Source organism: Salmo salar, chromosome ssa19 (genome assembly GCF_905237065.1).
Source record: "Salmo salar chromosome ssa19, Ssal_v3.1, whole genome shotgun sequence".
Taxonomy (NCBI): domain Eukaryota; kingdom Metazoa; phylum Chordata; class Actinopteri; order Salmoniformes; family Salmonidae; genus Salmo; species Salmo salar.
In genome coordinates, this window is record NC_059460.1 from 60,196,378 (window position 1) to 60,268,466 (window position 72,089).

Consider the following 72,089-nt stretch of genomic DNA (forward strand, 5'->3'; position numbering starts at 1 on the left):
CAACTGGTCAGGATGCTCTCAAATGTGCAGCTGTAGAACTTTTTGAGGATCTGGGGACCCATGCCAAATCTTTTCAGTTTCCTGAGGGGGAAAAGGCCTTTTGTCGTGCCCTCTTCACGACTGTCTTGGAGTGTTTGGACCATGATAGTTCGTTGGTGATGTGGACACCAAGGAACTTGAAACTCTCGACCCACTCCACTACAGCCCTGTTGATGTTAATGGGGGCCTGTTCGGCCCACGTTTTCCTATAGTCCACCATCAGCTCATTTGTCTTGCTCACATTTAGGGAGAGGTTGTTGTCCTGGCACCACACTGCCAGTTAGCTGACCTCTTCCCTATAGGCTGTCTCATTGTTGTCGGTGATCAGGCCTACCACTGTTGTGTCGTCAGCAAACTTAATGATAGTGTTGGAGTCGTGTTTGGCCACGCAATCGTGGGTAAACAGGGAGTACAGGAGGGGACTAAGTACACACCCCTGAGGGGCCCCATTGTTGAGGATCAGCGTGGCAGACGTGTTGTTGTCTACCCTTACCACCTGGGGTTGGCCCGTCCGGAAGTCCAGGATCCAGTTGCAGAGGGAGGTGTTTAGTCCCAGGGTCCTTAGCTTAGTGATGAGCTTCGTGGGCACTATGGTGTTGAACGCTGAGCTGTAGTCAATGAACACCATTCTCACATAGGTGTTCCTTTTGTCCAGGTGGGAAAGGGCAGTGTGGAGTGCGATTGAGATTGCATCATCTGTGGATCTGTTTGGGCGGTACGCGAATTGGAGTTTGTCTAGGGTATCCGGGAGGATGCTGTTGATGTGAGCCATGACCAGCCTTTCAAAGCACTTCATGGCTACTGACGTGAGTGCTACGGGGTGGTAATCATTTAGGCAGGTTACCTTCGGTGGTTCGCACTTTCAGTTTTGCGCGAATGCTGCCATCTATCCACGGTTTCTGGTTAGGGTAGGTTTTAATAGTCACAGTGGGTACAACTTCTCCTATACACTTCTTGATTAAAGCGCATCTCAGTGTACATGTCAATATTATTATCGGGAGCTACCCGGAACTTATCCTAGACTGTGTGATCAAAACAATCTTGAAGCATGGATTCTGATTGTTCAGACCAGCGTTGAATAGTCCTCAGCACGGGTACTTCCTGTTTGAGTTTCCGCATTTAGGAAGGGAGGAGCAAAATGGAGTCGTGGATCAGATTTGCCAAAAGGAGGGCGGGGGAGGGCCTTGTATGCGTACCAGAAGTTGGAATAACAATGGTCGAGTTAGAGTAGCAGTGATCCAGAGTTTTGCCAGAGCGAGTACTACAGTCAATATGCTGATAGAATTTAGGTAGCCTTTTCCTCAAATTTGCTTTGTTCAAATCCCCAGCTACAATAAAATGCAGCCTCAGGATATATGGTTTCCAGTTTGCATAAAGTCCAGTGAAGTTCCTTGAGGGCCGTCGTGGTTTCGGCTTGAGGGGGAATATATGCGGCTGTGACAATAATCGAAGAGAATTCTAATGGGAGATAGTACAGTCAGCATTTGATTGTGAGGTATTCTAGGTCGGGTGAACAAAAGGACTTGAGTTCCTGTATGTTATTACAATTACACCATGAGTCGTTAATCATGAACCAGACACCCCCGCCCTTCTTCTACCCCGAGAGATGTTTGTTCCTGTCAGCGAGATGAACTGAGAATCCAAACCATTAAGAAGGAAAGAAATTCCACAAATGAACTTTTAACAAGGCACACCTGTTATTTGAAATGCATTCCAGGTGACTACTTCATGAAGCTGTTTGAGAGAATGCCAAGAGTGTGCAAAGCTGTCATCAAGGCAAAGGGTGGCAACTTTGAAGAATCTAAAATCTAAAATATATTTTGATTTGTTTAACACTTTTTTGGTTACTACGTGATTGCATATGTGTTATTTCATAGTTTTGATGTCTTTACTATTATTCTATAGTAAAAATAAAGAAAACCCCTTGAATGAGTGGGTGTGTCCAAACTTTTGACTGGTACTGTATATATATATATATATATATACTTATATATATTTCCTGCGCTTTCTTATATCTCCTAGATATACAGACACTTAAAAAGCTTGTTCCTTATAATTTATTTTTTGACTGTCTTTTTTTGGCCATTTATGGATGTGTTATTCAATGCGTTTCTATGGGCTAAGGTAGTATAAGGCCAAATTAATATTTTATCAAATTATTCTATTTTATTTTGGGGGAGGATACTTAAAGGGGTCCTAAAATTGAAAATCAAATAGCTAAATGATCCATATTATGACCATCTTAAAACAATTCAATATGTCAGCTTTGAACTGCCCCCCCCCCCCTCCCTTGGGAACAGGAGTAGAGAAACAAAATGTATTTCTTTCAGCATCTCTTGAGAAAATGCGAATGCAAGTGTAATGTGTTATATTTGAAACTGTTACGCAAGCAAACAGTATTTCAACCACATAAAGTATGCACCCAAGATGAACTGAAGTCTTATCAGAAACGTGTTTCATTGTTTTCTTTGCTTTTAATTTCCTTAAAACTGGTCAAACTGATGACATTTGGACATTTTTGACAGGGCCAATCTTTCCGCTGTTTTGGAGTTATTCTCCCCAGTCCCTAAACGAAACGGACAACTTTACCGGTGTAAATTAGATTAGGCCTACTAATGCATTAATTCTATCAATGTAAGACATTATTCTGGTGAGCACTACTTTATTTAGTCTTCTGGGGCAACAAGTTATGACAGAAGGGAAGCCGCATGTATATAACTTTAGTTGAAAAACAAATGTCCTACCAAATGTTATTTAAGTGATTCGTTTGACAATCAGATGAAAATATCATCACACAACACCCATGATATGCGAAACTGATTCTGCGCAGACCGCGAAAAACAACAGGAAACGGGATAAGATGTTTACATGCCACAGTATCCCGTAGAAAAATCTGCATATCCCAGGCATTTTATCCAGGTTTCTGATAACCGGGATACAAGCCTTTTTGGGTTATTGTAAACGGGATACTATGTTTATGTGTAAACCCAAAAACAGAATACTCGAGTAGGCCTATCCCGAATAATAACGGGATATTGGTGTGCATGTAAATGTGGTCACTAACTAATTACATCGATTCCAGGGGTTGGGACTGAGTACATCACTAATTCCAGGGTTTGGGGTGGTCATCTGTTGCAATTATCTGTGGTGCCTGAAGTGTCGACCAAAAGGCCTGCAATTTGCATACAGGCCAGAAGAGGGAAGCACTGTTCTACACAATATGAATAATATGCTAAACAAACTGGCCCTTGGCCTCATCGCTTTGGCTCCTGAAACACAAGCCAAAAGAGGAGGAAAGGCTCTTTGACAAGCCCCTCTCACAAGTAAAAAAGATTGAGGGGTTTATTTAACCTAAACTGCTAACCCGCTTTCAGGGGTAAATGAGACAACAGTTTTCACACACTGCAAGAAACCATAGTCAACTAATATAGTCCTAATATATTAATTTAGTTTTACTCTGTAAACACTATTTTGTTGAGTATTCCAATCATGCACTCTCACAGCGCAATATGAAAGTTATTTTTAACTTTAAAACCCATCAGCCAATCATTTTGCATGCAGTGTTCTGCTATATTTAACTTTACAACAATTATATACTTAAGCAATAATGACCGAGGGGGTGTGGTATATGGCCAATATACCACGGATAAGGGCGGTTCTTAAGCATGATGCAACACGGAGTGCCTGGCTACAGCCCTTAGCCATATACCACAAACCCCCGAGGTGCCTTATTGCTATTATAAACTAGTTATAAATGTAATTAGAACAGTAAAAATAAATGTTTTGTCATACCTGTGGTATACCGTCTAATATACCACAGCTTTCAGCCAATCAGCATTCAGGGCTCGAACCACCCAGTTTATAATAAGAAATACATATCACACAAATTCAGTATCCATTTAAACCCATTATTTATTTATTTAAATGTTTCCCTTGCAAAAGTGGATATGAAAAACAATGTAAAAGAATTACAAACATTTTTTACAACGCAGACCCTGTGAATTTAATATGTAATGATGTCATCATAGTACTCTGTGCTTCCTTCCTTTTCTGGTAATGGGGATGTTTTGAGCAAATAAAAACAGTGTCCGGAGTCAGTGAAACCTATCATCAGTGAAATCTTGGCTGGAGGTCCAGTTCAAGTTAAGTCTTACAAATGATTGACAGCTTAACTGACCCATAATCAACAAGGGCAGTTGATTAAAGTAAACAAGTGCAACAATATATACAGTGAGCAAATATCTTAATAACACGTCACATTAATGAATACAAGACACTGACTATGATGCTTCCACCGAAGGAGTAAATGTATTCATGTGATTGAGAGATGATTTGTGGTGTTGTGTCTGAAGAATGGTATACCTGAACATTATATTGACAATAACTGGGAATGTAAGAAGGCAGTGCTGGTTTCACATACAAACAAAGACTCCACACCTCTTTACCAATAGGTAATTTCAGAGTTGGAGTCCTGATCTAGGATCAGGTTCCCATATCCATGTAATCTTATTCATTATGATTTGATCCTAGATCAGCACTCCTACTCTAATACGCTATGGATATGGGGCAATGTGCGGTACATATAATCATAATATACACCAAAACTGACAAAAACATTTAAGCATAATTTTTTGGCATATCTGAGAGATATGTTGCAAGTCAATGTCAACAGCTGAAGGAAACTGTTTATCTGTGAAATGAGAATGCAAGAGAAACCAAAGGCGTTTTTCTGTTATACCAAAGTGACAGATCGCTAAACCACATGTCTCAGAAATGTTGTTTTGGACAATGTGCGTATCATGCCAGACTCTAACAAACAGGAAATTACAACACGCTGATGAGTAAGTCATATCATGCGTATGCTATGAGTATCATTATCAGTCAATCAATCAATGTATTTATAAAGCCCTTTTTACATCAGCCGATGTCACAAAGTGCTATACAGAAACCCAGCCTAACACACCAAACAGCAAGCAATGCAGATGTAGAAGCACGGTGGCTAGGAAAAACTCCCTAGAAAGGCAGGAACCTAGGAAGAAACCAAGAGGGCTCTGAGGGGTTGCCAGTCCTCTTCTCTTTGTCCTTCGCTTCTCCTCTGTCACTAAAGAAAGTAACGTGCCTTACTCGAGTCACGTCTACTGTCGTACATTTATCTCTCAATGTAGCCTACTCTACTTTCATTAATGGACAGCCTAAGTTATATTTATGGATTTTGATAGAACTTGATGGTAGTTAATGTTGAAATGCCTCCGAAAAACATATTTGGTATCGTTTAAATACATATGTACAACAAACCACTACACAAATATTACATCTTCTTCTTGTGACAGTAGAGCCAGCACATGAAATCGTAACATTCCAGAGGAAATTGAAAGAATCCAATGGGATGCAGTTATTTTAATGATCCTTCAAATGATGCAGTAATTTCAGTGATCCTTCAAATGATGCAGTAATTTCAGTGATCCTGGTTGCCATCACTCCTTGTTGCCTCTGTATGTGATGTTTGTGAAGGTTGAGGTGGCTCCTTTGTACAGGGGGTTATGGCCCTGCAATTCAAAACAGAGAGTTTCATAATGAATGTTATGGGGTCAACTACAGTTCAGCTCAAGTCAATTCAGTTGATGACCTGAAATTCCTTTCAGGAATTGATTCATGTGCATTAGATTTGAAGATCCACCCATTCCTGAATTGACTTGAATGTGAGTTGTGAGTTGAACGTGGGCCTCAATTCAGGAGCTCTATGACGAGTTATGAACAGTAGCTTTACTTCAGACACATGGTACACCTACCACTCCTGTGGCTCACATGCTGCCCGGCACTCGAGTTACAACAAATTGAGCACATTTAAGCAAGGAGGATTATGGGAGTTCTGGCATCCCATGCGCAGGATTAGGGACTCCAGATGAGGTCAGGACGGGACGTCTGATGGGAAGAGTGTGTGTGTGAGGCAGCCCCTGCCACTGCCTGTAAAAGCTAATTAGCGTTAGCTAATTTCAGTGCCAACCAAGCCACCCCTGGAGAGTGGAGGCTGCCTTTTTTTTCCTGTATAGGGAGGAACATTGCAGTGAAAAAAAATCATAAAAAGCATAATGAGAGAGTGAGTAGGAGAGAGAGACCCGACCTCTGCTTCCAACCAAACAATAGAAGTTTCAACAACACAAATGAGCAAATATTTATGATCTTTTTGCCTTCCTTAATACATTGCCTTGTATGGTAGGGGAGCAGTAGACACCATGGTATACCTGGTAGTTCATAGCCTTGCACTGTGACACCCTCAAATTCAAAATTAAGTATAGAAAGCTGGTTGATTAACTGAATCCCACATCCAATGAATCTACTTGTGTTCTAAATGGAAGATTGTGCCCAGTTGAATGGTTGTAGCACCCCAGGACCGGCGTTGTTGGCCACCCATGGGCTATGGGTTGGTTTCAGCCTAGCAAGCCAAGAGTGTGTGTGCATGTGCCCTCTTTTTCTTTTTTCTTTTAATTGAACCTTTATTTAACTAAGCAAGTCAGTTAAGTACAAATTCTTATTTACAATGACGGCCTACTCTAGCCAAACCCGGACGAGGTTGGGCCAATTGTGCGCCGCCCTATGGGACTCACGGCCGGTGTGATGCAGCCTCTTACCATATCCCACTTGGCGCGAGCACGCTCCTCCTCGAACTTGGCGAACTCACGGCGGTCATGAATGGTGACCAGCAGCTTCCAGATGAGCAGGCCGACCAGACCCAGAACCAAGATGGTCCCGGCTACGGACAGCAGCACCACCAGGATGTCTGGACCCTTAGGGCAGTCTGGGGGAAGAGGGGCAACCAAGGGATGTTTATTTTATTTATAATTTATTCAGGTGAAATCCAATTGAGATAGGAATCTCTTTTGTGAGAGAGCCCTGTCTACAGTAATAAAATGTCAGCAAACTTCCACATAACACAATACAGCCACACATGAGGGCAAGACATCAAACATCAGTTGCCAGAAGCACAGAAAGACACGCTTTTAACATTTGAGCCCTTAACAAAGCCTATTGTCCCTAAGCACTGTTAGCAAGTAAGTTTTACGCATTGCGAATGTGGTTAGGATTGGGATTTGGTTAGGAGAAGCTGTTCTTAGATCAGGCTGAAAACAATACCAAATGTCTCCAATAACTCTGTTGAAGAGTGCGAGAGCTGATAATAAGATTTTGTTAGTGTATCTGGTCTAAATATGTTTACATTATAAAGGCATTTTTAAGGCATTATAAGGAACAACAGAGGCATTGTAAGGTATTTTATACCATGGCTTTGTTGAATACTCGTTTATGATACTGAACTAACTGCTAAATAGTTTGTTAAATAGTTAACCAAATAGCTACCCGGACTATCTGCATTGACCCTTGCACTAACTTTTTTGACCCATCATATACAGTGCATTTGGAAGTATTCAGACCCCTTGACTTTTTCCACATTTTGTTATGTAACAGCCGTATTATAAAATTCATAAAATATTTTTTTTCCCTCATCAATGTACACACAATACCACATATTGACAAAGCAAAAACAGGTTTAGAAATGTTTGCAATTTTATTTAATTTTTTTAAAAAATAAAAAATACCTTATTTACATAAGTATTCAAACACTTTGCTATGAGACTCGAAATTGAGTTCAGGTGCATCCTGTTTCCATTGATCATCCTTGAGATGTTTCTACAACTTGATTGGAGTCAACCTGTGGTAAATTAAATTGATTGGACATGATTTGGAAAGGCACACACCTGTCTATATAAGGTCCAACAGTTGACAGTGCATGTTAGAGCAAAAAGCAAGCCTTGAGGTCGAAGGAATTGTCAGTAGAACGCCGAGACAGGATTGTGTCGAGGTACAGATATGGGGAAGGGTACCAAAAACATTCCTGCAGCATTTAAGGTCCCCAAGAACACAGTGGCCTCCATCATTCTTAAATGTAAGAAGTTTGGAACCACCAAGACTCTTCCTAGAGCTGGCCACCCGGCCAAACTGAGCCACTGGGGGAGAAGGGCCTTGGTCAGGGAGGTTACCAAGAACCAGATGATCACTCTGACAGAGCTCCAGAGTTCCTTTGGGGAGATGGGAGAACCTTCCAGAAGGACAACCATCTCTACAGCACTCCACCAATCAGGTCTTTATGGTAGAGTGGCCAGAAGGAAGCCATTCTTCAGTAAATGGCACATGAAGCCTGCTTAGAGTTTGCCAAAGGCACCTAAAGGACTCTGACCATGAGAAACAAGATTCTCTGGTCTGATGAAACCAAAATTGAACTCTTTGGCCTGAATTCCAAGCGTCAAGCCTGGAGGAAACCTGCCACCATCCCTATGGTGAAGCATGGTGGTGCCAGCATCCTTCTGTGCGGATGTTTTTCAGCAGCAGGGACTGGGAGACTAGTGAGGATCGAGGGAAACATGAATGGAGTAAAGTACAGAAAGATCCTTGATGAAAACCTGCTCCAGAGCACTCAGCACTTCAGACTAGGGCGAAGGTTCATCTTCCAACAGGACAACAACCCTAAGCACACAGCTAAGACAACGCAGGAGTGGCTTCGTGACAAGTCTCTGAATGTCCTTGAGTGGCCCAGCCAGAGCCCGGACTTGAACCCGATCGAACATCTCTGGAGAGACCTGAAAATAGCTGCGACGCTCCACATCCAACCTGACAGAGCTTGAGAGGATCTGCAGAGAAGAATGGGAGAAACTCCCCAAATACAAGTGTGCCAAGTTTATAGCGTCATACCCAAGAAGACCCGTGACAAGTCTCTGAATGTCCTTGAGTGGCCCAGCCAGAGCCCGGACTTGAACCCGATCGAACATCTCTGGAGAGACCTGAAAATAGCTGCGACACTCCCCATCCAACATGACAGAGCTTGAGAGGATCTGCAGAGAAGAATGGGAGAAACTCCCCAAATACAAGTGTGCCAAGTTTATAGCGTCATACCCAAGAAGACCCGAGGCAGTATTCGCTGCCTAAGGTTCTTCAACAAAGTAAATATGTCTGTAAATGTGATATTTCCGTTTTTGTGCAAACATTTCTAAAAAACAGTTTTTGCTTTATCATTATTGGGTATTGTGTGTAGCTTGATGAAAAAAACGATTTAATCAATTTTAGAATAAGGCTGTAACGTAAGAAAATGTGGAAAAAGTCAAGGGGTCTGAATTCTTTCAAAAATGCACTGTATATCCTCCAAACACCAGCTTCTCAGGCATTATGACTTAAATAATGGAAGGTCTAATTCAATGGCTATGAAGTTCATTCTTACATGTTCTTTGTTTGAGCTGCTTTTGAAAGCCAAAGTTGAATCGAAAACATTATGGGCATTGTAGAATCATATTTTCATAACAGTAAGCTAGGATTTATGGTTTGGTTAGCTAAACTAGCAAGTCCGTTTGTTTGGTTACCAAGGCAACTACTGTAGCGATCTAGTAAACTTGCTAGTTAGCTACTTCAGTGGATGTTGAACACATTTCTACCGGCAGCTGAACACATTTCTAGCAGCAAATGTGTTAAATTATACACGGGGATAATCAACTCGTGGCTCTATGCGTTCTCTGGAAAATAATGCAACTCCGTGGAAGTTTAGTGCCACCACGTTAGCGCGTCGTGGAACACACCTTCCACGTCGTGCATTATTTTCCATAGAACGCATAGCCCCTCCTTGATTATCCCTTACATAGCGAAACGGCTAATGATGGATATGAGGAAGGGATGAGCTATACCAGATGAGTTATACCTACTCCCCCTCATTCTAGTCTCTCGTTTGGGTCCATCCGTGTGTGTGTCTGTGCGTTTGTTTGTTTGTGTGTGCGTGCGTTTGTTGCGCAACATTCCAGGCAGGGGTGTACTTTTACAGCTACATCAAAGCAACTTCTTTGCTCCCACCTTTCCGATTTCCCTCCCCTCTATGCGTCATTCTTCTCATTCTATACCTCCCTCGCTCTAACTCAATTTCCTGTAGCTCTACCTCTCCTACTCACTTCGCTTATCTCACTGCTCTATCCATCATCCCATCTTCATGGCTGAATAAGATGAGCCTGGACATTGTTAGGATATGATTATAGGATATGATTTTAAATATTGGACATACAGTTACACTGGTTAAAAGTTCTCTTTTTTTGTGTGCTGCTTCACGACTTAAAGACGTAAGTCTTACCCCATTCTAGCATTTCAAGTGTCTTTGTATGACTTTGAATGGGTGTTATGATCCCCGACTCCTCATCAGAATACTCTACATTTTGATTCCACAAGTTGGTTTTATTTAGCCTGGTTTCAGATCTGTCTGTGCTGTCTAGCCAACTCCTAAACTATTGACATAGGCGTTGCTACACAGCACAAGCAGATCTGGGACCAGGCTCGGTTTCATTAGTGTCTGTTTATAAAACGCATGAGTCTGTACAGATTGTGTATGGGATGATGTTTCAGATTGTTAACCCGCCTTGTTTATGGCAATATATACCGTATGAGTATACAATCTTAGAAAAAAAGGGTTCCAAAAGGATTCTTCAGCTGTCCCCATAGGAGAACCCTTTATGGTTACAGGTCGAACTCTTTTGGCTTCCATGTAGAACCCTCTGGGGAAAGGGTTCTACATGGAACCCAATAGGGTTCTATCTGGAACCAAAAGGGTTCTACTGGTAACCAAAAAGGGTTCTTCAAAGGTTTCTCCTATTGGGACAGCTATAGAACCCTTTTAGGTTCTAGATAGCACCTTTTTGAGTGTACACATAGAAAGTGAAGGATATAGTAATTTTGTGCTAACCAAAGGTTTATTTATTCTACCTCTGCTTATGTGAGTTGGACTTCAGGAATTCCAGTTCTGGCAGGCCCTACACATCAGCTAAACCTAATACAGCCCAAAATACTTTTGATGACTATTCGAGGCAGGTTCAACATGGCTGTTTCTGTTTAGTGTTTTCCATTTTTCTCTCTCTCTCTCTCTCTCTCTCTCTCTCTCTCTCTCTCTCTCCTACCACTACCCCCCCTCGCTCTCTTTGGCTCCCCCCCCCCTCCCTCCCTCTCCCCCCCCCACTCCCCCCCCCACCCCACCCCACTTCTCTCTCCCTCCATCCCTCCTTCCTCCCCAGAGGATTGTGAAGCGTCAGCGAGTTCCTCGGGAGCCGGGTGCTTGTTTACGAGCGTCTTTTTACAATGTAGGGTCCACACGTGGGTCCACTAAAAGCAGGCCCAGGGACAGGCTTTCTCTGCGGGCTCTGGCTGTTAACAGCTTTTTGCAACCGACGACTCTTTCAACATGGCCGCTTAACAAGCAGATGGATGGATGGGGATGGATGGCGATGGATGGGGGTAGGTGGGATCAAAAGGGAGCGCTGATTGAACACGAGGCTCCAAAAGAGAGTGGGCCTGGATGTGTTGGTTTGTGGTTGTAGTGTCTTGTGGTCACTTTTACATTTGGTAAATAAAATAATAACAGCCATAAGTTTTTTTTGTTCAAACACACTTCTGCTAAAATCGGAAGTTTAGCATTTTGGAAAATACCATTTAGCATTTTGTGGACACAAAAGATGTCCTCAAATATGTGTGTGTGTGTATGATTCTTACCAGGCTCTTTGACCACAAATAGGATGGACTTGCCACTGGCGTCCTCATAATACTGGAAGCGCTCCACACAGTCATCCTCATCCTTATAGGTGCAGTTCACAGCATTTTTATCATGGAACTCTGGGAGGCAGAGAGAAGGAGTAGGGAATCATCTTTCTCTTATCTTTCCCCAAATAGTCCTATCATTTGATACAATGTCAGCCATCTTGACTGTAAATAGTGTCATGCTAATGACAATCTCAAGACAGCATCATGATGTTCATTTGGGTATTAATGTTGGATATTAAACAGAGGTGGTTTGAAGCGTGTTTTTCAGTCAATGATTTGGTGTCTTATTTGCCTAAATGGACAACCATTTGGCTTTGTTGGTGAACTGTGTGGACTAGCCGGTCATTTGTACTCCAAACCTTGACCTGGCACAGTCAGAGGAGGATGGGCCCCACCTATGAGTCTGGTTCCACTCATGGTTTCTTCCTTCTCGGGAGTTTTGCCTTACTACTGTGCTGCTGCTTGCTTTGGGGGTCAAGGTTGGGTTACTGTATAGTGCTTTGTGAATGTAGCTGTAAAAAGAGCTATTTAAGTCAAATTGGATTTGAAATGGATTTGTCTTACCAAGGTCGTCCACTAGCTGAATCTCGTCTCTGCAGATGCGGGTGCAGGTGTTGTCATCAAACAGCTTCCCTCGCTTGAAATGCTTACATTCCACACACTCTCTGTACCAGTCCAGACACGCATGCGCACACGCACACACACACACACACACACACACACACATCAGCATCTATTACTCACGTTCTTCTCAACATGAGGCAATTGCATGAGAGTGTGAGTGTGTGTCTGTCTGTCTATGAGTGTGTGTGGATACCACACTCACTTCTTCATTGTGCAGGCATCGGGGCAGGTGGGGCACTTGTCGCAGGTGGCCCCGTAGGCTCCCGGCTGGGTGCACTCGCAGGCCCCACACACACACTGGCCCCGGCCACTACACAGCAGGCCAAGGCTGGACATACAGGTGTCAGTACGGCGGGAGCAGTTACAGTTCTCCCCCTGCCAGTCCGAGTCACACTGGCAGAACCCACAGTCACAGGTGCCGTGGCCTGGGGAGGAGAGAGCGAGAGGGAAGGAAGGAAGTAAGGAAGAGGGGAGGAGGATAGAGAGGATGCAGAATTATGGGTAATGGGGTGAGGGAAGAATAGAGGAAAGAGGAGAAGAAGAAGAGGGTATAGCAAAGACAGGAAGGTGAGAGAGGAGAGGGAGACGAGGAGAGTGGAGAAAGGTGAGTAGGGTTGAGGGAGAAGGAAGGGTGGAAAGTTGAGAGGGGGCGGAGAAAGTCAAAACATGGGTAATCATTCAGGTGACTATAGTTTCAAATGTGTTCTTCCTATAATATATTTACAGAAGTTCATAATATTTCTGTGCACTTTTTGATGAATCCCAGTGAATGTGACATTAGAGATTGGTACGAATGAACACTATTTCTGAATCATGTTGAATACTCATTTCATCAACAATCTATTTGCATTTCCAATCTCTTGATAACATATTTGATCAATCATTGGTTACATAAGGAGATTTGCCATACATTCCACACACATTGTCTATTTTCCAAATGGCACCCTATTCCCTATATAGTGCACTACTTTTCATCAGAGCCCTATGGGTCCCGGTCAAAAGTGGACACTGGTCAAAAGTAGTGCACTCAATAGGGAATAGGGTACCATTTTGGACGAAGTGCATTGAACCCTATAAAGCACACTTGGGTGTTATCAAAAATCGCTAATCCACCCTAAATCCGTCTGAAAAAAAAAGAAGGGATTGGAATGGTGAGGAATTCCAGGAATTTTAAGCCAAATACTGGGAAGTAGCAAGTCCTGTTTCTGTAATAGTTGGAGCGCTGGAAGTGGAACTAATTCCATTGTTGTTTCTCTAGAACATAAAATATGGTGTGTCAGCAGTGTCTGGGTGCTTTTTTAGCCTGTGTGTGTGTGTGTGTGTGTGTGTGTGTGTGTGTGCGTGCGTGTGCCCGTGCATGTATATGTGTGTGTTTTTTTGGACCCAGTGCCAGTAAGACAGTTACAGTGCAGAACATACATCTGCTGTTGTTGGTTTATCACCACCAACCAGACTCCAGATAAACAATAGGACAGGAAAACAATGGGAGCAAGTGAGTGAACCGCCTGGATAACAAAATGACTTGTCAAAAACAAACATTAAGGAAACCACAAGCCTTCCAACCACCACTCTCCTGTCATTATGCCATTCTCTAACTGCTTCTCTCTAAAACTGTGTTATGTGGGCATTGTTTCCCTCTCTGAACGATACATAACACACATACACACACACAGAAATCAACTGCATTTCCAGCTCGTTACCTCAGGCCCCTTTTACCAGACCAGGTTTATTTTTAGCTCTATGACAGCATCAGCCACTGACAAAGCAGAGAGGTATTTTCTCAATCATCATTGCACTTTGGGGAATATAGCAAATAAGGTTGTGAGAATTGGATTGGAGAGGGTAAATGTACAACTAAACAGGCAGGGTACATGTCTTGCAGTGATGATGTTGGTTATGAGGGGATACAGGAATATGGGATACAAGCTAGTGACTTAGTGCTTGTGAGTGGATTTCAGTGAATGTAACGCTTTGAATTAAGAGTTATCAGAGCACTAAGTGAATAGATTTACAGTACCCAACATCCAGCATTACAGAAGGCCTTAATCCACTATTTGACAGGGGCACAGATAATGTAGGCTTTACATGTGTTCCCTGTGTTCAGCAGCCTTGTTGCCTTACCTCACAAGGCACCCACTCTGGCATCGCTTAGAGTTAATGACCTCTAGCATTAGAGCTAAACTCTAAGGATGGTCATACACTAGAAATTTGCTTTCGTTGAACCACCCAAACTTAAGCTCAAATTCACACCACACTAACTACTTACTGTAAGAACTACTATTAACACCTAACTTAAAGCTTACTTAAACTTGTGGTGCAGTTATAATGTGTGCATAAGCATGTAAGACCCCCTGATTAGCCTTATTAGCTAAAGCTCAACCCACACTAACTACTTACACACAAACAATAAACCTTTAACTACTTGTTCTTTCTACGTGACATATGCAAAGTCGGAGCTTGGCAGGCACTTGTTCTATCATTACCTCAGTTGCTCAGCTCAAACACAAACACACCAGTCGAACGCATGTCTTAGCCCACACAGCCGCAGCTCACAGCACAGAGCCACATGTTTGCTGTGAATGGAGCTAGCCCTTAGCCCTGGGCAGAACAGAGGTAGACAGAGAGAGAGAGAGAGAGAGTGAGAGAGAGTCTGGCTGGCTGTTATTGTTGGTAATTCCTCCCATATGAGGTCTTCAGTAAGGTGAGGATTGAGGATGGCTAGTACTGGCCTGGAAAAAGCTCACAGATTTTCCCCCAGAAACTCTGACAGAAACAACTGAATTTGTTTTGAGAATGTCTAAGTTAATCTTGGGAAAAAAAAGTGTTATAGAAGTTGTCTAAAGATAATTATTAAAGGTCAGATTGTGATGAAAGATTGTAGGCCACAAACACTGAAATACCAATACATTTATAGAACTTGCCAGAAATAAATTCTCAGCTAACTGAAATGTAAACACGTGGCCAGACCAGACCAGCAACAAGTCTGGGCTGTAGTTATAGGCACTAAGCACTTTGAAACCCGTCCCTCCCTCCTTCCCTCTTCTCTCACCTGAACACAGCTCGCCCTTGTAGCGCAGGCAGTTGAAGTCATCGCACTCGCACAACTTGCCCCACACCTTGCCAAAGTCGCTGCTGTGGCACACGCATTGCCCACAGACGCAGTCGCCTCTCCCAGTGCACACCGCTGCCCCAGGACCCCCTGCACCCCCAATGCCCACGGTGGAGGGGACACTACACCGGTCCTGTTCCGTGGTGCTGTAGTCACCCTCGGCACACTCGCACCGCGGCCCCAGTCTCCCCGGGTGACACAGGCAGATGCCACACTCGTAGGTGCCGTTGCCATTGTTACAGACAGGGCTGAGTGGCTCGGCGCGGGCCTGGCACTTGCACTCACACTCGAAGGTGATAGTGACGGTCAGAGAGTCCTTGAAGCCCACAGGCTTGATGACAAACGTCTTGCGCTTGTCCTTGGGACAGCCGCGCGCCCGCGCCTCCACGCTGAAGGAGACCTGGGTGGAGGAGTAGAAGGGTGGAGGTGTGGAGGTAGAAGAGGTTAGTGCAGTGAGTAGATGGGTAGCACACAGGAGGAATGTGTAATGTGAATATGTGGTTCTAGAGAAGGGGATGTTGGTCAGTAAAGTGTGTGTCTTGGGCAGAGTTTTGGTAGGTTACTTTCTAAATGTAATCCGTTACAGTTACTAGTTACCTGTCCAAAATTGTAATCAGTAACATAACTTTTGGATTACCCGAACACAGTAATGTAATCTGATTACATTCAGTTACTTTTAGATTACTTTCCCCTTAAGAGGCATTAGAAGAAGTCAAAAATGTATGTTACCAATTGAACCACATCTATTGCAGGATAAATCAATTTTTAAGTTTACATAGCTGGCCATATATGGATGCTAAATTTTAATTATGGGTTGGTTATGTAAGCTTCTTCTAACCCATCGCTTTCTACTACATACGATTCAATTATATCTTTACATTAAAATCTAAAGTCTATAAGAATTCCAGTCATTCCAATAAAATGTTATACCTCTTGATCTTTAAGAATAGGACTGGAAATATGGAAGTATAGATTAGCCAAATTGTTTTACCTGAGCATGACCCGAAAACTAAGGACTTATTAGCCAGCCCTACTCTGTTGTTTATGATTGTGTTGTCATGGAGGACTGATTGGGCTCATTGATTCGAGTTGAAAAATAAATGCTGTGCTCATGGAATGGTATGCTTTGAGCACTATTGAAAGTGCTATTTACATGTGGAAAATGAATGCCATATGCTGCATTTGCAATAGGCCTATTGTTTACCTTTTTGTTGGTGACACTTTGATATCTTGATAATATGCAGCTGTTTAAAGGGCGAATCCACAGATGAAACGATAACAAAACGGACACCCCGCCTCTGTTTTGGTAAATGCTGAGGGATGGAGCAGGAGAAATGTAACCACTCTAAGATTAATAGATAGAGCTATGGATGCAAGGACTGACCATCTATGATATTAAAAGGATTGTTTTAACCATGTTATGAGGCAGTGTTTGTTTACATTTACAATGTTTACAAACATTGGAGAAAAACAAGCTTAAATGTTGGGTTCTTATGGAGTGTGACAGTTGAACTAAAATCATGAGGCATTTATAAGTTATATTCTTCAAGAATCAATGGATATATATATATATATATATACAGTTGAAGTCAGAAGTTTACATACACTTAAGTTGGAGTCATTAAAACTCTTTTTTCAACCACTCCAGAAATTTCTTGTAACAAACTATAGTTTTGGCAAGTCGGTTAGGACATCTACTTTGTGCATGACACAAGTACATTTTTCCAACAATTGTTTACAGACAGATTATTTCACTTATAATTCACTGTATCACAATTCCAGTGGGTCAGAAGTTTACATATACTAAGTTGACTGTGCCTTTAAACAGCTTGTAAAATTCCAGAAAATGATGTCATGGCTTTAGAAGCTTCTGATAGGCTAATTGACCTCATTTGAGTCAATTGGAGGTGTACCTGTGGATGTATTTCAAGACCTACCTTCAAACTCAGTGCCTCTTTGCTTGACATCATGGGAAAATCAAAAGATATCAGCCAAGACCTCAGAAAAAAATTTGTAAACCTCCACAAGTCTGGTTCATCCTTAGGAGCAATTTCCAAATGTCTGAAGGTACCACGTTCATCTGTACAAACAATAGTACGCAAGTATAAACACCATGGGACCATGCAGCCATCATACCGCTCAGGAAGTGTTCTGTCTCCTAGAGATTAACGTACTTTGATGCTTAAAGTGCAAATCAATCCCAGAACAACAGTAAAGGACCTTGTGAAGATGCTGGAGGAAACATTTACAAAAGTATCTATATCCAAAGTAAAACGAGTCCTAGATCGACATAACTTGAAAGGCCGCTCTGCAAGGAAGAAGCCACTGCTCCAAAACCGCCATAAAAAAAGCCAGACTATGTTTTGCAACTGCACATGGGGACAAAGATCGTATTTTTTGGAGAAATGTCCTCTGGTCTGATGAAACAAAAATAGAACTGTTTGGGCGTAATGATCATCGTTATGTTTGGAGGAAAAAGGGGGATGCTTGCAAGCTGAAGAACACCATCCCAATCGTGAAGCACGGGGGTGGCAGCATCATGTTGTGTGGGTGCTTTGCTGCAGAAGGGACTGGTGCACTTCACAAAATAGATGGCATCATGAGGAGGAAAATTATGTGGATATATTGAAGCAACATCTCAAGACATTAGTCAGGAAGTTAAAGCTTGGTCGCAAATGGGTCTTCCAAATGGACAATGACCCCAAGCATACTTCCAAAGTTGTGGCAAAATAGCTTATGGACAACAAAGTCATGGTATTGGAGTGGCCATCACAAAACCCTGACTTCAATCCTATAGAAAACTTGTGGGCAGAACTGAAAAGGTGTGTTTGAGCAAGGAGGCCTACAAACCTGACTCAGTTACACCAGCTCTGTCAGGAGGAATGAGCCAACATTCACCCAACTAATTGTGGAAAGCCTGTGGAAGGCTACCCAAAACGTTTGACCAAGTTAAACAAAGGCAATGCTACTAAATACTAATTGAGTGTATGTAAACTTCTGACCCACTGGGAATGTGATGAAAGAAATAAAAGCTGAAATAAATAATTCTCTCTACTATTATTCTGACATTTCACATTCTTAAAATAAAGTGGTGATCCTAACTGACCTAAGACAGGGAATTTTTACTAGGATTAAATGTCAGGAATTGTGAAAATGTATTTGGCTAAGGTGTATGTAAACTTCTGACTTCAACTGTATGTACAAAAATGGATGTCTCAACTACAGATTGCCCCTTTAAGTGTGTGAGTTTGAGCATGTGTCCATTAGGCCTATGGATGTAATTTTTTCATCAGCATGAATTAGATTGAGCAATAAAAGCCACAATTTTATTCCATAGGCTGGGTTCCACACTGTGCATCTGTTGCAAGAGTGCATTTTTCACTGGCTGTCCACTGGTTTCAAAAACAATGGTTGATAGGCAGCTTAAACTTCTTGAAATGAACCACTATTGGGTTCAAATACACATTTAGATTTGTGAACAGCCACCCACAACAACCACAATCCGTAAGGGGTGAATAGCTAAATGAGAGAGCAGCAGTGTGATTCACATCAATGCACTATGTAGATATCAATAATAAGTGATATCCGTATCTCCGTAGACTACACCACTCCTGTCATCCTTACCTCCAAGCGTTTATTCAAGTTGGAAAATCTTTGGAAGCTGTCAGCAGTCGTACCACTGGAAGACATAGCTTGGACTGTAGCCTACAAAAGCCTATTCCTGCTCTTTTCCCGCGATCAATCAAACCCAGTTGGTGTGTCATCACAGTAGTCTCTGACTTGTGGTCAGACTCGCTCAGGTGGAACAAACTTAAACTTGCACCTTTTTTCAATGCTGATTTAAATGTCATTGAGAAAACAGAGAAGTGTCAAACCTCCTTTCTGAATTTAAAAGTAATCCTCGAAGTAATCATCTAGTTTTTCAAAAGTATCTGTAATCTGATTGCAATATTTTTGCTGGTAACGTAACGGATTACAGTTACCGTTTTTTTGGTAATCCCTTACATGTTACGGATTACATGTAATCCGTTACTCCCCAACCCTGGTCTTGGGTGTGGGACTGAGGGTGTCTATGAGTATGTGAGCAGTGTGTACACACACATTTCTCTTTTCAGATGTTTTCTGTGTGCATATGACCCGACCCCCTCCACATGCGAGTGTGCGTGTGTGACTGTTCCAAGCTAGACAGTTGGATATGGATCATGAGGCTGGCATGAGTGAGTCAGAGCACTGGGGAAGTGTACAGGAAACGGGCTGGTACCAGGCCCAGACACACGCACAGGCACACAGACACACACACCAGTTAGTAACACACCCATCAAAAGAAAAGGCAAAAGAGAGCAACGTGCCCCCTCCCTCATAATAGGAAAAAACGAATAAAACAATTATAGAGAATAAAAGTGGGAAGGAAGCAAGCTCCCTGGAGGAGCACATGCAGATCCGAAGTGACCTCTCAAGAAAATGAAATAAGAAGAAGAAGGACGGAGTGATACAAGAGAGTATAGAGGTCCTTGACCCTGTTTGAATACTTAAAAAATGCACCCTTCCTTTGTCCCTTCCTTGAAGTAATCATTGATCTGACATAACTAAATAGGTGAAAGTGTTTTAATAGAACCCTTCCTAATCTATCAATGTGGGTTAGTTCAGTGAATACTTCAAGGAAGGGAGGAAGTAAAGGTGTATTTTTAAGTATTCAAACAGGGTAGCCTTGGGCAGAACAAAGAGGCAGAGCGAGAGAGAGAGAGAGAGAGAGAGAGAGAGAGAGAGATAGAGACACAGAGACACAGACTGGCTGTTATTGCTGGTAATTTCTCCCATATGAGGTCGTCAGTAAAGTGGGAATTGAGGATGGCTTAAAAAAAAAACATAATTTGGTAAGGGCCCCGGTGAGTACCGTGTCTCCTATTTGAAGTCTAGAGCAGGTTAGGGATGACCTCTCAGGAAAAGGAGAAAAAAATAAGGAAAGATGAAGTGATCGGAGAAAAGGCCCTCTTACCGTGTCTCCTATTTTGAGTCCAGAGCAGGATTTGATGCCAGGGATGACCTCTCCATTGAGACAGGTGGCGTTGAAGGATAGAGACAGCTCCTCAGGAACCCCCTGTGTCTCCATGTCAATCACTGAGCGGATTTTCTGTCCGCAGAAAAACACACAGATGAAACAAGCCATAAAACACACACATGAAAGATAAAACACTAATATATCTTCATTGGATAAGAATTCAACCCCCTGAGTCAATACATGTTAGAATCACCTTTGCAGCTATTACAGCTGTGAGTCTTTCTGGGTAAGTCTCTAAGAGCTTTCCACACCTGGATTGTGCAACATTTGCCTATTATTCTTTTCAAAATTCTTCAAGCTCTGTCAAATTGGTTGTTGATCATGCTAGACAACCATTGTCATGTCTTGCCATAGATTTTCAAGCAGATTTAAGTCAACACTGTAACTTGGCCAGCCGGGAACATTCACTGTCTTCTTGGTAAGCGACTCCAGTGTAGATTTGACCTTGTGTTTTAGGTTATTGTCCTGCTGAAAGGTGAATTCATCTCCCAGTGTCTGATGGAAAGCAGCCTGAACCAGGTTTTCTTCTAGGATGTTGCCTCTGCTTAGGTCCATTCCATTTAATGTTTCTCCTGAAAAACTCTCCAGTCCTTAACGATTACAAGCATACCAACACGTCTCTTGCGCCACTAGGGTCGCTAAAACTCCAGACCACTTTTATTATACCCATAGAAATGCGTACAAGGCCCTCTCTCGTCCTCCCTTCGGTAAATCCGACCATGACTCTATTCTTCTGCATACTGTTTACAAGCAAAAGATCAAACAGGAAGTACCACTGATTCGCTCAATACAGAAGTGGTCGGACAAAGCAGACCCGAGTCTACCATTTTTATTTTGCTAGTACAGACTGGGATATGTTTCAGGATTCATCTGATAATTTGTTCTTAACTGACTTGCCTAGTTAAATAAAGGTTAAATAAAAAACATATTCAAAAAATAGCATTGAGGAGTTTACCACAACAGTCACGGGTTTCATCAATAACTGACTATAAGAACGTGTTCCAACCAAAAACCATGGACTATAGGCAACATCCACGTTGGGCTAAAGGCTAGAGCTATCCACTTACACTAAACAGGACACTGACATGGACGCATACAAGAAATCCAACTACGATCTCCGACAAGACATCAAACATGAAAAAGGGACAATATAGGAGGAAGGTGGAAACCTATTACACCGGCTACGATGCTCACCGTATGTGGCAGGGCTTGTAGATGATAACGGATTATGAATGGAAACCCAGCCATGAGCTGCCCAGCGATGCAGAACTCCCAAACCTGCCATCCAGGACCTCTATATCAGGCGGTGTCAGAGGAAGGCCCGGCAAAAGTCTCAAGCCACCCAAGCCATAGACTGTTCACTCTGCTACTGTCCAGTAAACAGTACCGGAGCGTCAGTGCTCAGAACAACAGGCTCTAAGACAGCGTCTATCCCCAAGCCATAAGACCGCTAAATAGCCAGACTGCTAAATAGTCAATAGTCAATCAATGGTACCCAAACTCTCTGCACTGACTATATCTTGCACTGACCCTACACACACTGTCATGCCCTGACCATAGAGAGCCCTTGGTTCTCTATGGTGTTGTAGGTCAGGGCGTGACTAGGTTTTATTTCTATGTTGGTGCTCTTAGTATGGTGCTCTTAGTATGGTTCCCAATTAGATGTTTGTTGTCTCTAATTGGGGATCATACTTAAGGGTTCCCTGTTCCCACCTGCTTTGTGGGATATTGTTTTGTGTTAGTGTGTTGAGCACTACGATTTCACGTTTGTTGTATGTTTGTTGTTTTCTTAGTTTCATTTTAATAAAAGATGTGGCACTTAACTCACGCTGCGCCTTGGTCCGCTCATTTCGACGAGCGTGACACACACTCACTAGGCATTATATACATACCATATATACGTAGACACTCACTCACTCACTCACTCACTCACTCACTCACTCACTCACTCACTCACTCACTCACTCACTCACTCACTCACTCACTCACTCACTCACTCACTCACTCACACACTACACTATCACTCCCACACAAATCCCTCACACATTCAAACACTACATACACACACACACACATAATTTGCTGCTGCTACTCTGTTCTTTATTTTATTTGACTATTATCTATCCAGATGCGTAGCCACTTTACCCTGCCTTTATGTACATATCTACCTCAGGTACCTCTGCACATTGATCTGGTACTGGTATATAGCTGGTACTATATATAGCTCCATTCCTGTGTATTGTATTTTATTCCTCTTGTGTTGGTTACAATATTAAAATGTTGTTATTATTTTTTAAACTCTGCATCATTGGGAAAGGTTCGTAAGCAAGCATTTCACTGTAAAGTCTATACCAGTTGTATTCAGCGCATGTGATAAATAACATTTGATTTGATTTTGATTTGATAGCATGATGCAGCCAACACTATGCTTGAAAATATGGAGAGTGGTACTCAGTAATGTGTTGTATTAGATTTACCTCAAAACATAAAATGTTGTATTCAGGACAAAAAGTGAATTGCTTTGCCACATTTTTTTTGCAGTATAACTTTAGTGCCTTTCTGCAAACAGAATGCATGTTTTGGAATATTTGTTTTCTGTACAGGCTTCCATCTTTTCACTCTGTCAATTAGGTTAGTATTATTAACTACAAGGTTGCTGATCCATTCTCAGTTTTCTCCTATCACAGCCATTAAACTCTAGAACTGTGTTAAAGTCACCATTGGCCTCATGGTGAAATCCCTGAGCGGTTTCCTTAATCTCCAGCAACTGAGTTAGGAAGGACGCCTGTATCTGTGATTTGGTGTATTGATACATCATCCAAAGTGTAATTAATAACTTCACCATGCTCAAAGGGATATTCAATGCCTGCTTTTTTTTTACCATCTACCAATAGGTGCCCTTCTTTGCGAGGCATTGGAAAACCTCCCTGGTCTTTGTGGTTGAATCTGTGTTTAAAATTCACTGCTTGACTGAGGGACCTTACAGATAATTGTATGTGTGGGGTACAGAGATGAGGTAGTCAAATCATGTTAAACACTATTATTGCGCACAGAGTGAGTCCATGCAACTTGTGACTCGTTATTTAGGCTGGCCATAACAAAGGAGTTGAATCCTTATTGACTCAAGACATTTCAGCTTTTCATTTTTTATTAATTTGTAAAAATGTCTCAAAACATAATTCCATTGCACATTATGGGGTATTGTGTGTAGACCAGTGACTAAAAGAAATCCAAATTCAGGCTGTAACACAACAAAATGTGGAAAAATTCAAGGGGTGTGAATACTTTCTGAAGGCACTATAGATACAAACACATAAACACACACGGACTCATGCACGCACCTACCCACACGCAGACACAGACACACACACAGACACAAACAGACACGCACACACACACAGACAGACACACACACACACACACAGGTCCACTCACCGCATAGGCATTTAATATGAGCTGGATGACATTGCCTGAGTCGTTGGACAGGGTGCCCACAGTGGTCCCAGGAATCAGCTCACTGTAGTTCTGTCAAACAAAGAAATCATTCAATACATTTTAATTCCATTGTAAGTCAAAACATGTGAACGTGAAAATTGGTGCAAACTTTCCAAGGTCACAGTAAATCAAATGTAATTGGTTGATTGGTTGGTTGGTTGGATGGCTCAATTAATTGTTACTGACCTGGTAGAGGGGCACCACAGGACTGGTGACGGCAAAGATGAGGTTGATGTTGTTCTCTGACATCTTCTCTGTGATCAGAGCCAGTGACGGGTAGTCCTGGAAGAGGAAGAGCAGGGTGAGGAGTTTCAAACACATGAGCACACACATGCACACATACACACACACACACACACACACACACACACACACACACACACACACACACACACACACACACACACACATACACATACACATACACACACACACACAAGAACACATACACACAAACGACACATGGTCCGCCCACCCGACTGACCATGATAGTAGACATGCTGTACATGTTCTCTGAGTTGAGGTGGCACTTCCCGTCATTGGGCTGCACGATACCCGCCAGGCGTCCATCAAGCGCCACGTGGGTCTTGGCATCGGTGGTGAAGATCAGGAGGTGAGAGGCACCCTGACGCCAACCGATCTTCTCCTGAGGTTGACCAACAGAGGATAGGTGAGTGAACAAAAATGGTAGAAAGATAAAGAGTAAGACACTGTGTGTGTGTGTGTGTGTGTGTGTGTGTGTGTGTGTGTGTGTGTGTGTGTGTGTGTGTGTGTGTGTGTGTGACGTTACACTGGCCTCACATTACACACGGCAGCCTGTATAATGGCGTCGAAGCCTCCCTCGGGGGCATCTCTGTTCCTGGACACGATTTGTTTCTTCACCTCCTCAGTGAAGCGGCTCACCTCCTCAGTCAGAGACAGCACATGCTTGTAGCCAAACTGGGGCAGGCAGGTGGTGTTGATCCTGCCAATCAATGAATTCATGAAATAATCCATCAGTGAATCAATTAATGAATCAATCCATCCATCCATTCACCCCACTGTTCTATTTATACAAAGAGGGAAAAATGGTTTACATTTACATCAGTGGAGGCTCCTCAGAGGACGAAAGGGAGGACCATCCTCAGTGAATGTCATAAAAAAATTAAAGTGAAACATAAAAAAGTTATCCTTTTTTAGATAAAACTATATTAAATATATTCATGTCACTAAATAATTGATTAAAACACACTGTTTTTCAATGAAGGTCTACAGTAGCCTCAACAGAACTCTGTAGGGTAGCACCATGGTGTAGACGGAGGACAGCTAGCTTCCGTCCTCCTCTGGGTACAAAACCTAGGAGGTTCATGGTTCTCACCCCCTTCCATACACTTACACAGTAATTATGACAACTTCCGGAGGACGTCCTCCAACCTATCAAAGCTTTTGCAGCATGAACTGATATGTTGTCCACCCAATCAAAGAATCAGAGAATGAACCTAGTACTGAAAGCATAAGCTACAGCTAGCTAGCTGTAACGATGTGCAGTGAGAGTAGGAAGCAAGTTTAGGGAGTGAGTGTTTTAATAAATAAACACAACATAATACAAAATAAGAAACACGAACAACGCACAGACATGACACAGGAACAGAAGCAATAACGCCTGGGGAAGGAACCAAAGGGAGTGACATATATAGGGAAGGTAATCAGGGATGTGAGGGAGTCCAGGTGAGTCTGATGAAGTGCAGGTGCGCATAATGATGGTGACAGGTGTGCGCCATAACAAGCAGCATAGTGACATATAGGCCTGAGAGGGAGCACATGTGACAGTACCCCTCCACTGACTCGCGGCTCCAGCCGCAGGACGCCGACCAAAATGGCGATCCCGGGGATCAGGAGCGGACCGGTCACCTCTTCTGAGGTGCGGAAAACCTGTCAGTCCGGCTGAGACGCGGGAGCATGGCGACCTAGAGCGCCGGAGAGAGAGCATACGTGACGGTACCCCCTCCCCGGCGCGTTCGGCTCCAGCTGCAGGACGCCAACCAAATGGACGATCCCGGAGATCAGGAGCTGACCAGTCACCCCTGCTGATGCACAGGAACATGTCGCCGGTCTTGAGTGCGGGAACCTGACAGACCGGCTGAGGCAGGAGAGCCTGGCGATCCGGCTGAGGCATGAGAGCCTGACGAGCCGGTGGAAGCAGGGCAGCCTGGCAATCCGGTGAAGGTATGAAAGCCTGACGAGCCAGCTCGAGGCAGGGGAGTCTGGCGATCCGGCTGAGGCATGAGAGCCTGACGAGCCGGCGGAAGCAGGGGAGCCTGGCGATCTGTCTGAGGCATGAGAGCTTGTAGCAGCTCCCAGACCCGACGTCATTCCCACCGAAAAAACTCCCTGATGCTTCCCTTAGGCGAGGCGTTATTCTGTAATGATGTGCGCTGAGAGTCGGGAAGCAAGTTCAGGGAGTGAGTGTTTTAATAAATAAACACAACATAATACAAAATAAGAAAGACAAACAATGCACAGACATGACACAGGAACAGAAACAATTTAAAAAAATGTATTTCACCTTTATTTAACCAGGTAGGCCAGTTGAGAACAATTTCTCATTTACAACCTCATTTGCGACCTGGCCAAGATAAAGCAAAGCAGTGTGACAAAAACAAATGTACAGTCAATAACACAACAGAAAATCTGTATACAGTGTGTGCAAATGAAGTAAGGAGGTAAGGCAATAAATAGGCCATAGTGGCAAAGTAATTACAATTTAGCAATTAACACTGGAGTGATAGATGTGCAGATGAGGATGTGCAAGTAGAAATACTGGTTTGCAAAAGAGCAGAGAAAAACAAAAAACAAATAGGGGGATGAGGTAGGTAGTTGGTTGGATGGGCTATTTACAGATGGGCTGTGTACAGCTGCAGCGATTGGTAAGCTGCTCGGACAGCCGATGCTTGAAGTTAGTGAGGGAGATAAGTCTCCAACTTCAGTGATTTTTGCAATTCGTTCCAATCATTGGCAGCAGAGAACTGGAACGAAAGGCGGCCAAAGGAAGTGTTGGCTTTGGGGATGACCAGTGAAATATAACTTCTGGAGCGTGTACTACTGGTGGGTGTTGCTATGGTGACCAGTGAGCTGAGATAAGGCAGGGCTTTACCTAGCAATGACGACTATTGACGACTAATATGTGGCGAGGACCAGCCAACGAGAGCATACAAGTCGCAATGATGGGTAGTATATGGGGCTTTGGTAACAAAACGGATGGCACTGTGATAGACTGCATCCAATTTGCTGAGTAGAGTGTTGGAGGCTATTTTGTAAATGACATTGCTGAAGTCAAGGATCGGCAGGATAGTCAGTTTTACGAGGGTATGTTTGGCAGCATGAGTGAAGGAGGCTTTGTTGCAAAATAGGAAGCCGATTATTGATTTAACTTTGGATTGGAGATGCTTAATGTGAGTCTGGAAGGAGAGTTTACAGTCTAGCCAGACACCTAGGTATTTATAGTTGTCCACATATTCTAAGTCAGAACCGTCCAGAATAGTGATGCTAGGCGGGCAGGTGCGGGCAGTGATCAGTTGAAGAGCATGCATTTAGCTTAACAGGTGTTTAAGAGCAGTTGGAGGCCACGGAAGGAGAGTTGTATGGCATTGAAGCTTGTTTGGAGGTTTGTTAACACAGTGTCCAAAGAAGGGCCAGATGTATACAGAACGGTGTCATCTGCGTAGAGGTGGATCAAAGAATCACCAGCAGCAAGAGCGACATCATTGATATATACAGAGAAAAGAGTCTGCCCGAGAATTGAACCCTGTGGCACCCCCATCGAGACTGCCAGAGGTCCGGACAACAGGCCCGACAATTTGACACACTGAACTCTATCTGAGAAGTATTTAGTGAACCTGTTGAGGCAGTCATTAGAGAAACCAAGGCTGTTGAGTCTGCCGATAAGAAAACGGTGATTGACAGAGTCGAAAGCCTTAGCCAGGTCGATGAAGACGGCTGCACAGTACTGTTTTTTATCGATGATGGTTATGATATCATTTAGGACCTTGAGCGTGGCTGAGATGCACCCGTGACCAGCTTGGAAACCGGAGTCCGCATAGCAGAGAAGGTACGGTGGGATATGAGATGGCCGGTGATCTGTTTGTTCACTTGGCTTTAAAAGACTTTAGAAAGGCAGGGCAGGATGGGTATAGGTCTGTAGCAGTTTAGAGTGTCTCCACCTTTGAAGAGGGGGATGACCGCGGCCACTTTCCAATCTTCAGGAATCTCAGACGATATGAAAGAGCGGTTGAACAGACTAGTAATAGGAGTTGCGACAATGGCGGCGGATAATTTTAGGAAGACAGGGTCCAGATTGTCTAGCCCAGCTGATTTATAGGGATCCAGATTCTGCAGCTCTTTCAGGACATCAGCTGTCTGGATTTGGGTGAAGGAGAAGCGGGGGGAGTGGGCGGGCTTGGGCCAGTTGCTGCAGAGCTGTTGCCCGGGGTTGGGGTAGCCAGGTGGAAAGCATGGCCAGCCGTAGAGAAATGCTTATTGAAATTCTCGATTATCGTGGATTTATCGGTGGTGACAGTGTTTCCTAGCCTCAGTGCAGTGCGGTGCAGTGCGGTGCGCCACAGGATGTTTTTGTGCTGGTCAAGGGCAGTCAAGTTTGGAGTGTACCAAGGGCTAAATCTGTCCTTAGTTAACATTTTTTTGAAAGAGGCATGCTTATTTAAGATGGTGAGTAAGGCACTTTTGAAGAACAACCAGGCATCCTCTACCGACGGAATGAGGTCAATATCCTTCCAAGATACCCGTGCCAGGTCAATTAGAAAGGCCTGCTCGCAGAAGTATTTTAGGGAGCGTTTGACAGTGATGAGGGGTGGTCGTTTGACCGCGGACCCATAACGGACGCAGGCAATGAGGCAGTGATCGCTGAGATACTGGTTGAAAACAGCAGAGGTGTATTTAGAGGGCAAGTTGGTCAGGATGATATCTATGAGGGTGCCCATGTTTACGGATTTGGGGTTGTACCTGGTAGGTTCATTGATAATTTGTGTGAGATTGAGGGCATCTAGCTTAGATTGTAGGATGGCCGGGGTGTTAAGCATATCCCAGTTTAGGTCACCTAACAGTACAAACTCTGACGATAGATGGGGGGCAATCAATTCACATATGGTGTCCAGGGCACAGCTGGGAGCTGAGGGGGGTCTATAACAAGCGGCAACAGTGAGAGACTTATTTCTGGAGAGATGGATTTTTTTAAGTTTGGGCATAGACCTGGATAGTAGGACAGAACTCTGCAGGCTATCTCTACAGTAGATTGCAACTCTGGCACCTTTAGCAGTTCTATCTTGTTGGTAAATGTTGTAATTGGGGATGGACATTTCTGAATTTTTGGTGGCCTTCCTAAGCCAGGATTCAGACACAGTTAGGACATCAGGGTTGGCGGAGTGTGCTAAAGCAGTGAATAAAGCAAACTTAGGGAGGAGGCTTCTGATGTTAACATGCATGAACCCAAGGCTTTTCCGGTTACAGAAGTTAACAAATGAGAGCACCTGGGGACACACAGGGCCTGGGTTAACCTCCACATCACCAGAGGAACAGAGGAGGAGTAGGATAAGGGTACGGCTAAAGGCTATAAGAACTGGTCATCTAGTGCGTTCGGAACAGAGAGTAAAAGGAGCAGACTTCTGGGCGTGGTAGGATAGATTCAGGGCATAATGCACAGACAAGGGCATGATATGGTGCGAGTACAGTGAAGGTATACCTAGGCATTGAGTGACGATGAGAGAGGCAATAACGCCTGGGGAAGGAACCAAAGGGATTGACATATACAGTTGAAGTCGGAAGTTTACATACGCTTAGGTTGGAGTCATTAAAACTCGTTTTTCAACCATTCCACAAATTTCTTGTTAACAAACTATAGTTTCGGCAAGTCGGTTAGGACATCTACTTTGTGCATGACACAAGTAATTTTCTCCAACAATTGTTTACAGACAGATTATTTCACTTATAATTCACTATAATCACAATTCCAGTGGGTCAGAAGTTGACTGTGCCTTTAAACAGCTTGGAAAATTCCAGAAAATTATGTCATGGCTTTAGAAGCTTCTGATAGGCAAATTGACATCATTTGAGTCAATTGGAGGTGTACCTGTGAATGTATTTCAAGGCCTACATTCAAACTCAGTGCCTCTTTGCTTGACATCATGGGAAAATCAAAAGATATCAGCCAAGGCCTCAGAAAAGGAATTGTAGACCTCCACATGTCTGGTTCATCCTTACGAGCAATTTCCAAATGCCTGAAGGTACCACGTTCATCTGTACAAACAATAGTACGCAAGTATAAACACCATGGGTGTCACGTGACTAGGTGGTGTTCTAGTCTTTTCATTTCTATGTTGGTGCTCTTGGTATGGTTCCCAATTAGAGGCAGTTGTCTCTAATTGCGGATCATACTTAAGGTGTCCCTGTTCCCACCTGCTTTGTGGGATATTGTTTGTGTATGGGCAGGTAGCATTATGTTATTTTACGTTTTGTTGCTTGTTTATTAATTTTGTTTGAAAGTTTCACTTAAATAAAAGATGTGGAACTCAACACACGCTGCACCTTGGTCCGTCCATTCAAACGAACGTGACAGAATATCCCACCAAACAAGGACCAAGCAGCGGGCAACGGAGGGAAAAGTGAGTTGGACCTGGGAAGAGATCATGGGAGGATGCGAGACCCTTCCTTGGTGGGAGTCGCCAGGAAATCAGGAAGGACAGCTACAACGCCGGGGGCCGCGGCCACAGAAACCCCAAGATTTTTTTTTTGGGGGGGGGGGGGCACGAGGGGTGGTTGGCTGAGCAGCGGAGAGTGCCAGAGCCTGCCTGGGAGTCGATGGAGCAGTTGGGGGAGAGCGAGAGGAGAGAGATGTTGGTCAAGTGTGTTCTGCTCAACATTCGACCTGAAGAGCCTGTCAGCAGTCTGGTGAAGTCTGTGCCGGTTTCATGCATCTGGCCTCCAGTGCGCCTCCCCAGTCCGGTACGTCCTGTGCCAGCTCCCCGCACTCGCCCTGAAGTGTGTGTCATCAGTCCGGTGAAACCTGTACCGGCTCCACGCACCAGGCCTCCAGTGCACCTCCCCAGTCCGGTACGTCCTGTGCCAGCTTCTCGCACTCGCCCTGAAGTGCGTGTCACCAGTCTGGTGCCACCTGTGTCGGCTCCATGCACCAGGCCTCCAGTGCACCTCCCTAGTCCGGTACGTCCTGTGCCAGCTCCCCGCACTCGCCCTGAAGTGCGTGTCACCAGTCCGGTGCCACCTGTGCCAGCTCCACGCACCAGGCCTCCAGTGGGCCTCCACAGTCCGGTACGTCCTGCGCAGCTCCTCACACTCGCCCTGAAGTGCGTGTCAACAGGTACAAAAGTATCTATATACACAGTAAAACGAGTCCTATATCGACATAACCTGAAAGGCCGCTCTGCAAGGAAGAAGCCACTGCTCCAAAACCGCCATAAAAAAGCCAGACTACAGTTTTCAACTGCACATGGGGACAACGATCGTACTTTTTGGAGAAATGTCCTCTGGTCTGATGAAACAAAAATAGAACTGTTTGGCCATAATGATCATCGTTATGTTTGGAGGAAAAAGGGGGAGGCTTGCAAGCCGAAGAACACCATCCCATGCACGGGGCGGCAGCATCATATTGTGGGGATGCTTTGCTGCAGGAGGGACTGTCGCACTTCACAAATAGATGGCATCATGAGGAAAGAAAATGATGTCGATATATTTAAGCAACATCTCAAGACCAGTCAGGAAGTTAAAGCTTGGTGGCAAATGGTTCTTCCAAATGAACAATGACCCCAAGCATACTTCCAAAGTTGTGGCAAAATGGCTTAAGGACAACAAAGTCAAGGTATTGGAGTGCCCATCACAAAGCCCTATAGAACATTTGAGGGTAGAACTGAAAAAGCGTGTGCGAGTAAGCAGGCCTACAATCCTGACTCAGTTACACCAGCTCTGTCAGGAGGAATGGGCCAAAATTCACCCAACTTTTTGTGGGAAGTTTGTGGAAGGCTACCCGAAACATTTGACACAAGTTAAACAATTTAAAGGCAATGCTACCAAATACTAATTGAGTGTATGTAAACTTCTGACCCACTGGGAATGTGATGAAAGAAATAAAAGCTGAAATAAATCATTCTCTCTACTATTATTCTAACATTTCACATTCTTAAAATAAAGTGGTGATCCTAACTGACCTAAGACAGGGAATTTTTACTAGGATTAAATGTCAGGAATTGTGAAAAACTGAGTTTTGGCCATCAAGGAAAATGCTATGTCTGGCACAAACAAAACACCTCTCATCACCCCAAGAACACCATCCCCACAGTAAAGCATGCTGGTGGCAGCATCATGGTGTGGGGATGTTTTCATTGGCAGGGACTGGGAAACTGGTCAAAATTGAAGGAATGATGGATGGTGCTAAATACAGGGAAAACTTTGAGGGAAACCTGTTTCAGTCATCCAGAGATTTGAGACTGGGCAAGATGTTCACCTTCCAGCAGGACAATGACCCTAAGCATACTGCTAAAGCAACACTCGGGTGGTTTAAGGGGAAACATTTAAATGTCTTAGAATGGCCTAGTCAAAGCCCAGACCTCAATCCAATTGATAATCTGTGGTATGACTTAAAGATTGCTGTACACCAGCAGAACCAATCCAACTTGAAGGAGCTGGAGCAGTTTTGCCTTGAAGAATGGGCAAAAATACCAGAGGCTAGGTGTGCCAAGCTTATAGAGACATAGCCCAAGAGACTTGCAGTTTTAATTGCTGCAAAAGGTGGCTCTACAAACTATTGACTTAGGGGGGGTGAATAGTTATGCATGCTCAAGTTTTCTTTTTTTTCTTATTTCTTGTTTGTTTCACAATAAAAAATAGTTTGCATCTTCAAAATGGTAGGCATGTTGTGTAAATTAAATGATACAAACCCCCCCAAAAAATCTATTTTAATTCCAGGTTGTAAGGCAACAAAATAGGAAAAATGCCAAGGGGGGTGAATACTTTCGCAAGCCACTGTATGTTGACTATGATGTTATTAGCTAATATGGTGACAACGATGTAGGCTATGTGTAGCAGTTAGCAGTTATGATATGAAGGTTTGTCTTGAAAGTTTTTTTTGCCTGGTCACGGATAGCTGATTTGTTGTGTACTGAAGTCCACAAGCAAAGGGAGAAGGTGAGAGGAGGAGAGTGTGTAGATGCGAGAAGGAATTATGCAACGAGCAAAATGTTCATGCTGTAAGTATGTGGCTGCTATGAAAGTCAACTGTGTTTCCGTGTGATCAGAGGTGTATTCATTCCGCCAATTCTGTTGATGCAGGCAAGAGTGTGCAAGGCGGTATTAAACGTGTCACTCTCTGTCACCTTAATTACTCACATTTTTCTCACGACCTGTCACCTACGTTGTAAACGTTCATTGATATAATAGGTTGTAACAACCTCATGATGGGTATAGAGAAAATTTGAGTATCATAAACCTATCGATGTGAATGGAATATGAATGACAGTCATCCAATATGCTACAATAGAAATAAGGCCATGCTCATAAAAAAATGGCGTCCTCTATCATTTTATTGATTTACAGTGCATTCGAAAAGTATTCAGACCCCTTGACTTTTTTCACATTTTGTTATGCTACAGCCTTATTCTAAAATGGATTAAATAGTTATTTTCCCTCATCCAACCAACACACAATAGCCCATAATGACAAAGCAAAAACAGGTTTTTAGGCATTTTAGCAAATTTATCAAACATACAAAACTGAAATATCACATTTCCAGAAGTATTCAGACCCTTTACTCAGTACTTTGTTGAAACACCTTTGTAAGTGATTACAGCCTCGAGTCTTCTTGGGTATGGTGCTACAAGCTTGGGAGACCTGTATTTGGGGAGTTTCTCCCATTCTTCTCTGCAGATCCTCTCAAACTGTCAGGTTGGAAGAGCAGTGTTGCTGCACAGCTATTTTCAGGTCTCTCCAGAGATGTTCGATTGGGTTCAGGTCCGTGCTCTGGCTGGGCCACTCAAGGTCATTCAGAGACTTGTCCCGAAGACACTTCTGCGTTTTCTTAGCTGTGTACTTAGGGTCGTTGTCCTTCAGTTGTGCAGAAATGTTTTGGTATCCTTCCCCAGATCTCTGCCTCCACACAATCCTGTCTCGGAGCTCTACGGACAATCCTTTCGACCTCATAGCTTGGTTTTTGCTCTGACATGCACTGTCAACTGTGGGACCTTATCATGTCCAATCAATTGAATTTACTACAGGTGGACTCCAATCAAGTTGTAGAAACATCTCCAGGATGATCAATGGATACAGGATGCACCTGAACTCAATTCCGAGTCTCATAGCAAAGGGTCTTCTATTTTTTATTTGGAATACATTTGCAAAAAATTCTTAAAACCTGTTTTTGCTTTGTCCTTATGAGGTATTGTGTGTAGATTGATGACAAAAAAAAATATTGTATCCATTTTAGAATAAGGCTGTGGGAAAGCACTGTACATATGCATTGTATACAGTACTGTTCTAGTAGAGAGAGAGAGAGAGCGAGAAAGGACATGTGTGAGACAGAGAGAAAGAGAGAGAGATGACATGTGTGAGCGAGGGAGAGAGAGAGATGACGTGTGTGAGTGAGGGAGAGAGAGTGACCTGTTGCCACAAGAAAAGGGCAACCAGTGAAGAACAAACACCATTGTAAATACAACCCATATTTATGCTTATTTATTTTCCCTTGTGTACTTTAACCATTTGTACATTGTTACAACACTGTATATATACATAATATGACATTTGTAATGTCTTTATTCTTTTGAAACTTCTGTATGTGTAATGTTAACTGTAAATTTGTTTATTGTTTATTTCACTTTTGTATATTATCTACCTCACTTGCTTTGGCAATGTTAACACGTTTCCCATGCCAATAAAGCCCCTTGAATTGAATTGAGAGATAACGTGTGTGTGAGTGAGGGAGGGAGAGAGAGAGAGAGAGTGTGTGAGGGAGAGAAAAAGATAACAGGAGTGTGAGAGGAAGCAAAACCTCAAACCAGTGAAAAGTTCAGCTAAACCAGGGTGGAGACAGCCAATCTTGTAATGGCTCCTTAAACCCCCTCGAGATCTCTGGATTACTTGTGTCTGACTCCTACACGCTGACTAAGCATCATCACCCACAGAGTCTCAGAATGACTCAACACCAACAGCTAGCTTTTATACATGACAGTTTAAAGGCGCAACCTACAATCTCAATAGCCTGACCTTGCCACTGTTTAGTGAGAAGACGGACGGGGCTGGGGAAATGTAACCACTCTCAAGTTTAAAGAGGGAGTCATACAAGGACTGATAGTTCTTGGTGTTTTATTGAGAGAAGGGTGCAAATGTGTGTTTGAAAAATGTGTTTGAACAGAGCTTTCCTGTTCCCTATTCTAAAATATATATCCCCCACCTTAATGTCATTAACCTGTTTAAATGAAGGATAAACAAAAACTAAAACCAAGTTATCCCTGGTTTAATAACCCTGGCTTACCCGTGACAGGGGTTGAGCAGGGCCTCCTTGGGGGAGATGTACATGTAAGGCGACAGTGGCTTGTCCACGAAGGCTCCGAAGCCCATGCGCAGGTTGCTGGTGGTGCGACCCATTTCCTTGGCCAGGCCTTTCCCCAGGGTGCGGAGGCGGAACAGGTCATCGTTCATGGAGAAAGACAGGTCCATCAGGTAATACAGGTCCACCGGGTAGTCTTCCACCTGGCGCACCTTCACTGTGAACCGCTTGGAGTCATCTGACAGGTGGGAGAGGTGGACATTTGGGATGAGCTGGTCTGAATGTAATAACCTCATCAGGTCTCATGTAATAATATCACCTGGTCTGAGGGTGATGTGGTATCAGTCTAATAATCTCACCTGGTCTGAGGGTGATATGAAGTCTTACTTGGTTTGAATGTGTAATAATCTCACCTGTTTTGAGTGCAATAATCCCACCTGGTATCAGTATAATAATCTCGCCTGGTTTGTGTAATGACTTTACCTGTTGTCAGTGTAATAATCTCACCTGGTCTCAGCCTAATAATCTCACCTGGTCTGAGGGTGATGTGGAGTCTCTGAGGTTGGATCTGCGTGGCGTCGGCCGTGTCTCCGGCTGCCTTGTTGCTGAGGGGCCGGTCCTCTTTCACCTGCAGCTTGCTGGTGGGGAACTCAAGGGCGGTCGGGGGAGCACAGCCCGCCATCAATAGGTTACGCTTCAGGTCACAACGAGACGAGCCTGCCACCCCCTGCCCAAAGTCCTGATGGAACAATCCAGGAAGTTAGTGAGGGAAAAAGTAAGTGTTAATAATCTCTACCCTTCCTTCCTTCAAAAAAGCTAGAAGTAGCAGTTATAACACAGCCTATGTGTTGTTTGGGGAAGGCCATCTTGTTTTTAGCAAGGCCATGTAGTTGAAGTCCTGATATGCCCCATGCCATAGAAGGGTCGTTCCACTTTGATATTTGGACTAGAAATTGTGGACCAGTATTGAATTTAAAAGCCTGTTATATTAAATGACATGCCATTTAATAAAGACCACATGGAGAATTCCAAAAATCAGATTTTTTATATGAATAAATGCTTGCTAAAGTAAAAAAATCTTCATTTTGACATGTCCCTACGTCAACCTGTATCACTTCTAGGAAGATTTTAATCCACTTAATCCCAATGTGTCTCAACATTTCACCATTATTGTAAGGCCCTAGTTATTTTGTTGCTTTGACAAAGTCATTTCTGAAGATGATTATTTATTTCATGTGATTAGAGAAATAAAAAACGTTATCCATGAGTTCATCTGACTCTGGGGGCTTCATTGCCAAAATCCTGAAGTATCTCTTTAATAAGGTGAAACTATTCCTTTTGAAATATTTTTTTCAAAAGAAACACTGAACATCTAATAATCAAATCATAGAGTAAAAGGTGAGCTCTTTTTTGCCATTTCTGATGTTTTGTGGTGGAAAACTGAGTGGGCTGAGCATAACAAGTCAACCCTGTTACCCATAAATAGACAGGCTAAAACTGTTTTAACAATTTCACATAATTGTTCTTTTTAGCTTGCATTCAATTGCTACTACCTGCCGCACACAACAAGCTTAAATCCCCCCTGTCACAAGTGGATTCATGGCTGATTTAAGAAGAAATCGTTAACCCTGTTACGGTCAACCCTGTTACTTTATTTGGCACTTAATAGGCACTTACTATAGTCATTGTTTGATTTAACATCTTGATATGAAAAGGTGTTTTTTATGAGGTTGAACATGTGCTCTTTCTGACACAATGTAAAAATGTTATCAATTCAAGTCTTTTTGACCAAGTTACACTTTAAAAATAAACTGAATTGGTGGAGCAACCCAGAAATATAATTAAATGGATGAATACATGGAGAAAATTAATAAACAATTCAGGGAGGAAGGGAGTAACACATGCCAGGGAATTGCCAAAGTGCAGTCCCCATCCATTGCCATTAACTACAATTACAACACTATTCTGTGGGCCAATTTCCTTGATGTCAATCATCAGATTGATTACAACATGTCCAAACAGGAGTCATCTGCGTGCCACAAGACTGTGTTAGCCTTCTGAGCTAAGCCTAGGCATTAGCTCAGGGGAGCTAGCGCCCATCTTTAGGTCATAGGCAAACCACCTCTGTTACACAGATCAGTGATCCCTCAGGAAAGGAGAATTGAAGGAGATATCAGGGAGAATTTAGACCCACCTCTTGGGAACACCACGCACAAGTAGGATGTACAGCCAGACACTGCTTACATGTGCTGGCCCCTCGGGATGTACAGATGTTGGAACCTGAAATGACAGTAGAGTCACTCACCAAACTCCACGTAAACATAGCATGTAGACACACATGCGCACACGTGCACCCACATATGCATAGTATACATACAGCAATCTTCCATATATAAATGTGCAAGGGCACATACAAACAAAAAGTCCTACAGGAATCATGCAGGAATTCTACCCTTTGTGAAGGTGTCCTGCAGGAATCCTGTATGATTGACAAAATCCCCGATGCTCCTGCAGGACTCCTGCAGAAATGTTGAAATTCCTGCAGGACCATGACAATTCCTGCAAGACTAAGTAATCTGTGGATCATCTGTGGATCTGTTGGGGCAGTATGCAAATTGGAGTGGGTCTAGGGTTTCTGGGATAATGGTGTTGATGTGAGCCATGACCAGCCTTTCAACGCACTTCATGGCTACAGACGTGAGTGCTACGAGTCAGTTGTCATTTAGGCAGGTTATGGTGGTCCACTATGGTGGTCTGCTTAAAATATGTTGGTATTACAGACTCGGACAGGGAAAGGTTGAAAATGTCAGTGAAGACACTTGCCAATTGGTCAGCGCATGCTTGGAGTACACGTCCTGGTAATCCGTCCGGAATGTTGACCTGTTTAAAGGTCTTACTCACATCGGCTGCAGAGCGAGTGATCACACAGTCTTCCGGAACAGCTGGTGCTCTCATGCATGTTTCAATGTTATTTGCCTCGAAGCAAGCATAGAAGTAGTTTAGCTCGTCTGGTAGGCTTTTGTCACTGGGCAGCTCTCGGCTGTGCTTCCCTTTGTAGTCTGTAATGGTTTGCAAGCCCTGCCACATCCGACGAGCATCAGAACCGGTGTAGTACTATTCGATCTTAGTCCTGTATTGATGCTTTGCCTTTGATTGTTCACCGGAGGGCAAAGCGGGATTTCTTATAAGCTTCCGGGTTAGAGTCCTGCTCCTTGAAAGTGGCAGCTTAAGCCTTAAACTCAGCGCGGATGTTGCCTGTAATCCATGGCTTCTGGTTGGGATATGTACGTACGGTCACTGTGGGGATGACGTCATCGATGCACTTATTGATTAACCCAATGACTGACTCACTCTTTTACCTATGCTTCTACCATATTTATTCAGAATCTCATATTTTCTTTCTCCTAGGAATCATATTTTATGCAGTGCTGGTGAAATGGACAATCAAACACACCTGCTGTTGCTGCATTGATTAATAAAATTCCTATGCAATCAGATATGTTATGCTTTATGTCCATTATTTTAAAGGATGAGGAAGGGATCCCACAGGTTGTCCTATAGGAAAATGGCCCTGAAAATATTTCAGAATTACCTTCAGGAACCTTATCTACAGGATATCCAAAAGGATTTTGGGGCCATTTTGCTGTAGAACAATTCCTTCTGGTAGCCCTTGAGGAAAAGTTTTCTTCAAGGACTACCTGCATGATTCCTACAGGATCCTGCAGCATTCCTGCAGGAATTGCCCTACAGGAAACTGGCCCCCGAAAATCCTACAGGAATCCTGCAGAATATTTATCCTGCAGGATTCCTGAAGGATTTTTCATGCAGGATTCCTGTAAGACTTTTTTTGTAAGGGTGTAGATAGCCTACAGTAATTCGGTGTGTGTACATGTGTGTGTATGACTTAAGACACCTTTTTAATAAATAGTGATTGTTCTTGGCGATCAATCGAATCACTTTTGGCATGCTTATTGATCCTCAAGTAATGGGACACACATGCACAGACTCGCATGTACACACGCACACACACACACACACACACACACACACACACACACACACACACACACACTATTAACATGATACAGCTACTTATGACTTATGGTCCTCTTACTAGCAGAATGCTAAGCCTATAATTCCCTTTGTCATCTCATCAGGTGGTAAGGAGTCATAAGGGGAAAGATGGAAACTAGAGGCCAGTCTCAAACAGTCTGGGGAGAGCTACGTGGACAGATTTAGACAGGTTACAACAAAACGAGTTTCGAGTTAACATTTTTTATCCATTTATCCAGCTATGATTAATTTAGTTTAATAAAAAATATAATGATTTTCTATAATAAAAGCCAAAATGATATTACTGCTTGTATTAAATGTCCTTATTTGTAACGATATTACCATTTCATGTGACCATTTATAAACTACAGTGTCTAACTTGTATTTCTAGCTGTAGTCCATTTCCCTGTCTGAACTGCGTTTTGCGCCCTCTCTCAACAATTATGAATTATTACACCGACGTTCAAGATGCAGCAGCAGCACACCGCAAGAAGTAGCACATTTACATCACATAGTTCAAACTTACCCAAAACATCAGTAACTGCAAATAAAACGAAATAACCTATCCAAAGTGTAATCCTTTGCGTTATGTGAGTAGGCCTACCCATCTTGGCGTGGGTACTTTGTCAGGACGCACGGCGCAGGCGTTTGGCAAGACATTTATTTGCACCTAGTTTAAATACCCCCCCCCATTCCGCCTTCGCTCAGTCTGCGATCTGACACAACTCCAAATAGAGTAAACTCAAAAGCACTGTTTCCGCTGTCCGGAATGTCATAGCCTACTGTACAACGAGGTGTGGCGTTAATAAGGGCTTTAGACCCCAAAAATCACAAGCATTTTATGCCGTTTTCTTATCCTAAAATAATATTCATCCGAATGTAGGTCTACCAGTCAATATACAATTGTTAAACACATTTTAGAACACTATGTTTTGATGTTTAAGCTTTTAAAAGAATATATGTATTAAATATGTTGAATATTTGTATTAGGCCTATATCATAGCAATAATAGCTATAATAAAATAATGTTTCTGATTCTGTTTCTGATTCTTTGTCTCATTTGCAGCGCCCAGGGGCGAAAATCTGATATCAACTTTGGGGGGGACAATTACATGAAATTTTCTCAAGAGCAATTCCTGAGGGGGACACCAAAAGTAGTTCTGTAACACATAGCCTACATTGTAATATGGTAAATGTATATTGAGGAACCAAAGAAATAAGGTGTTTGCCGTACTCCTAAGTACCGCTACCCAAAACTACACAACTACTCACAACAGCAATACCATTGCCTTTAACAAATCTTAGTTCAGTCACCAGTTTAAGTTGAGAGTGGGGGTATCCATGGCATTTTCCAATTATGTTCCTATTTTACAAGTAAAAAAAATGGAGAACCTTTCATAATGTTGCCAAACAAAGACTCAACAAACTTACCTGAGACTTCCTGTCTCTGCCAATCTGTCCCTGCATATCTGTCCCCAACTCTGCTGTCTGTGTGCCATCTGTTGCCTAATCTGCCTAATGACATCATTGTGAAACATTTCCATTAGAATTTAATTTCTTTCTTATGAACATTTTATCAACTAGTCTTTGAGATATTAGGCTACTAGGGTTCTTACTTTGCGTTTTGGTGTACTGAAAAATACTCTGATGTCCGTCTTTTATTTTTCTGCCATTTTTCTACCTGGCTGGCTACACACACACACAGTGTGTAGGCTATTTACAGTAGGAGATGGGCTTCTATCATCTTATCTTTTATCATTCTATTTGGGCTTCGATCTAAAAGGTAGCTAGCAAATGTGAAACGGATTAAAATGACAAGAGTTGACAGCTGTATGAGTTCACCATTTACACAACATATGCTGCAACCTTTTGTAATTTTAATAGTTTGTTTCATATTGGCTGGCTTCCAACAATAGCTGAATTTGCAAAGCTAGCGAGCACCAATTCAGTTTCAGTGGTGTTTGCTATAATCTTTGCTACCCGGGTTAAATAAAATAAATAAATAAAAGTTCCCTTGCGACAATTTAGCTTTTGCAACGAGACCATTAAATATATTTAAGACAATGGTAGAAGAGAGTGTAGTTCTGTTCAGTTTGGACTTCAGTTTATCGCTAACCTTATCACAGGGACTTTGAAGCACCAACTTACATCATCTGCATGCTGATCTCGGAATAAATTGACGATAGCAAAGATTCCATCTTTGACGAGGCCACATAAATGGAATAGGTACTAGCTAGCTTAATAGTTCATATTTGCGCGCTAGCTCTGCATATTCAGCTAGTGTGTGTGCGCGATTGACTGGATTAACCTCACGTCAGTTACGTTCATTGAGTGCCTTTCAGACAGTAGATACGACCCCTCTGTTACCTTGCCAGTGGATCAAACCATTGTGAGGAAAAGGGTGGGGGGGTCGCAATCTTTTGAAACTTAAAAACGCGCTATTAAGTATCTATAATCAGCACAATTGCTTTCATTGCGTATTATTAATATTATTTAAATTACATAGTTATGTTTCAGTGATATATTGGGGGGGACAAATCATATTTTTCCCAGGATGGGGGGGTCGTGTCCCCCTCGTCCCCCCCGCGATTTCCGCCCCTGCCAGCGCCATTAGTACAGTAGCCTTCTATTTAACGGTGATACGGTTTCCTTTACTACTACGGTATATCATCTGTTTTTCATGTAACACACACACACAGATCTGCAGTTATATTCGGAACTCTGTCCCTCTCATCTCTCTCCTCTCCTCCCCAGTTAAGACAGAGCCTATAAACACAGTGAGACTGACTACCACAGAAAGCAGCACTGGACAGTCTCTGCAGGGAAAGGTACCGCCACACGTAGTTTCAGCCTCGCATTTCTCCCTTTAAAATGGAGCCTAACACACACGCATAGCAGTACTCACAGATGTTGTTGGTACCAGCCATATTAAAACCAACTATCACCAAGTTTACCATTGCAGACATTCGTTTCCCTTTACACCAATACACATAAGCTGTTCATGTGACGTCACCATTACCCTCACTCTTTCACCTGTGCATCTACCATATTTATTCAGAATCTCATGTTTTCTTTCCCCTAGGAGTCATGTTTTATGCAGTGCTGGTGAAATGGACAATCAAACACGCCCGCTGTTGCCGCACTGCCGCATATCCTATGCAATCAGATATCTTGTGCTTTATGTCCATTAGTGTAAAGGATGAGGAAGGGATCCCACATGTTGTCCTACAGGAAAATGGCCCTGAAAATATTTTAGAATTACCCTCAGGAATCTTATCTACAGGATATCCAAAAGGATTTTGGGGCCATTTTGCTGTAGGACAATTCCTGCTGGTTGTCCTTCGGGAAAATGACTATCTGCAGGATTCTTGTAGGATTTTTCATGCAGGATTCCTGTAAGACTTTTTTGTAAGGGTGTAGATAGCCTACGGTAATTTGGTGTGTACATGTGTGTTTATGACTTAAGTCACCTTTTTAATAAATAGTGATTATTCTTGTCAATCATTCGAATCACTTTTGACATGCTTATTGAACCTCAAGTAATGGGACACGCGCACACACGCGCACACACACACACACACACACACACACTATTAACATGATACAGCTACTTATGACTTATGGTCCTCTTATTAGCAGAATGCTAAGCCTATAATTCCCTTTGTCATCTCATCAGGTGGTAAGGAGTCATAAGGGGAAAGATGGAAACTAGAGGCCAGTCTCAAACAGTCTGGGGAGAGCACGGAGAGCGATGTGGACAGATTTAGACAGGTTACAACAAAACGAGTTTGGAGTTAACATTTTTTATCCATTTAACCAGTTATGATTAATTTAGTTTAATAAAAAATATAATGCTTTTCTATAATAAAAGCCTAAATGATGTTACTGCATCTATTAAATGTCCTTATTTGTAACGATATTACCATTTCATGCAACCATTTATAAACTACAGTGTCTAACTTGTATTTCTAGCTGTAGTCCATTTCCCTGTCTGAACTGCGTTTTGCGCCCTCTCTCAACAATTATGAATTATTACACCGACGTTCAAGATGCAGCAGCAGCACACCGCTAGAAGTAGCACATTTACATCACATAGTTCAAACTTACCCAAAACATCAGTAACTGCAAATAAAACGAAATAACCTATCCAAAGTGTAATCCTTTGCGTTATGTGAGTAGGCCTACCCATCTTGGCGTGGGTACTTTGTCAGGACGCACGGCGCAGGCGTTTGGCAAGACATTTATTTGTGACTTGTTTAAATACCCCCCCTCCCTTCCGCCTTCGCTCAGTCTACAATTCGATACAACTCCAAATAGAGTAAACTCAAAAGCACTGTTTCCTCTGTCCGGAAAGTCATAGCCTACTGTACAACGAGGTGTGGCGTTAATAAGGGGGGTGGGGGTCTTTAAGAGCAAAAAAAATCACAAGCATTTTATGCCCTTTTCTTATCCTGAAATAATATTAATCTGAATGTAAAGTACATTTTAGAACACTATGTTTTCATATTTAAGCTTTTAAAAGAGCTTTAGTATTGAATATGTTGAATATTTGTATTAGGCCTATATTATAGCTATAATAAAATAATAGCTATTATTATGTCTTGTTATATTAAATAAAGTTGTTAAATATGATTACAATACATGTATGAAACATATGGAGTAACTTGATACAAGTTAGCTAGGTTTTAAATGGTTGGCTTTGAAGTTGGAGTTGGTATGAGTCACTGACTGTATGACTCTAAAATGTGAATTTTCTTCAGTTTACTCAAGTCAACTAATATTGTAAAGTTGTTACCGACAGTGTTGCTACAAATCACCCTAGTATAACAGACCGCTACTTAGTTCAAAAAGTTTACAGTGAGAACAATATCCCATAGTGAACACAGTCATGAGTTAATTCTGCTAACATGGTCACATTGAGTCAGTATGATAAGGTGTTGATTATAAAGCTACTTTATGATATGGCCCATCCAGTTTGGAGCCTGTGGGAAAGGTTGAGACTGAGGAAAATAGGCCTCATCCTCCCTCCAGAATCCCAGTACTGCAGAAGAAGAGGTCCATCTGCAATGGGAAGAGTCAAGGACTGCATGTAGCTCCAACATCTCAGCAGTCAGGGAAGGCTACTGTTCCTCCCATCCGGAAGCCACTGCAACCCATCCGTACCAAGAGGGATCAAACCTGCGTGGTGAAAGACATCTACCTCCATAGTACCAAGCCATTGAAGGCAGTCCATGGAGCCAATATGGTCTCCAAGATGCCACTGCCTCCCATTAGAGCCAGAGTCACTGTGCCAAACAATGATGCCAAGAATAAGCCATTCCAGCCAGTCAGACCAGAGGGCAGCCCTCGTCCTGCTTACAGAAGGCAGGTTGTGAAGAAACACGTTCAGTTCAAGACTCAGACCCTAACTGTACAGGATCTACCGCCATGCCCCGATGAGATGGTATGGGACGTCTTTAACTCAGAGGCTGAGCAGGTGATGGCATATATGAAGGCCAAGCTGATCAGTGTCACCCAAGAATTGAAACTGATTAAGAGTGGGGCCAAGATGGATGCTCAGGCTTTGGAGGAGAAAAACGCAAAAGAGCAGTTCAAGGTCAAGGTGAAGAAGTTCATCCAGGAGATCTGCCTGATGAAGGTGGATTCTGACCTATGGGAGATGATAAGAGATAACGAAGAGGAAGAAGAGAGAAAGAAAGAGGTGATGGAAAATGGAAGAGAAGAGGGCAGCATAGCAAGTAAGATACATGAGCAAGGACAGGGTCCAAGTCAAGAAGAGTGTGAAAGAGGAGGATGAGAAAATTAAGGACGGAGAGGTAAATTAGTGTACTGCTGATCTAGTTCAGTGTTGTGATCATGTTTAGGCTTATTTGTATTACATTCTGTATATTGTATGTATTTTTCCAATTTAATTGTATTTAAAGCGCCTTTAGAGTGCCCAATATACCGTCTGGCATGAGCTGTGCAATCATTTGTCCATCTGATAACGAGGAGTACCACAATGGAAATAAGTCTTTTGACTTTGTGTTTTTTATCCTTGAGAATTTTAATGTGAGTAGTGTTGTATTCACAATGGCTGAAGCAACTCAATGTAGCCTATTTTAAATTTGCCACATAAATAAACAAATGAATTCCTTCATTCAGGTGGACACAAAACTTAGATTTGGGATGAGTGCAACCGACTCCAAGCTGAAGCAGTGTGAGCACTGCGGCCGGTGCTTTGATCCTAGTCGCCTGGAGAAACACAGCGAGATCTGTGCCAAGCTCTCCTCCAAGAGCTCTAGACGAGGGGTCTATGACTCCACCATGCACCGTCTCAAAGGCACTGTACTGGCTGGCTACGTGAAGCGATCCGTGCACCAAGGGACCTGAGTCTGTCTGGAAATTACCACTCTTTTTGATTGAGCAGACAGACAGGGCAGACAGACAGACAGGAGGAGCTGGATAGAGCGGATGAGCGGTGGGGCTGGGATTCGAGAACACGCCAAAACAGACATAGATGTGCTGTGGGAATCGGCGGTGACTGCTGTAGACCAGTGTCAGACCGACCACTAGACCGCCTGTTGTTCAAAAGATGACCTCTGCCTTGGAATCGACGACAGTTCCAATAAGAGGCAGTACTACTAGGAGGCAGTATTGTATCCAGAAACGTCTAAACCAACAGTATTCAGCAGTTCCTCAAATCCACAGAAATACCTGTAGTTCTCCAATAAAATAAGGAATCCCAACAACTCTTTCTAAATGTTTCAGTCAGATTTGTTCCAGGAAGGTAAAGGAAATTCAATGTTATTGTGTAGTATTCCTTTAATTACTTATGCACTCCACTGTGCATTTTCATTCCTCTTCACTTGTGTGTCTTGGTGGTGGTTGGAGACATCCCTCTGGTGGTGTGGGGGCTGTGCTTTGGCAAAGTGGGTGGGGTTATATCCTGCCTGTTTGGCCCTGTCCGGGGGTATCATCGGATGGGGCCACAGTGTCTTCTGATCCCTCCTGTCTCAGCCTCCAGTATTTATGCTGCAGTAGTTTATGTGTCGGGGGGCAAGGGTCAGTCTGTTACATCTGGAGTATTTCTCTTGTCTTATCCGGTGTCCTGTGTGTATTTAAATATGCTCTCTCTAATTCTCTCTTTCTCTCTTTCTGTCTTTCTCTCGGAGGACCTGAGCCCTAGGACCATGCCTCAGGACTACCTGGTATGATGACTCCTTGCTGTCCCCAGTCCACCTGGCCGTGCTGCTGCTCCAGTTTCAACTGTTCTGCCTGCGGCTATGGAACCCTGACCTGTTCACCGGACGTGCTTGTTGCACCCTCGACAACTACTATGATTATTATTATTTGACCATGCTGGTCATTTATGAACATTTTAACATTTTAACATTTTGACCATGTTCTGTTATAATATCCACCCTGCACAGCCAGAAGAGGACTGGCCACCCCTCATAGGCTGGTTCCTCTCTAGGTTTCTTCCTAGGTTTTTGGCCTTTCTAGGGAGTTTTTCCTAGGGAGTTTTTCCTAGCCACCGTGCTTCTTTCACATGCTTTGCTTGCTGTTTGGGGTTTTAGGCTGGGTTTCTGTACAGCACTTTGAGAATATCAGCTGATGTACGAAGGGCTATATAAAAAAAAAAAAAAAAAAAATTGATTTTGATTTGATTTGTCTTTATGTGACCAGTGACCCATGACCCAACATATAGCGCTCTCTAGTGCAGGGTTTCCTTAACTGTTTTGCTTCGTGACCCATCAATTAAGGTGTCTATGGAGTCGTGACACACCGTAAGGGTTGAGCGGTGAAAACGCAAACTAAGACCAAGAAATCATACAAATAATGAACCCTCTTATTCAAAACATCCAACTGAATGTAGATTTGAGTGTTTTGAGCACATTTTTTGTAACAACCCACAACACATTTCATCCCCTGTATCTACCTGGACCTCTGCTGCTACCCAGTGTGGCCCCGACCCCACATTTTTGGAACCACTGCTCTAGAGTATAAATTAAGTGGAATATACAAGTTCTTTGTAGTAGTTGAGAACAGACTGGAATGAAATGGGACAGTCAGAAACAGGTAACAGTTCAACGTTTTTATTTCACTTCAGGCAAAGTCAGTGAAGCCACAAGCCAAGTTAACATTGAATAACAAGCCAAAAGTAGCCAGAGAAAATAACACATAACACAATAAGAGACGACAATAAAAATACATTTTAAACATACCAAAGGATTGGTTAATGGTTTCGAGAGCATGGAATTTTGATGTAAAAAAAAAAAACTCAAACTCAATTGAGACTAAAAGCCTATTTAGTCCTTTCTGTGACAAACTAACACTTTTTTTTAACAGCCAACAACATGGTCAATCGCTGACTAACCCTAAAAGACTAACCATAATCCTCATAGAAAATAACTTCACTGTTAGATTTACATGACTTCTCGGGTCGAAGTTCAAGTATGAAAACATACTTGGGTCTTCCTCCAAGCTAGTCCAATTCAGGCTCTATGAAGTAATTGCCTTTGAATGTGGCTGCATTTGCACAGGCAGTCCAATTCTTTTGACCAATAAGATCAGCTCTTTTGCAAATAATTGGGAAAAAGATCAGAATTGGACTGCCTATGTAAATACAACCAGTGGGGTCAAGACTAAGATCATGATGCGTCAGTGAGTTCATTTCAACAGCAGGGGGGAGAAGTAGACCTTTAATTCTTTAAGTCAAATGTCAGCGCAGGGCCATAAATGTTAATTGGATTTCTATTGTGGAAATTGTTAGCAATCTTCCTCTCCTACTCTTTCTCCCTTTCACTTCTCCCATTAAAAATACTATTTTCTTTATGTGTTTTTAATCTCATTTGATTGTTCACTTCCTCACTGTTCTGATCCAATCTTTCCCCTCTCTCCTTCTCCTCTTTTTAAACACAGTTTGCCTTCTCACTATTCCAACATCCTCTACCTCTTCCTCGCTTTTTAAATTCCGTATCTTCCTCATCATCTATTGTTTACTTTCTGACCTCATCTCTTTTAGACTTTTACTCATCCTAGTCTCTTCCAACCTCTCACACCCTCCTCCTCCTCCTACTTCCACTACTCTCCCTCCCCTCCCACCTCCACCTACCTTCCTCCTCCTCTCCTTTCCTCCTCTCCTCCTCTCCTTTCCTCCTCCTTCTCCTCTACGGCTTCCTGGCCTTCACAAAGAACACGCCCGTCACGTCGTCCACCCCCACCATCATGCCCTGGGGCAGCGTGTACACCTCCAGCCTCACCAACGTGTACCCACTGGCCCTCACGCTGGCACACACCTGGGCCTCATCCAGGGGCACCACAGGGATGCGCACACCGGGCCCCCCCATGTAGTAGCTCTCACCCAGGGCCCCGATGAGGAGCAGGTGGCCCCCGGGCCGGAGAAGCCCCCTGATGTGGCCCAGGGCTCGGGTGAAGGAGGCCAGGTCAGGGCTGACGCTTTCCAGGCAGAAGCAGGACACCAGGCAGTCGGCGCCGGCAGTGGGGAGCTGGGAGTCAGGGTGCAGGGGGCGGGGGAGGTGCACGTCGATGGGGAGAATGTCGGAGACAACAGAACGCAGGCGCGCGGCTTTCTCGGTCCACGCTGAAGGGCTGATCAGGACAATAAAACAACAAACAATACAAACAATTAACAACATTAAACATACATTATTTAATGTCTGTCCTCAAAAGCCAGCACTTACTTTACCAATCAATATATGCGAGGAAGTCAGTCCCCGCACCTGGTTTCCCAGGTCTAAACCTGTTAGAGAGTTTATAGGCAAGAGTGAAAACCAGCAGACTCTGTGGATGCGCCCCTCAAGGAGTTGAGTTTAACTCCACAAATCATATTCATTAGGCACCAAATGGAAGAAAACTGACTGAAACAGGAAGGGACAACCTGTTCAACCTGTTTAACTTGTCCAATATGAAACGCTTGTCTTTGTGTTCCGTTGCAAAACGTTTTGCGACGGTATGCACTAATGAGTACAACCCTGGTCTAACACTAACATCAGCACCCACCGTCGGCCCTCCAGCTTGCAGACATGTTGCAGGTAGGGGGTCCAGTCCAGGCTGCTGTAGCCCTCGCCCTGCAGCCAACGCCTCAACTCCTGCCTGTTCACCTCCAGGAAGTCTGTGAGAAACACAGTGTCGAACACCTCACAGCCGCTCAACACCTGGTATAGAGTGGGCCCTGAACCCACGTCCACCAACACGTCTCCTCCCACGTCACCTGACAGAGAGGGCGGGGAAGTGAGGGGGAGGAGGACAAGAGATTGGGGATTGGGGGAAGGGGGGGTAGAGAGAAGGAGGGGGAGAAAAGGAGGTAGAGGAGGGTGAGATAGAAAGAAAGGGTAGAGAAAGGGAGGGAGAGGCAGAGAAGGGGCGTAGAGGAGGGTAGAGATAAGAGGGTGGGAGAGAGAGGGAGAGGAGAGTAGGGGAGGAAATAGAGAGAGTAAGGGTGAGAGAGAGAGGGAGAGGAGAGTAGGGGAGGAAATAGAGAGAGTAAGGGAGAGAGAGAGAGGGAGAGGAGAGTAGGGGAGGAAATAGAGAGAGTAAGGGTGAGAGAGAGAGGGAGAGGACAGGGAAGTAATGGTGGGAGAGAGGGAGATGACCGAAGGAGTCGACAGACAGAGGTGTGGAGAGAGAAGTGATACAACATTAAACATACTCACCCTTCACATTCACAAATCTACTGTACATACACAAAAACACAGATATTGTACATATTTCAAATATCACACCCTCAGTGAAAAATGTTATTCATACAGCCGCTCATAGACAGACAGACAGATGCACACAAACGCAAGCACACACACACACACACACACACACACACACACACACACACACACACACACACACACACACACACACACACACACACACACACACACACACACACACACACACAGACACAGGAGTTGAGTTTAACACCTCAAATTGTATCCATTCGGCACCAAATGGAAGAAAACTGACTGAAACAGTTTTCTTCCACACACACAATGACTCAAACATGCACTCACACACGCACGTGTAACGGAGTTAAGAATGTACCGTAAGGTCTTTCCACAGCAAACTTAAAATGTCAAGGAGCAATCGAATTAGATATTTTTTCGATAGCTCAAACCGTTGCAACGTTGTCAAGGAGAGCGGTCACGTGTGTTTGTGAAGCAGAGGATCACTGGTTTGAGCCCAGTATGGGGCAGTCGGAACATGTAGGAAGCTGTTAGCAACATGCTGACCCCTGTTACAGACAGTGGTACCATGGCCCGGCTTGGCAGTTGGGCTAAACTCAACGGCTAGAGTAGCTCACTGTGTGGCGAGTTAAGAAGGGGTGAGTGTAACGGAGTTAAGAACATACCGGAAGCTCACTCCGCATCAAGCTTGAAATGTCACGGATGGAGCTATCCAGATAGATAATTTTTCTGTAGCTCAAACCGTTGGAACGTTGTCAAGGAGAGCGGTCACGTGTGTTTGTGAAGAAGAGGATCACTGATTCGAGCCCAGCATGGGGCAGTCGGACAGTAGAGTAAGCTAAGGTTACCCACTGGCTCCAGGTCATCTACAAGTCTCTGCTAGGTAAAGCCCCACCTTATCTCAGGTCACTGATCACCATAGCAGCACCCAGCCGTAGCACACGCTCCAGCAGGTATATCTCACTGGTCACCCTCAAAGCCAATTCTTCCTTTGGCCGCCTTTCCTTCCAGTTCTCTGCTGCCAATGACTGGAAAGAACTGCAAAAATCACTGAAGCTGGAGACTCATATCTCCCTCACTAGCTTTAAGCACCAGCTGTCAGAGCAGCACATGTACATAGCCCATCTGTAAATAGCCTATCCAACTACCTCATCCCCATACTGTATTTATTTATTTATCTTGCTCCTTTGCACCCCAGTATCTCTACTTGCACATTCATCTTCTGCACATCTACCATTCCAGTGTTTAATTGCTATATTGTAATTACTTCGCCACCATGGCCTATTTATTGCCTTACCTCCCTTATCCTACCTCATCTGCACACACAGTATATAGACTTTTTCTACTGTATTATTGACTATGTTTGTTTATTCCATGTGTAACTCTGTGTTGTTGTATGTGTCAAACTGCTTTGCTTTATCTTGGCCAGGTCGCAGTTGTAAATGAGAACTTGTTCTCAACCAGCCTACCTGGTTAAATAAAGGTGAAATAAAATAAAATAAAAAAGCTGTTAGCAGCACACTGATCCCATTAGACACACACACACTCTCACTCACCCTCGGTAAAAGCTCTGTGCAGACATCCTAGTTTCCAGGGTACGATGCTGTCTTGGCGGTCAAAGTCCGCCCGCGGTGGCATGTAGTTATACTGTAGATAGGCTGCTGGATCAAAGCCTTGGTAACAAGCTACCATCGCCGCCACACCCTTCTCTCTCTCTCTATCATTCTCTTCTTTTTCATTTTTTGCCTCCCTGTCCATGCCTTTTTCTCTATGTCAGAACCACTCTTTCCCACTCGTTCCACTCCTTTCCTGTTCTCCCTTTTCTGCCTTTCTATCAGTGGGTCAGCAGGTGAGTGGAAAACGGTCTCTGTCTACCCCAGTATTAATACCTGAGTGTTGTGTTGTGTGTGTGTGTTTGTGTGTTCAGTCTGTGCGTGGGCTTTGTCTATGTCTGTCTGTGTTCCTAAGCTTTGGGGCAGTCTCTCTCTCTCTCTCTCTCTCTCTCTCTCTCTCTCTCTCTCTCTCTCTCTCTCTCTCTCTCTCTCTCTCTCTTTCTTATCAGACGAGATAGCGATCCCCTCTGCCTCTTTCTCGGACGGTGTGACCACCTGATCCCTTTGGGCCATCCACTATTCCACTTCTCGTAGCACGGGCTACTGATACCATCATACAGAGGGCTTTCTCCACAAGGAAATCCACTAATGGCTGCCCACACAAGCACTTCAAGGCCCCCAATCCCTGCTCTTATAGACTCTCTTATCTCCCCCATCGCAAAAAGGAGCTCTCAGGCAAAAACAAACAAAGAGGTTTAATCACTGTGAATTATCAGTCAGACGGCCATTTTGTTTTGCTGTACAGGGGGAGACCGAGAGGAAAGTTGGGCTGTTTGGAGAGATATTGAAGTGGAAGGCAAGGATTGTTGTATGGATGAGGTAAGAAATGTCACTTAAGACTTCTGTACTAACAAAGACAGCTACAACTCAAATGAAAAATATCTAGAGAAATGTTGTGTCCTTTTAACCCTCAACCTACCAACATAATTTACATACATGGATTACCAACTGGGGTCATTTTGACCCCAAGAAAAAAATATTAGAAAAAGCAACAATCATAGTAAAATATTAACTTAATTCTTCTCAAAACATAAATATACATGTAATTAATGTAATCTGAAATAAAAACAAATACCAAAACAGACTGTTATTTTAGCAAAATTAAAGCTAATTTGCATATAACGTAAAACGAAGATATAAATGTTTCCCTTAAATAATGTGCAGCTTTTTTCAAAGTACAGTCCAGTTAGTTACAGTTAGTAATAAAAAGATGATTTACCATAATTTGTTGTAGTATCACTTAGTTTTGAGAATTTTGAAGTACATTTTCATTTTGTAATATTTATGTATTAAAAACAACTGCCATATAAAGGGGAGGTACATCTAATTTTGAAATATACATACTTTTCCTGACAAAAAGTGATTCATCTGTTGATCCTGAGAGACAATGACCAAAAATATGTCTTGGTTTTCTTTATTTACTTACCCCACAGCCAGCATTAGCATCGCTGCTAGTGAAACAATAGGAATGGTAGGGCGGGACCTATACTCAAAAAACACTTCAAACCAAATGGTATAGCAACCCAAATACCATAAAAATATGCATATATAGAAAATTTGAGGATATTATAGCAGAATAAACACCGACACAGCACTATGTGTACATATACCAGGGTAGCTGGTTTCTGTACTACAAAGTATTCATACCACTGACATATTTTTATGAGCTGTTTTGACTGCAACAAAGCATATGTAAGGTCATTTGAATTTTGTAAAGGTCAGGCTCATCATTTTTTCTTGTATTTTTTAGAAGTTATAACCATACATACATAAGGTGCTCCATCTCTGCAGGTGATCTGTCTATGTGGTCAAAATCACTGATACAGATTCCCCTCCACCTTCTGGTGGTATGTATAACTTAATATTATGTCTCCAGAGAAATATGCATTCAAATAAATACTTTTATTTTTATTTTCCATAGAATAACTACTTTTCGGAGAATACACACCAATACAGCCTTCTATGTACAGTGCCGTGAAAAAGAATTTGCCCCCTTTCTGATGTTCTTTATTTTTGCTTATTTTTGATAGTGAATGTTATCAGATCTTCAATCAAAACCTAATATTAAATAAACGGTACGTAAGTTTACAAATAGCAACAACAACAAAAATACTTATTTTATTTATTTAATTAACAAAGTTACGCAACACCCAATTCCCTTGTGTGGAAAAGTAATTGCCCTATTACACTCAACTGGTTGTGCCACCTTTAGCTGCGATGACTACAACCAACTGCTTCCTGTAGTTGTTGATGAATCTCACATCGCTGTGGAGGAATTTTGGCCCACTCTTGTATGCAGAACTGCTTTAACTAAGCAACAGTTGTGGGTTTTCAAGCATGAACTGCTTGTTTCAAGTCTTTCCACAACATCTAATAAAGGTTAAAAAAAAAATTTAAAAAAATTGATGTCTGGACTTTGACAAGGCCATTCCAAAACTTAAAATGTGTTGCTTTTTAACCATTTTCATGTAGACTTGATTGTGTGTTTTGGATCATTGTCTTCAGCTCACAGACGGGTGGCCTGACATTCTCCAGTAGAATTATATGATACAGAGCAGAATTCATGATTCCTTCTACTAAGGCAAGTCGTCCAGGTCCTGAGGCAGCAAAGCATCACTCAGGTTCCCTTTGTCTAATATTAGGTTTTGGTTGAAGATCTGATAATATTCAGTATCGAAAATATGCAAAAATAGCGAAAATTTGAAAAAGGGGGCAAATACTTTTTCACAGCACTGTAGATTTGGAGTGTATCTGAGTTCTGTATTGCAGTTCTATCAAGTAATTATACCATTTACAGAGTTTGTATACCATTGGCAAATTTGTATATGCCAAAAAATTATGTAATTTTGGTTATGTACACTGTCATGTGATATGTGCTATAGAAAAAGTACAATCTTAGGCGAGTACATGGGGAGCTATATCCAGTGGTGGACAGTATTTAAGTAAAACACTTTAAAGTGCTACTTAAGTTGTCTTTTTGGGGGAATCTGTAATTTACTTTACTATTTATATTTTTTTTGCAACTTTTACTTTTACTCCACTACAGTCCTAAAAAAAAAAAATGTTATTTTTACACCATACATATTCCCTGACATCCAAAAGTACTTGTTATATTTTGAATGCTTAGCTGGACAGGAAAACAGTCCAATTCACGCACTTATCAAGAGAACATCCCTGATCATTCCTACTGCCTCTGATCTGGCGGACTCACTCAACACACATGCTTCGTTGATAAATGATTGTCTAATTGTTGGAGTGTGCTGCTGGCTATCCGTAAAAAAAGGAAAAAAAAGAAAATCGTGCCGTCTGGTTTACTTATATAAGGAATTTGAAATGATTTATACTTTTACTTTTGATATTTAAGTATATTTTAGCAATTACGTTTACTTTTGATACTTAAGTATATTTAAAACCAAATACTATTTGACTTTTACTGGGTGACTTTCCTTTTTACTTGAGTAATTTTCTTTTAAGGTATCTTTACTTTCACTCAAGTATGATATTGAGTAATTTTTCTACCACTTGTTATATCTCTGCAGATGATCTGTCTATCTGGTCTTGGAAGGAATAAAGAACTGCACCTTTCTATCAAATCATTATGGCCGCAATTACATGTTGGGCGCAATTAAGTGCTAGGTGCAAAATTACCCCAAAGGTGACTGGTTGCATCACTGCCTGTTATGGCAACTGCTTGGTCTCCGACCGCAAGGCACTACAAAGGGTAGTGCATATGGCCCAGTATATCACTGGGGCCAAGCTTCCTGCCATCCAGGACCTCTATACAAGGTGGTGTCAGAGGAAGGCCCTAAAAATTGTCAAAGACTCCAGTCACCCTAGTCATAGACTGTTCTCTCTGCTACCGCACGGCAAGCGGTACCTGAGCACCAAGTCTAGGTCCAAAAGGCTTCTCAACAACTTCTACCCCCAAGCCATAGGACTCCTGAACAGCTAATCAAATGGCTACCCAGACTGTTTGCATTGCCCCCCACCCCCCTCTTATACTCTGCTGCTATTCTCTGTTTATTATCTATGCATAGTCACTTTCATAACCTCTACGGGATTGGTGTCCCACCCATGGGATGGTTGAGCTAACGCAGGCTAATGTGATTAGCATGAGGTTGTAAGTAACAAAAAAATTACATATCTGATATGGGCAGAAAGCTTAAATTCTTGTTAATCTAACTGCACTGTCCAATTTACAATAGCTATTACAGTGAAAGAATACCATGCTATTGTTTGAGGAGAGTGCACAATTATGAACTTGAAAACGTATTAATAAACCAATTAGGCACATTTGGGCAGTCTTGATACAACATTTTGAACAGATATGCAATGGTTCATCGGATCAGTCTAAAACTTTGCACATACACTGCTGCCATCTAGTGGCCAAAATCTAAATTGTGCCTGGGCTGGAATAATACATTATGTCCTTTCTCTTGCATTTCAAAGATGATGGTACTATCTTTTACCAGATCTAAGGTGTTATATTCTTCTATTAATTTCACATTTCCACAAACTTCAAAGTGTATCCTTTCAAATGGTATCAAGAATATGCATATCCTTGCTTCAGGTCCTGAGCTACAGGCAGTTAGACTTGGGTATGTCATTTTAGGCGAAAATTGAAAAAAAGGGACGGTGTAACGGCTGTCTGTGGAAAGAGTAGACCAAGGTGCAGCGGAGTTAGTGTTCATCTTGAATTTTAATAACCGTAAGAACACTATATAACAAAAGCAAGAAAACCGACAGCCAAACAGTACTGTCAGGTGCAAGACACTAAACAGAAACAATCCCCCACAAAACCCAAAGGAAAAACAGGCTCCTTATGTGTGACTCCCAATCAGCAACAACGAACGACAGCTGTGCCTGATTGGGAGCCACACACGGCCCAAAACAAAGAAATACAAAACCATAGAGAAATGAACATAGAACGCCCACCCAATGTAACACCCTGGCCTAACCAAAAATATAGAACAAAAACCCCTCTCTATGGCCAGGGCGTTACAGTTGGATCCTTAATTAAGAGGTTTAACTCGACCTACATGTACACATTACCTCAATTACCTTAACTAACCGGTGTCCCCGCACATTGACTCTGTACCGGTACCCCCTGTATATAGCCTCGCTATTGTTATTTCACTGCTGCTCTTTAATTATTATTTGTTGCTTTTATTTCTTATTTTTTACTTATCTATTTTTTACTTAACATGTATTTTTCTGAAAACTACATTGTTTGTTACAGTAAGGGCTTGTAAGTAAGCATTTCACTGTAAGGTATTGTATTCGGTGTTCGTTATTGTCATGCCCTGACCGTAGAGAGCCTTTTTATTTCTCTATGTAGTTGGGTCAGGGTGTGGTTTGGGTGGGCATTCTAGATTATGTATTTCTATGTTGTCCTGATAAGGTTCCCAATCAGTGGCAGCTGTCTTTCGTTGTCTCTGATTGGGGATCATATTTAGGCAGCCTTTTCCCACTGGGTTTTTTGTGGGATCTTGTTTTTGTATAGCTACTGGGAAGCCTGTAGAACTTTACGTTTGTTTTGTATTTTTCTTTGTTTTGTTCGGTGTTCATCTACTAAAAGTAAGATGTACGCTTACCACGCTGCACCTTGGTCTCATTCTTCAGATGAACGTAACAGGTATTCTGTTGTATTCGGTGCATTTGACAAATACATTTTGATTTGATTTAAGAACAAGTCGATTGAAAAAATGTAAGAATTGAATAAACACACGACCTCTGGTGGTATGAGGGCTAAATACATAATAGAAATGGGTTTTCCTCTGAATCAGAGAGGTGCGAGGGGCTGCCATAATCGACATCCACATCTTTGGCGCCCGAGGAACAGTGGGTTAACTGCCTTGCTCAGGGGCAAAACAACAGATGTATCCTGTTAGTTCGGGGATTCGATCCAGCAACCTTTCAGTTACTGGCCAAACGCTCTAACCACCAGGCTACCTGTCTCTGTGTGTTTGTAAGTCTTTCGAAAGGGTTGGGATAAAGAACTGTAAGGAAAATACAGTAGATGAATAAAGTATTTTTCTAAAAGGTTAAAAAAGCAGTAGTATTTATTTTACAATCTACCATTACAGCTTCATTGACATTTTTTTGCTAATTTTGTTTATAGTTTTTGAAATATCAATAGTGAAAAATCTACATTGAAGTAATCTATGTCAAATCTGGTGGTGTCCTTGGTAATAAAATGATGTGGTGTATTTGGTGATGGCAAGGCTACGGTAAAGTGTTTCTTTTATTCTACATACAGTAGAGCTTTGTCAGTCATTATGAGAGAGGGGATTATAAGGTTCTGCAAAAAGATGATTCTGAGATAATTGGTTTTAAAGTTCCAAACCCTCGTAACACAATCCCAGTCCCATCCAATAACTACGTCATAATAAAGCTACAGTCTGGGTTTTGGGAAGCTGTTCACTCATCCTTGATATTTACCCGTTTTATATTTTGAAGGATATAACTCAACTCATGAGCTTAGTTTAACCGTCTATCTTTATCATAACCCAAAATATAAGGTTTTATTCATTGTTTACAAAGAAGAGGACTGTAAACATACTATATATAGCCTCAAAATATGGTTAAAACTATAATTACTGTGATTTCATGGAAGCGCAGCACAGGCTAGCCCACACCAAGCCCACACCAACCCAACACGGGCTAGCTCATCACAGGCTAGCCCACACCAAGCCCACACCAAGCCCACACCAGCCCAACACGGGCTAACTCATCACAGGCTAGCCCACACCAAGCCCACACCAGCCCAACACGGGCTAGCTCATCACAGGCTAGCCCACACCAAGCCCACACCAGCCCAACACGGGCTAGCTCATCACAGGCTAGCCCACACCAAGCCCACACAAGCCCAAAATGGGCTAGCTCATCACAGGCTAGCCCACACCAAGCCCACACCAGCCCAACACGGGCTAGCTCATCACAGGCTAGCCCACACCAAGCCCACACAAGCCCAAAATGGGCTAGCTCATCACAGGCTAGCCCACACCAAGCCCACACCAGCCCAACACGGGCTAGCTCATCACAGGCTAGCCCACACCAAGCCCACACCAAGGCAACACCAGCTCAAAACGGGCTAGCTCATCACAGGCTAGCCCACACCAAGCCCACACCAGCCCAACACGGGCTAGCTCATCACAGGCTAGCCCACACCAAGCCCACACCAGCCCAACACGGGCTAGCTCATCACAGGCTAGCCCACACCAAGCCCACACCAGCCCAACACGGGCTAGCTCATCACAGGCTAGCCCACACCAAGCCCACACCAAGCCCACACCAGCCCAACACGGGCTAGCTCATCACAGGCTAGCCCACACCAAGCCCACACCAGCCCAACACGGGCTAGCTCATCACAGGCTAGCCCACACCAAGCCAAACACGGGCTAGTCCATGCTGGTTCAACGGTTATGGGGCCCTCATTGGACCATGCGTGTGCGGGTAGAATAGCATCGTCCCAATGGGGGAAAGTGTGTTATGCTGTTCCACTCACTTGTAGCTGTCGGGGTTAATTCAAATTTGGTGGCGTAGTTTGCAAAGAGTTTTTTTGTGCACCAGTCACTAAGAGTGTTCCAGTTTAAGTTTTCTATTGTATGACGGCAGTAAATGTTGAACGCGTGTACACTGCCATTCTAAAGCTTTTTTAAAAATGCTAATATGAACGCATGTGACATATTACAAACGTATGTTGCTAGGTAGTAAAATTCAAAGGCTCGTAAATGTTGCAATTTATGAATTACTGTTACAGTATTTGAATAAACTTTGCAATAAATGCATTTAAAGCAATAACACCGGCTTCCCTCTCCAATCTCATCGGCACTGAGACTGTCTAAGACCTCTTTGTCTCACACACACGCCAAACACACACACACACACACACACACACACACACACACACACACACACACACACACACACACACACACACACACACACACACACACACACACACACACACACACACACACACACACACACACACAGGGACTCTATTGACATTAATTTAGCAACGCAATGAAAGACAACAGTGCGAGGGCATCAAAGCACGACAGGAAAAATGTACATAGCTTATTCAATTTGCACCACAGTCAACGATGGTACTGTCTCCACATTTTCCCGTTACTCAGAAAATCCCCTCAGTCAGATGCCACAGAGGTCCAATTTAAAGGGCTTACTCTGGGCTTCAATGGTATGAGGTCAGATCATAGAGAGGTCAATACGTGTGCATCATTTTTGTATAGATTGTGTGTCCTGTCAAAACATAACGTTTACATAGATCCAGGTATGAAACTAGCCATAGACATATTGTAGACAATGGGCAGAGTGAAAGGAGTACACATACACGTATGCACAGGTACACAAGCACGCAAGCACATTTACTTACATCTGTTTGATATGAAGGTTTTCACAGCCCGAACAACGGAAAACATAGACGATTGAATCCAGCCCAAAGTACACAACAGTTGAGATCCATTAGGCATAAATGCAGGCTTTCTCCAAAATCTGTTTTATATATCAAAGAAGAGGTCCAGGGTTGTATTCATTAGGCACCAAACGGAAGAAAACATATTGAAAGAAGGAAGGACTACCTAACCAACTGTCGTATCCCATCACAACCCAAAATATACTCTTGATCTACTCGAATGTTAGTTCACAACGTAAACAACCACTGTATAGCCTGAAAACATGGTTAAAACTATCATTTTGATATCATGGATGGTCAGTCCTTGCATCCATAGCCCTGTCAATGGAATTGAGAGTGGTTACATTTCTCCAGCCCCATCCCTTGGCTTTTCACTAAAACTGTGGTGGGGTGCCCGCTTTGCTATTGTTTCAAGTGCAGATTGCCCCTTTAAGAAACACTTGTTTTCATTTTGCGTATATTTTGTCTTCTTCTATGTTTCGCTACGTTGTGCACTAATGAATATGACCCTGGTTAGTTCCTTTAGCTCAGGAATGGCAAAATTAGTAGAATTGCATGAAATTAGTTATATTTTGCACCCCATGGAACATTTTATAGAATTGCAGCAAACTTGCTTTAAAATTTCATTTTTTCTCTCTTTGCTCTCAAGAGGGGAGCCACTAAAATGTTTTGCTCACAAGGTGGGGTGGGCCCCAACAAAATTTTGCTTAGGGCCCCCAACAGGCTAGGGCCGGCTCTGACTGCATGTGTGGGTATGGATGCAGAGACACAAACCACAACGGCTCCTCATGAGTTTTTGTGGCCCCCACCCCCTTCAGAACTGCCCATTCCTGATCTAGCTCCTGTACTGTGTCCATTCTAGGACACCCGCAGCATACCGTTTATAGAATGGCAGTTGAATTGGTCATTTATTTTAAACCAGTCTCAGCAAAGTAGTTCTAACACCTCTCTCATCCTTAGTGTCTGACCCAGAATCTGTGCTGGGATAAGCTATATGGGATAAGCTTCTATCAAACACACCATTGAGTGTCCCACTGAACACGTCCAAACGTGCCACAGCCAGCGTCCAATCAGGGCATGCCATTTTGGGCATGTCGGGTGGAGTTCGGAACATGATGATAGATGATATTAGGATATTTAGTGTAGGATCACAATACTATTTGAATGGGAGAGGTACGGTTTTAATGAGAGCTGTATTATACATTTTGCTTTTGAATCCATATTAACACAGCCACCAATCCCTAAGTGAGATTTGGTCATCAATTCGAGCACAGCTGCACGCAACCCGTATGTAATGCCTATGGTCAATTTGGTTAGGAATTCAATATCCCTATGGGGCAAGTTAGGGACCATCAGTTAATTACACAATGTACAGTGTGTGGTCTGCATATGGGAAGCAGCGGCTCTGCACACACACATACACCCACACACACCCACACACACACTAACAGAGCCAGGTACGAGTTGGGTTACCCTTAGGACAGAGGGAGATGGAGAGATAGACAGCGAGCGGTAGGGAGGTAGGGAAAGGAGGAAGATAAGAAACAAGCAAACAATGAGAATAGAGCAGAAATGGACAGATGAAAAAGAGAGGGCAGATAAAGAAATAATGGACGTTAATTAGACTCCATGACCTGAAAGCAGACGTCAAATTCATTTCCGAAAGGGATTGTGCAGCTCAATGACTTTGAAATTACTTTGAGATGATTTGGGTATGAAATGTAACCCATGCTAACCAGTGGTGTAAAGTACGTAAGTAAACATATTTTAAAGTACAACTTCAGTAGTTTTTTTGGGTATCTGTACTTTACTATTTATATTTTTGACAACTTTTACTTTTACTTCACTACGTTACTAAAGAAAACAATGTACTTTTTACTCCATACATTTTCCCTGACACCCAAAAGTACTCGTTACATTTAGAATGCTTAGTAGGACAGGAAAATGGTCCAATTCACACACTTATCAAGAGAACATCCCTGGCATTCCTACTGCCTCAGATCTGGCGGACGCAAACAAAATGTTTAGTTTGTAAATTATGTCTGAGTGTTGGAGTCTGCCCTGGCTATCCGTAAATTAAAAAAAACAAGAAAATCGTGCTGTCTGGTTTGCTTAATATAAAGAATGTGAAATGATTTATAATTATACTTTTACTTTTGATACTTAAGTATATTTTAGAAATTACATTTACTTTTGATACTTTAGAATATTTAAAACCAAATACTTTTACTTAAGTAGTATTTTACTGGGTGACTTCCACTTTTTCTTGAGTCATTTTTATTAAGGTATCTTTACTTTCACTCAAGTATGACATTGAGTCATTTTTCCACCACTGGCTATATCTCTGCAGATTATCTGTGCAGAGTTTCAGGCCCCGGAGTGAACATAATTGTACACTCGTAAAACCGACTAAAAACGAGGGCTAAGGGGCTTACGTTGCAAACTTCCCTTGCTTGGCTAATCATTTAGACCACCCTCCAAGATGGCGACGGGGATTCCCCCAAGGGCATAAGGCAAGGGTAAGTGGACAAGGGCGTCTTTTACGTGTTTGGACCGCAACCCTTGTGTCCGAAGTCTGAATCTATCCCTGATTAGAGAGAACAATGGCTGTGGTGAAATTTCCCCTAGGTACAGATCTAGGATCAGCTTCCCCTCCACCTATCCTGACCTTAAACATGAGTGCGGTGAATGAACCCAAGATCAGTGTCTAGGGGCAACTTCACCCTACACCGAAAATCAGCTGCACTGACTTGAGAAGAGGGGGAGTATAGTGTCAATCATTTGTCCTGCTACTGTCCTAGACTGACATCTAGTGGCCAACAGTGATATCACACATACTGTGTCTTGTGAATGTAAGACATGCACACGCACACACACATATTAGTATCATAGTAATTGTACTATTAAGAAACATGGGAGTATCCATATACTTAAAAAATGCAGGCAATGCACATGTCTCTTTTTATTCATTAAACAAAAAACTAACTTTGACTTTTCTTTAGTACCATGCGCAACACGCTACATGCTAACTGTTTCATCAACGTTACAATAAATAGTACTTCCACATATCAAAGCAGATGAAACTAGCCCTCAATGTAGTGGTCACGTTCCAGGTTGTGTTTATTGCATGCACCGTGCAGAATATCAGACCTTTTCCTAGTGAAGACAAGCTTTATTGCGGAAAACAGTCCTACAGCAAACCATTCTTGAAAAGTGCTTAATCAGTACTAATGTACAATCCTATATGTTTATAGCAATCACCGCAATAAAACGTTAGCTTGTTGATTTATTTTACGATGGCAGATGAAAGTTGCTATCAAAAGGTTATCAGCTTTTACCTGCCAATGTTGTACGTCATGAAAATAAGCTAAACCTTACTATATTAAAGGCTGATTGTGTATTGCAAGTAACTATTACCCAATCTTACAGTAAAACAATATACACTCTTAAAACAGATGCAGGCTTAAACCCTTGAACGAAGTGGTTGGCACAGTACAACTGCATATCTGCCATTTTTAGCATGGCTGATAAGGCTCTAAAGCTCTATCTGCAAAAACATTCCACTTGCATAACATGGGACAGCTGTGCAAGTAGTGTATTGCCTTTGCTCATGGCAACTGTAAATACAATAAACACACAATAGGCTTTTTTTCATCACCAACCCACTTTGAGTGTAATGATACGTTCTGCTACAGACATGATACTGTACCTTCTAACATAAAAAAATGTCATATATATGTATAAAAATGTGTGTTACGTCGACCTTTTATCACTCTCTTCCCCATACTTCCCATCCTCACCCCCCCTCGCTCTCTCTCTCTCTCTCTCTCGATCACCCTCCCTTTTCTCACTACTTCTGCCTTCTCTGTCTCTTTTTATTCATCATCCTTCCACTATCCTCTCTCTACCTCATTCACCCTCTCTGGGTCTCTCGGGACACAACCCGACCCAGGGCCCTGGGGAGTTTGGTGAAGCCCACCACGGTGGACCATACTGGGGTTGGATCTCTCCTGACCCCCACCCCCACTATGGCTCTTTTCAGCCCACTGATGAAGCACACCACCTCCTGGGGATGCAGGGGCCCTGGTTGTGTGCTGCCCCTCAGGCAGATCTGTGGGGGCCTGAGTTGCATTGTGGCCTCCTGTTGCATGGTGCCTGAGAGGCAGTTCTGCCTGAGGGGCATCGTGGACTCCTGTTGCATGGTGCCTGAGAGGCAGTTCTGCCTGAGGGGCATCGTGGACTCCTGTTGCATGGTGCCTGAGAAGCAGCGCTGGAGCAGTCTGCGGGACTCCCACTGTCTGGAGAGGGACTGGCGAAGGGAGAGATCCATCTCGCTCACTGTTTGTCTGCAGGGGGGAGGGTATATGGAACAGTACAAATCTGGTTCTATAGTGAAAATGTATTTGTATTTTTTGTATTTATTAAGGATCCCCATTAGCTGCACCCAAGGCAGCAGCTACTCCTCCTGGGGTCCAGCAACATTAAGGCAGTTATATACAATTTAGAATATTACATGACATGTCATAACACTGTGGGGTGCAATGCACATTTCTGTTGACCACTTAAATGCTTAGACACAGCATAGAGAAGATGCACTGTCTTCTATCAAAGACTACGCCCCCCCCCTCCCCTTCTCCCCCAGTGGTGTAGCCAGAAATATGTTAGTTGGGTGGGCCTGCAGAAATGTGTGTGGCTTTTATAGCTTTTTCATGCTATTCTACACATTTTGCCATGAGGCTGAAATAAAATGTTGCCATTTTAAAGCTAATTTCCTGCAATTTTATACATTTTGCCATGGGGCAGAGTGGAAAATGTGCAGTTTTATAGCTCATCTCATGCTATTCTACACAATTTGCCATGAGGCTGAGAGAACAGTTAGCATTTATAAAGCGAATTAAAGCTAAAATATACAGTAGGTGTGTTGGCTGTGATACAGGCACTGGATTATGAGCTGTCTTGTTTTCTAAATGAACAAATTAAGTAGTCAGTGGAATGGTGCATATAGCCAAAGAAGCACAGTGACATATGTCTCAATACGGTTATATTTGTGGCTTATTGCGGGTGTGGCTTTCAGTTAGATATTTTTGGCAACCCATCCGGTGAGAGTGAATGTCATTCCAGGTCATCTGTTCTGTTATATTTCATCAAGTCTGACTAACCCAGTGCACTGCTTGCTATTTATTCTATCTGATGGTGTTTGAATGCTTAGGTAAAAATACAAATAATGTCCTATTTGGAAAACTGACAAGTAAAGAGCATAACATTTATATAGAAAAACATGAGTGGGTGGGCCTGGGCATGCAGTAGAAAGGATACCTAGTCAGTTGTCCAACTGAATGTATTCAACGGAAATGTGTCTACCGCATTTAACCCAACCCCCCTTCATCGACATCCACGGCACCCGGGGAACAGTGGGTTATGCACCTTGCTCAGGGGAAAAACGACAGATTCTTACCTTGTCAGCTCTGGGATTTGATCCAGCAACCTTCCGGTTACTGGACCAACACTCTAACCACTAGGCTAGTGTGTGTGCGTGGAAGCTGCCACTTACCTGCCCTGTGGGTGCGAGATGAGGCTGAGGCTGTGCCAATGAACGCTATCGCTCCGACCTCTCTCCCAGTCCTCCTCCTGAACACTGCAGTCCAGCTCGGTCACCCTCACACTGCCCCCTGCCTCACCCATCAGCATGTTGACGCTCTGCATCCTTCCACGCCGTCTATCTGTCTGTCTGTCTGCTGGTCTGTCTGTCCGTCCGTCTCCGTCTGTCTGTTACAATGTCTGTCTGTCGCTCAGTCTGTTCGTCTGTCCTTCCGTATGTGCGTCTGTCTCTTTGTCTCTGTCAGTCTGTCTTTCCCTAGTTGTTGCTGGCCGGCTGGCTATATACCAATTTTGCAGCAAGTGCAATGTTCACTTGTGCTCTCTCTGTCTTCCTGTCTAGCCGTCTTGCTTTCTTTTGGCTCATCTGATTATCTTCTCCTTTCTTCGTTTCTCTTTGTCTATCTGTTGGAAAGCAGCTTCCCTCTCTCTTGGTCCAGGTGGATATGGATGTGTGGATGGAGAACTTTGTCAGCTGTGTGTGTGTGCTAGGTATGAGTACTGAGAGGCTTATATATATATATATATATATATATATATAAAACACCCCTCTGCTGCTATTTTAGAGGGGCACAATGCACACCCTGGGAGTGGTGACACTGTACACCAATTTAAAAAGTTGGAACTCACACACCAGAGATAATAAGAGAGATGTCGGGGAAAGGGGAAACCAGCAAAGACGGAGAACTCGCTGTCATACGCACGCACGCACACGCGCACACGCACACACACACACAAACACAAGAGATGACAATGGGGGGAGACCAAATCCTTCCAAAATACCCTCCAGCCACAGTACATTACAACCCTGCATTAGTGCCCTGTGGTATACGGTCTGATATACCACAGCTGTCAGCCAATCAGCCAACCAACCACCCAGTTTATAACAGACCGTATACCACAGGTATGACAAAACATGTATTTTTACTGCTCTAATTACGTTGGTAAGCAGTTTATAATAGCAATAAGGCACCTCGGGGGTTTGTGATATATGGCCAATATACCACAGCTAAGGGCTGTATCCAGGCACTCCGGGTTGCGTTGTGCATAAGAATAGCCTTTAGCCATGGTATATTGGCCATATACCACACCCCCTCGGGCCTTATTGCTTAAAAATCCTATATATATAAAAAATGGTTGGGCTCCCTAGTGGTTAGGGGCCCTACACACAGCGCTTAGTCTGCCTATAGGAAGAGGAGGCTCTGTGCACACGCACACACACACACACACACACACACACACACACACACACACACACACACACACACACTAACAGAGCCAGGTACGAGTTGGGTTACCCTTAGGACAGAGGGAGATGGAGAGATAGACAGCGAGCGGTAGGGAGGTAGAGAAAGGAGGAAGATAAGAAACAGGCAGACAATGAGAATAGAGCAGAAATGGACAGATGAAAAAGAGAGGGCAGATAAAGAAATAATGGACGTTAATTAGACTCCATGACCTGAAAGCAGACGTCAAATTCATTTCCGAAAGGGATTGTGCAGCTCAATGACTTTGAAGTTACTTTGAGATGATTTGGGAATGAAACGTAACACATGCTCACAGGTGGGACATTGACTTAGTGGTTTTTGATGAGAACATCCTAAATATTAGCAGTTGCTGGCGGTTACTTGTTTTGCAAAACCAATTGCAGTCTCTCCCTGACTATAGGTAAGGAAACAAATGTGTAATTTGGCAGAATTATTTCTTTAATATCACTGATTGGCCAGATTCCAATCACATAGGCTGCTTTGTACAGGTGCAAGTTCAAGGTAAGGTTTATTAGTAATACTGTATGTATGAGAGACAGGCAGCCCAATTATTATATTTTCCCCCACTAACTGGTATTTTGACAAATCCCATCAGACCTTTTTCAGAGCTGATCTGATTGGTCAAAAGACCGATTTGTGAACAAACGTCAGAATTGGGCTGCCTGCGTGAACGCAGCCCTGGTGACCCAGGTCTGAATCAGTCCCTGATTAGAGAGAATAATGTCCCAGGGTGAAGTTTCCCCCAGGTACATATCTAGAATTAGCTTCCCCTCCACTAACCCTAACCTTAACCATTAGTGAAGTAAATGCAAAACTGACCCAAGATCAGTGTCTAGGGGCAACTTCACCCTACAACGAAAATCAGATGCACTGACTTGAGAAGAGGGGGAGTATAGTGTCAATCATTTGTCCTGCTACTGTCCTAGACTGACATCTAGTGGCCAACAGTGATATAATACAGACTGTAGTGGGAATGTAACACACCCACACACATTATAGTAACAGAGAAATTGTATTATTAACAGACATTGGAGTATCCATATACTTTAAATATGCAGACATGGTTAAACAAAACATTACTTTCACTTTTCTTCAGTACCATGCACAACACGCTAGGCTACATGCTAACTGTGCACAGAGCATGCACTGTGAGTTCAGTACCCCTTTCATCAATGTCACCAAAAAAATAGAACTTCTACATATCAAAGCAGGTGAAACTAGCCCCTCAATGCAATGGTCGCGATCCAGGCAGTGTTTATTGCATATGCACTGTGCAGAATATCAGACCTCACAAAGCCTGGAGAAGGGTCTTTCTTGAATTGCGTCAGGCATTTGTGTCCCTCGCTTTTGCAACCATGAAAAACACTTTAAAATGTCAAATTGTTACACATCATACATGATTTTTTGTTTATCTTGAACTGTTTATCAATGATAAACATATACTGCTTTCGGAAAGTATTCAGACCCCTTGACATTTTCCACAGTGTTATGTTACAGCCTTATTCTAAAATGGATTAAATAAAAACAATTCCTCTTCAAACTACACACAATACCCCATAATGACACAGCGAAAACAGGTTTTTGAATTTTTTGCAAATGTATAATTTTTTTTAAACAGAAATACTTTATTTAAATAAGTATTTGGACCCTTTGCTATGAGACTCAAAATTGAGCTCAGGTGCATCGTGTTTCCATTGATCATCCTTGAGATGCTCCTACAACTTGATTGGAGTCCACCTGTGGTAAATTCAATTGATTGGACATGATTTGGAAAGGCACACACTTGTCCATATAAGGTCCCACATTTGATAGTGCATGTCAGAGCAAAAACCAAGCCATGAGGTCGAAGGAATTATCCGTAGAGCTCCGAGACAGGATTGTGTCGAGGTACAGATCTGGGGAAGGGTACCAAAGAATGTCTGCAGTATTGAAGGTCACCAAGAACACATTGGCCTCCATCATTCTTCAATTAAAGAAGTTTGGAACCACCAAGACTCTTCCTAGAGCTGGCCGCTCGGCCAAACTGAGTAATCGGGGGAGGAAGGCCTTGGTCAGGGAGGTGGCCAAGAACCCGGTGGTCACTCTGACAGAGCTCCAGAGTTCCTCTGTGGAGATGGGAGAACCTTCCAGACGGACAACCATCTCTACAGCCCTCCACCAATCAGACCTTTATGGTAGAGTGGCCAGACTGAAGCCTCTCCTCAGTAAAAGGCCGATGACAGCCCGCTTGGAGTTGCCAAAAGGCACCTAAAGGACTCTCAGACCATGAGCAGCAAGATTCTCTGATCTGATGAAACAAGATTGAACTCTTTGGTCTGAATGCCAAGCGTTATGTCTGGAGGAAACCTGGCACCATCCATACGATGAAGCGTGGTGGTGGCAGCATCATGCTGTGGGGATGTTTTTCAGCGGCAGGGACTGAGAGACTAGTCAGGAATGTGGGAAAGATAAATGGAGCAAAGTACAGAGAGAGATCCTTGATGAAAACCTGCTCCAGAGCACTCAGAACCTCAGATTTTGGCAAAGGTTATCCTTCCAACAGGACAACGACCCTAAGCACACAGCCAAGACAATGCAGGAGTGGCTTATGGACAAGTCTCTGAATGTCCTTGAGTGGCCCAGCCAGAGCCCGGACTTGAACCCTATCGAACATCTCTGGAGAGACCTGAAAATAGCTGTGCTTTGACACTCCCCATCCAACCTGACAGAACTTGAGAGGATCTTCAGAGAATAATGGGAGAAACTCCACAAATCCAGGTGTGCCAAGCTTGTACCCAAGCCGACTCGAGGCTGTAATCATTGCCAAAGGTGCTTCAAAAAAGTACTGAGTAAAGGGTTTGAATATTTATAAATGTGATATTTCAGTTTTTTATTTATAATACATTTGCAAAAATCTCTATAAAACAGTTTTTGCTTTGTCATTATGGGGTATTGTGTGTAGATTGGTGAGGGAAAAAAACTATTTAATCCATTTTAGAATAAGGCTGTAATGTAACAAAATGTGGAAAAAGTCAAGGGGTCTGAATGCTTTCCGAATGCCCTGTATGCATTGCTTAAAGTCCTTAGGGCAAGCAAATTGGCTTGTCCCAGTAGCGATGAGTAGAGTAGTAGTGACATGTTTTGGGGATATAGAGATATCTATCAATTATTTTAAATGCTAGAAAGTAAACAAAATTATTTAATATATTGTATAGATCAATAAAACAAAGAATGCTATTAGAATACTTTTATAAGAATGATATTAAAACCAACATAATATGTGTCCCTAAGTTTTATTTCATTGGTGTTACTGCCTTGAAAATCACTCATTACAAAGATATACAAGAACCTTGAGCATTCCCTCCAGTGGCAAACTGTTATTGGGGATAGGGGTCTATATTAAAGAAAAATATTAGCTAATCACACCCTTTTGGTATGTCATACATTTGAGGATTTCATTGATCATCTGGTGTGTCTAAATACCAAGTGTCATTGGTGTTAGTAAATAAAACATTTAATTGTGAGCAAAATGATTAATCTTACCCCTTTAGCAAACAAGAGTGATCTCTAGTGTTCAGGAACAGAACCAAATAGAGTATATTCCTAATGTCTAGTGTAGAATTCGTAAGTCAGTGAAGTGATGATGCATGTAATAGACTAAACACACTACAATTCACGTCATGTCATGATGTTCAGTACTTCAAGCCAAACCCCCTCCATGTCCACCCTTCTCTCTCGCTCTCTCTCGCTCCCTCTCCCCACCCAATGAAATATCAGTCACTTCTCGTGCCTGCACTCATCTTAACAATCAAACATATAAACAACTAGCTTACCTGTTTCATAGCAAGCAGCTCAATTCTGTGCTTATTGGTGGAGTAAATGAACGAGTGAAAAAAAATGAACAAAAACCCCACCATATGGCCTCACGGGCGCCATCCCACTTCTGGCACATATGCAGTGAATTCCAGGTGTAACCCCGCCTGGGAATCAAACCCGTGTTCAGCGACTGTCAAGCCAACACCTTAACTGTTAAATTGTTGGCTTAACAATTGCTGGAGCCAGGTTTGAGTCCCGGACTGGGACACCCCTCAAATTGGCTACAATATACATCCATGGTTGGTTAAATTGACTGCTTCCCTTAACTGATCCATTTTTAGCTACAACTTCCGAGTCCATTTGAAAGGATCAGCTTAAGCAAAGTGAGTTGTAGAATTACTGATCTACAAATAGTATTCCCTGACAAATAATAGGTTTTGTGTGATTGAGATTCGCAGAGCCACGCCTCCCCTGGCTCAGGCCATCCCCCGCCAAACACACATGCACAACCAGACATTGATTGGTTGATTGATTGGAGACAGCTTGTGTCAATTACAGAACATTTCCTAGGATTTTCTACCTGCAATAACTGGTGGATAATGCTGGGAATACTGGTCAAATCCCAGTGCCTTCATTTCCACAACAAAAAGCATGAACCTAAGCATGAGATGCGCAGCGCGCCTGCAAAAAAACTACAATCTGGAACGCGCTCAATGATAAGCATCGTCTTCCCTCCGTGGCTGCACAGCCACCAAGACTGTTCCTCAGACAGTGACGTCTGCAATCTGGAATTCATAAGGAAACACTGTCTGGAACACTACCATTCAGCTTAAACACTTTAGAACTCTTTCTCTTTTTCTCTCTCTCTCTCTCGTTTTATTTCTCTCTCACTGTGTCTCTCTCTTTCTCACATGCATACAAACACACACACAAAAATACGCATACGTACACACGCACACCATTGGCGGTCAGTGCCGTTTAAGATGAGGGAGGATGATTTATTTATATCACAGCATATTGGATGACTCTCGTTCATATTCCATTCACCTAGTTCAATATAACAGCGATAGGTTTAGGCCACTACGTGATACTAGAATACTTTTCCCTACACCCATCATGAGGTTGCTACAACCTAGCCTATGAATGAAAGTTTATAAGGTAGCTGCACACA

General features: G+C 42.9%; 2 protein-coding genes across 3 annotated transcripts; both read right to left on the bottom strand.

The window, feature by feature from the left end:
• Positions 1-3,933: 3,933 nt before the first annotated feature.
• LOC106579149 (integrin beta-3) lies at positions 3,934-43,855 on the bottom strand. Of its 2 annotated transcripts, none has more exons than XM_014158751.2 (15): positions 43,636-43,855; positions 37,670-37,755; positions 36,007-36,214; positions 35,461-35,713; positions 24,738-24,900; positions 24,421-24,582; positions 24,123-24,218; positions 23,877-23,966; positions 20,379-20,513; positions 15,323-15,782; positions 12,476-12,698; positions 12,214-12,314; positions 11,602-11,721; positions 6,669-6,835; positions 3,934-5,585 (listed from the first exon to the last, which is right to left on the bottom strand). In XM_014158751.2, exons 1-15 carry the CDS (start codon positions 43,715-43,717, stop codon positions 5,514-5,516), a joined length of 2,418 nt encoding a protein of 805 aa, XP_014014226.1. In that variant the 5' UTR covers positions 43,718-43,855; the 3' UTR covers positions 3,934-5,513. The 2 variants fall into 2 exon arrangements, with proteins under 2 accessions (XP_014014226.1, XP_014014225.1); XM_014158750.2 differs by lacking the exon at positions 43,636-43,855 and adding an exon at positions 40,055-40,204.
• Positions 43,856-47,590: 3,735 nt separating this feature from the next.
• pnmt (phenylethanolamine N-methyltransferase) lies at positions 47,591-52,133 on the bottom strand. Its single transcript, XM_014159211.2, has 3 exons — positions 51,767-52,133; positions 49,534-49,744; positions 47,591-49,122 (listed from the first exon to the last, which is right to left on the bottom strand). The coding sequence occupies exons 1-3, from the start codon at positions 51,966-51,968 to the stop codon at positions 48,681-48,683; spliced, it is 855 nt and encodes a 284-aa protein (XP_014014686.1). The 5' UTR covers positions 51,969-52,133; the 3' UTR covers positions 47,591-48,680.
• Between the last annotated feature and the right edge of the window lie 19,956 nt (positions 52,134-72,089).

Bases quoted from the DNA above. Each gene is read 5' to 3' on its own strand.
- LOC106579149 (XM_014158751.2), bottom strand. From the start codon at position 43,717: ATGGGTAGGCCTACTCACATAACGCAAAGGATTACACTTTGGATAGGT. The intron at 36,215-37,669 runs GTGGGTCTAAAT...TTGTTCCATCAG, and splicing joins GTGCGTGGTGTTCCCAAGAG to GACTTTGGGCAGGGGGTGGC. The intron at 24,583-24,737 runs GTGAGGCCAGTG...GGTCAACCTCAG, and splicing joins TACAGGCTGCCGTGTGTAAT to GAGAAGATCGGTTGGCGTCA.
- pnmt (XM_014159211.2), bottom strand. From the start codon at position 51,968: ATGGACAGGGAGGCAAAAAATGAAAAAGAAGAGAATGATAGAGAGAGA. The intron at 49,745-51,766 runs GTGAGTGAGAGT...CCTCTCTGTCAG, and splicing joins GCACAGAGCTTTTACCGAGG to GTGACGTGGGAGGAGACGTG. The intron at 49,123-49,533 runs GTGGGTGCTGAT...TGTCCTGATCAG, and splicing joins TGCAAGCTGGAGGGCCGACG to CCCTTCAGCGTGGACCGAGA.